General features: G+C 42.4%; 2 protein-coding genes across 2 annotated transcripts in view; one reads left to right on the top strand and one right to left on the bottom strand.

Moving 5' to 3' along the window:
• Nucleotides 1–36,834: 36,834 nt before the first annotated feature.
• LOC110499952 (G1/S-specific cyclin-D1) lies at nucleotides 36,835–48,755 on the top strand. Its single transcript, XM_036959225.2, has 5 exons — nucleotides 36,835–37,847; nucleotides 39,411–39,626; nucleotides 40,019–40,178; nucleotides 45,174–45,319; nucleotides 46,713–48,755. The coding sequence occupies exons 1-5, from the start codon at nucleotides 37,650–37,652 to the stop codon at nucleotides 46,866–46,868; spliced, it is 876 nt and encodes a 291-aa protein (XP_036815120.1). The 5' UTR covers nucleotides 36,835–37,649; the 3' UTR covers nucleotides 46,869–48,755.
• A 22,454-nt stretch (nucleotides 48,756–71,209) lies between these two features.
• LOC110533914 (fibroblast growth factor 4B-like) overlaps nucleotides 71,210–72,089 on the bottom strand; it is a 2,822-nt gene continuing 1,942 nt past the window's right edge. The window contains exons 2-3 of the mRNA XM_021618510.3: nucleotides 71,887–71,990; nucleotides 71,210–71,528 (exon numbers count right to left, since the gene is read on the bottom strand). Of these exons, the coding sequence (XP_021474185.2) occupies nucleotides 71,352–71,528; nucleotides 71,887–71,990 (281 nt within the window). The 3' untranslated portion in view covers nucleotides 71,210–71,351. The remainder of the gene's footprint in view (nucleotides 71,529–71,886; nucleotides 71,991–72,089) is intronic.

Raw genomic sequence — 72,089 nt, 5'->3', positions numbered from 1 at the left:
AAGAGAAGCAGGACAACAAGGACAATCATTAGGATTAAACCACCTAGATATATAACACTGGACTTTTATTCTGTCTTTAAAACAAAGGTTATTACACAGAAATAGATGCCAATGGGTTACTACCCAGTGCTCTTAAATATATGGTTAAATTATGACTGCGTTTAGATAGCACGTGTGGCTTAATGATTTTTGGTCAGGAGAAACTAAACAGGTACCATGTAATTAATTGGTATGGTTGCGGAACAAAGAAGAAGAGAAGATAACACGTACTTGAGGTCCCCAAACAAGTATTGATCACCACTGAACTCATTCATTCAATATCAACCATTGACCATTGAGCATTGGTTAAATACATGAAATTGATGATCTACATGTCAACGATACCTAGGTAATGTTTCCTGCCCTGCCCTGTAGAAAGCCCTTCTCCAGGTCATAGCCTACCCTACCTGTCAGCAGATGAATGATTAGAGCATCTAAGACAACGGGCTGCTGGCCCAGGGCAGCCAGGGCATGTAGTGAAGGGGCTTGGTGGAAGCAACCTTTAAAGCTGGGGACGTGGTTCAAGGGATCAGGGTCAAAATGGATGCACTTTTGATATGGTGATGTATTTCGTTGAAATGTGGGTGAAACTGTGCGTGAGCTTGAGGGTCAGAACTGTGGGAAGATTTCTCAGTGAAGAGGGCCAGAGACCAGGCGGCAGCTGCCATTGTGTTCAATACAACTTCAAAAGAAGAAACTGTAGACTATAGAGTCCCAACAACCATTGTTCTACAGAGCAGTCATATCAGTATGTGGACAGGCTCACTTCTGTCAGCAGTTTTCACTACAGAAGGCACAGAAAGTAAGAGAACAGGAAGTACTAACAAAGTCTGTAGATACAATTTATGTTCAATTGTTTGAAGTATGAATTATGATTTACAATGCTTCCTACAGTTAGTTGGGATGATAGATAATGACAATATAAGAAGCACACACACACAAACACACACGCACACACGCACACACATGTACATGTAACAAGTGTTTGAATTTCAGTGGCACACTGCTGAATGATATCCTGAATGATCCGCTGATCAGGAGCAAGAGATTCCAGTACATCCTGCCTGAGACTCTGAGGAAGGAGGCTTTTTCTGGTGTTTATGACCTGGCTGGGACCCTCTTCCTCACCCATCAGAGGCTATTCTGGCACGACTCGGAGAAAGACGTCCGCAACTATGCCAAGACCTATCAAAGGTGTGACCTAAGCAAGACCTCAGAGCCTGCAGCAAAAGCCCCACTGCAGATCACCAAGACCACTGCCCCACTGGAACTTCTGGTCTGATGAAGACAACAAGAATAAGTCTGTGGATGTTCTAGTGATTACTGATCACTTCACCAAGCTACCACATGCATTCTCCTGCCGGGACCAGACAGCGAAGAAAGTGGCAAAGAAGCTTTGAGGTCAACTTCTTCTGTGTCTATGGATTTCCTACCCATCTCCACTCGGACCAGGGAGCGAATTTCCAAAGTGAACTCATGACCGAACTCTTACAGTTGGCCAGTGTCATGAACTCTTGGATCTCCCCCTACCATCCTATCGGGAACGGTGGCACTGAGAGGTTCAATAGGACACTAGGCAACATTCTGAGATCCTTGACCCCAAAGTCAAGCGACCTCCAGTCTGCCATGCTCCAAACTCAGAAGAATTTTGCAGTGGAACAGAGACACCAGTCTGGCCAGTATAACAAGATAGTTAAGGGCCAGTCTCTTTCCATTGGTGAACAAGTTTTCGTGGCTAATAAAGGATGCAGAGGAAAACGCAAGCCCGGCGACAAGTGGTAACCAAATGTCTACCCTGTCATGGCTTCAAAGCCTGCACTCCACATCTACAATATTCAGGGTCGGGCTGGAACTGAGAGGGTGCAGCACAGCAACCTTCTGCTCCAAGTCAATTTCCTCCCCTTGGATGAGACACAAGATATGTCTGTCCCCAGCTTCCAGAGCAACAACAGCATGGCAAGTGACACCCATCTGACAGATGTGCCTGAGACTGAAGCTCCTCGATTGGAGTTCATCAGCAGCTGAACCTTCATGGAGGATGCTCTCTCCTGGCTAGATGGATGAGCTGAGGATCGCAGCCTTAACCCAAGTAACCAACAGATGAACATTCACTCAGATAAGCTTCCTGTGGCTGGTGCTACTGGTGCTGGTGCCCCTATATCCCCCTCCCCTATCCCTGCCCCTTATTGTCCCCCTGCCCCAGAACAACCTAAAAAGGGCCCCCATGAAGAAAATCACTCCACTTCTAGGTTTTGGAGGGTTATCAAACCAATGTGTAGACTGGTATAGTCATTGGTATAACAAACTGTAAACACTAAAGGAACATTGATAAGACAGAGTCCCCGTTACTCAACTTAGATTTTAAGAAGTGTTTGTTCATGACAGAAGTAGAACTTATGGTCTACGTTGTAATGTTAAAGGTGCCTTGATTTTCTGTAAGGAGCAATGAGACCTGATCATTCTCAATTCTGTCTCAACCTTTTATTAGGTCGCTATTTAGCTTAAATACAGTGCATTCGGAAAGTATTCAGACCACTTGATATTTTCCACATTTTGTTACATTGCAGCCTTATTCTAAAATGTATTAAATTGTTTTTTCCACCTGATCAATCTACGAACAATACCCCATCGTGACAAAGCAACAAAAAAAGTTTTTTTTTTACAAATGTATAAAATAAATGGAAATATCACATTTACATAAGTATTCAGACCTATTACTCAGTACTTTGTTATAGCACCTTTGGCAGCGATTACAACCTCGAGTCTTCTTGGGTATGAAGCTACAAGCTTCTGTATTTGGGGAGTTTCTCCCGTTCTTCTCTGCAGATCCCCTCAAGCTCTGCAGATCCCCTCAAGCTCTGCAGATCCCCTCATGGTTAGATGGGGAGAGTCGCTGCACAGCTATTTTCAGGTCTCTCCAGAGATGTTTGATTGGGTTCAAGTCCGGGCTCTGGCTGGGCCACTCAAGGACATTCAGAGACTTGTCCCGAAGCCACTCCTGCGTTGTCTTGGCTTTGTGCTTAGGGTCATTGTCATGTTGGAAGGTGAACCTTCGCCCCAGTCTGAGATCCTGAGCACTCTGGATAAGGTTTTCATCAAGGATCTCTCTATAGTTTGCTCCGTTCATCTGTCCCTCGATCTTGACTAGTCTCCCAGTCTCTGCCGCTGAAAAACATCCCCACAGCATGATGCTGCCACCACCATGCTTCACCATAGGGATGGTGCCAGGTTTCCTCCTCTTTCATCTGTGCTTGGCGTTCAGGCCAAAGAGTTCAATCTTGATTTCATCAGACAAGAGAATCTTGTTTCTCACAGCCTGATAGTCTTTTAGGTGCCTTATGTCAAACTCCAAGTGGGCTTTCATGTGCATTTTACTGAGGAATGGCTTCCATCTGGAAACTACACCATAAAGGCCTGATTGAAGGAGTGCTGCAGAGTTGGTTGCCCTACTGGAAGGTTCTCCCATCTCCACAGAAGAACTCTGGAGCTCTGTCAGAGTGACCATCAGGTTCTTGGTCACCTCCCCGACCAAGGCCCTTCTCCCCCGATTAGATGGACGGCCAGCTCTAGGAAGAGTCTTGGTTCCAAACTTCTTCCATTTAAGAATGATGGAGGCCAATGTGTTCTTGGGGACCTTCAATGGTACATAAATGTTTTGGTACCCTTCCCCAGATCTATGCCTCGATGCAATCCTGTCTCGGAGATCTAAGGACAATTATTTTGACCTCATAGCTTTGTTTTTGCTCTGACAAGCACTGTCAACTGTGAGACCTTATGTAGACAGTTGTGAACTGGGGCCGGGGGGAGGGGTATAAGAACTGTTGACTCTCCTGTTGTATAATTACACAAAATCTGAATTGTTCTCATGCCTGATGTTAGTGTACATTTGTTTTGCAGTTGTCAGTGCCCTTTTTAATGTCACACACTTCCTTCTCCTTGCACTCAAATTGCTACTTGTCATTCTAAATGGCACCTTATTGTCTATGTAGTGAGCCCATAGGCCTCTGGTCATAGGTAGTGCACTATATAGGGATAATGGTGCAATTTGGGAAACACATTTAGGCTCTGCTGGATAAAAATGCCTGTCTGTCAGTTTCTTAATTTTTTCCCACATGTGAGGGAGTAATTGCAAACTTCCTCCCGATAACTGTAAACGTTTGACGTTGGAATTTCTAAAGGGGAAGGGAGTACATCATAGTGAAAGAGACAGACACAGAGCGTGAAGGCATGTTTCCCATCCAAAACAGTTTGTCTACATGTTATGACGACATTTTGGTTCGCTTTGGTTCTTCAGCAAGGTTTTTTTTGTGCACACAAATGTTTTTCCTGAGGCTAGCCGAAATATGCCCCTTCGTCTGTGATTGGTAAACAGTAGGTGTTGTCATTCACCAAGAGATGACTAGTTTTGTTGCACATTTTTCCACTTGACAAATACTGCACCAAACATCTTTGTTAGATTTAAAATTGCGCAAGTAAGATCTCCTCTGCAAAAATGTTAAAATGAATAACAGATATCTTGAGTTATCTTAGATTCATTCTGACTATTGTCATGAAGTGTAAAACGGCTACGGCGTCTCAAAAGGGACAAGAAGTACTATTGTCACTTTTTTATTGTTTTTCAAGCTTTTATGCTTGAAGGAGGAGTATGCGAGGGACAGCTGTCTGCCTCCTACTCTTTTTACTTTAGTTTATTTAGCAAATGTTTTCTTACTCTACATTGTTGGTTAAAGGTTTGTAAGTAAGCGTTTCACATTAAGGTCTACATCTGTTGTATTCGGTGCATGTGACAAATAAAATAAAATTTGTATGTGTTCTATGTGTAACTCAATGAATCCACCTTACTAGCCTGAACCGCTACATGCTAACTAACTGGGAGATGTATGATATCTACTGTAGCTCAAGTGTATTCTGCTACTGTGTATTTTTGTCCTGATGATAACAAACACAATATTTGAACATTTTAAAATGGCCAACATGTCAATTTAATATATTATCATATTACATAATCATATATACAAATGCAGAGTAAACTCTAGATAATGGAAATGAACCATCAGAAATAATTCACATTTGCATAGTCAGCATAGCCTCCAGAGTATAATTTCATTATTCTCTCAGCTCGCCTATTGGTACCTCCTCCTGAATTCCCTGTAGGATGTCCATATTCACTGCCTAACGGGATTTCAGGCACCGCTACTAAGTTCCCTATGTAGCTTGTTCTTAAACGCTGAACTACAAAGTTCATTAGAGGATGTGTCAGCGTGTAACTGCTTGGACGGTTTTGTGCCAGACTAGAATCCCCTGACCTACCTCCCCAAAACAGAGACACCCTCTAATTCAGCAAGAGAGAAGTGCATAATGTGATTATAGTGCTGGGCAATAGACTAGCACTGCCTGTCACTGACCCTTCGGTGGAAGCATTTTGCCCACCTCTGGGGAACACTGAGAAACACTGAGGCCTGGAAAGCATTGCTTTAATCCAGGGACACATGGCAGTGGGGGGTTCGGTGCCGAGGTAATTCTTTCTACGCTATAGAATTCTTGGGTACATGCTAGAGTGGGGAGCTACATCAGACGTTCTTATCGGTTGGTTGACAAGCAGTCTTCATTTTCTGTTATATTTTGTTTTATGTAAAACGGGTTATGGAGCGAGTCTCACTTTCCGCATTGAAAATAATCCTTACTTGTTTGATGCAACAATGGTTGACCATGACAAGAACAGCGGCTCATTTCACAAACCGTGAGACTACAGGGTTTCTTCGTTTAAATTATGGTCACAACTGGAAATGCACAATTCGTTTTTTCATTAGAAAATGTTTTTTATTGTTCTTTGGCATAGTGTTGTCACATTTTAAACTTTCCAACATGAGAGAGAGGTCATTTTCTTGGACGTGTTTGTATGCAACGGTATATAATATAACCAAAAAAAAGGTAATTTTCCAGTCGCGTAACATGACTACATATCTTCTAAGTATGATATAATATCAGAACTTGTGATGTAAATGACAGAATCAGACAAATGGGAGGCCCAGTAGAGGAGAGGTGTGAACTAGATCTGGGGGAGATGAGGGGGGTCAGAGCCACAGAGCTCGCTATTCACTGCACCGCCACCTTCAAACAGCAGGCTATCTCCTGTTTGGCAGGCATTCTGTGCCCAATCTCATCAGGCCGTGTCGCTGCTGCTAGCGGGCGGGATGCTCGCTGGCCGGCCGAGAATAATTAGAGGAATGCTGCCTCTTGTGCCAGGCCACCAGGTCATGAGAACCTGACCCACTGATATTCAGTCTGGTAGTGCTACAGAGAACAGGAGACCAGAGAACTAGCTGTCTCCTCCATACATCACTCCCACTGCAGAGAGGAGAGGAGACCAGAAAACCAGCTGTCTGCCTCCATACATCACTCTCACTGCAGAGAGGATACCAGAGAACCAGCTGTCTGCCTCCATACATCACTCCCACTGCAGAGAAGAGAGGAGATCAGAGAACCAGCTGTCTGCCTCCATACATCACTCCCACTGCAGAGAGGAGAGGAGATCAGAGAACCAGCTGTCTGCCTCCATACATCATTCCCACTGCAGAGAGGAGAGGAGATCAGAGAACCAGCTGTCTGCCTCCATACATCAATCCCACTGCAGAGAGGAGAGGAGATCAGAGAACCAGCTGTCTGCCTCCATACATCACTCCCACTGCAGAGAGGAGACCAGAGAACCAGCTGTCTGCCTCCATACATCACTCCCACTGCAGAGAGGGGACCAGAGAACCAGCTGTCTGCCTCCATACATCCCTCCCACTGCAGAGAGCAGAGGAGACCAGGGAACCAGCTGTCTGCCTCCATACATCACTCTCACTGCAGAGAGGAGAGGAGACCAGGGAACCAGCTGTCTGCCTCCATACATCACTCGCACTGCAGAGAGGAGAGGAGACCAGAGAACCAACTGTCTGTCTCCATACATCACTCCCACTGCAGAGAGGAGAGGAGACCAGAGAACCAGCTGTCTGCCTCCATACATCACTCGCACTGCAGAGAGGAGAGGAGACCAGAGAACCAACTGTCTGTCTCCATACATCACTCCCACTGCAGAGAGGAGAGGAGACCAGAGAACCAGCTGTCTGCCTCCATACATCACTCTCACTGCAGAGAGGAGACCAGATAACCAGCTGTCTGCCTCCATATATCACTCCCACTGCAGAGAGGAGACCAGAGAACCAGCTGTCTGCCTCCATACATCACTCCCACTGCAGAGAGGAGAGGAGACCAGAGAACCAACTGTCTGTCTCCATACATCACTCCCACTGCAGAGAGGAGTGGAGACCAGAGAACCAACTGTCTGCCTCCTCCAGTCATTTGTTTCTCTTTAGGGGTTCGTTGAGCTACTCTTCAGGAGAGGTTGAGGATCAGTCAGTCTCTGAGGTATGAACTGGAAAGTTGTCGTCCTGCATGGCCCCTTCATCGCATATGACGCACCTTAAACTGAAAAACAAATCTTGAAGCCTGGCAGGAGATTAGGTTTTAGTCCCGTGAGTAAGAGCATGTAGATGTGGCTCACCATCCGTGGTTAGTTACTTGGAAATGTAATATATTACAAGTTACTCGTTACATTTTACAGAAGTATCGCATTACTTTAACAATATTACTTTGTGTGGAAAATAACGCGTTATATTACCAGTTATATTACTTTGCGTTACTTTCATGAAAAAAAATCACACAATTTCACCGTTTTCTTTGACTGTCAGAGGCAGCAAGGCTCTGCCAAAGATAGGCTGATTACTAACTCAGATTTGGCCACCAGTTTCTCCTTTCGTCTGCGGCGTTGCTTTCCTGTGCCAGTGCGGAGTTATCATATGGGCTGCTTAATTAGCCATATACACTGTAAGCCAAACATCTGCTACATTCTGTTTATAGATGCACGTACAATGACCCATAGAGATGTATAGAAGGCACACTTGCCACTAGATGGGAAAGCCCTCTGTGGACTTTGCTATCACAGAATAAATCAGTGGCAAAGATGTGCCCTTTATACATTTCTAGCCTTTCTCCACTCGCTCAAGTATTAAATGTGGAAAAAAAGTCAAGATCGGGTCATGGAAACACGCGCTCGGTAGAGATGTGATTCTGAAAGTAACGCACGTGTTGTTTGACAAAGTAACTGTAGTAATATTACCCCATTTTATAAACATGTTACTTTACTCCGTTACTCATTAAAGTAATCTGATTACGTAAAGCGTCACACCCAACACTGCTGTTACCCCCAGAGGTGTGTCCTGCTGTCCTACTGAGAAGATGTTTTTTTTTTCAGATGCATCTCATTGTTTTTTACAGATGCATCTCATTGTTTTCTTCAGAAAGTGCCTAGAAGTGAATGATTTTAATGAATGTTGCCAGTTTTAGGAAACCACAGCACATTGTCTCCAAATCATACTGTATGTTGCCAAGGTATTGTTTGTCTAGAATAAAAACAATCATTCATGACTGTTTATTTAACTAGCCAAGTCAGTTAAGAACAAATTCTTATTTACAATGACGACCTACACTGGACAAATTGTGCTATGGGACTTCCAGTCATGGCCAGATGGGACTCAGCCTGCATTTGAACCAGGGTCTGTAGTGGTGCCTTGAGCACCGAGATGCAGTGCCTTAAAACACTGCCCCACTCTGGAGCACCTAAATGAATACTCACTCCTTTAATCATGCACACTCTGCTAAGTTGTTGTCGTAAGCCTACCACACACACTGTCAACATATGAAATGCTGTATTTATGCTTCAGATGGGATTTCCTCAAAGAAAGGGTGGCTGGTGGCCCGTTACCAAAACATTTATGAACTGCTAAATATCAATTTCCGTCACAGTGCTACGATGTGATTCAACAAACAAGACAAGTCAACAGACAAAACAACTATTTCCCTCCCTTCATTGAAACAGGCATTTTAAAACAAACAAATCTGTGCATGGCTGACAATGTGGCTGATTCCCCCAACAGATGCTCTCAGGCTTCCCCAGGGAATCCCTGGAATTTGACAAGCCACCCACTTGGTGTTCTCCATTCATTCATGCTGCTGTAGTCTCCCTTCTCCCCCTCTACCCCTCTCCCCTCTTCTCTCTACCCCTCTCCTCTCTCCCCTCTCTCCTCGTTCCTGGGTTGAACCTCCTTTCTATCCCATTTCTGCTGCCTAGCTGCCCTGGTTTAAGGAAGCCATTCGAAGCTAATGAACTACTGAAATCATGCAAACAGCTTCATTATGTTGACTGAGGGAAGAACATGGGGGTAGGGAGATGGTCTGGAAAGGGAATGCAGGGTATTTCACCAGGATTACATTGAGTTATTTGAAACAGGAGAATTAAAGGGTGGGGGAGGGACACTGTTGAAAAGGCAAAGAGAAGAGTGAAAACAGGTGGAGAGAGGATACATGAAAACTTTCTAATTGATGATGGTAAACCCTTTAACAACTGAATGTCTTTGGGGAATTGCATAGCTCTAAATATAGGCTCAGGAAATCTAACCTAATGCTTTTTGTTGCAAAGATCATTCCCACTCATACAACCTATATCCAAATGTATGCATTTAGTAATGCCATTTGTTAATGGCTGCCATCACATCATATCACATCAATCATCAACTGACTGTACTCATAATGAAATTAGGACGTTAAGACTACCCAAACCTGTTGAATTCCAAACCTGTTGAGACCCAAACCTGTTGAGGCTCAAAACCTGTTGAGGCTCAAAACCTGTTGAGGCCCAAACCTGTTGAGACCCAAACCTGTTGAGACCCAAACCTGTTGAGACCCAAACCTGTTGAGGCTCAAAACCTGTTAAGACCCAAACCTGTTGAGACACAAACCTGTTAAGACCCAAAATGTGGCCCTTTTTATATCTACTTGGTTCATGACTGGGAAGGAAGATTCTCAACAGCTGGAGTTGTTTTAAAGATAATTTATATTTCAAAAGAATAGGTGCTCTATATTAGGATAAGCCTAGTTCATGTTCTCCGTTGTTTGACACAATAGTTGACCATTATAAAGTGCATAGGTTAACATCATGAAAAGCTTTTTTATCGCTGCAATTTCCCCTGCCATTTTAGACAAATTATTATATTTTTGGGGATTCTTCCTTATTTTTTTCCTCTCTGATAGTTTTGTGGAGCTCCACCCTGGAAATCCTGGGGATGTGTGGTGGGCTGGCTGTGGCCATATTCAACTGAGCCATGTGGTGACACAAACTGATTGTGTCAGAAGAAATATACTGCAGTCAGAGATGGTGGAGGCCAACAGTGAGTTAGTGTTTCCTGACTGTGCTCTTCAGGCCAAAACTGATACAGGCGCTCTAAGACAGTTTCCTGTAGATAAGATATTAGTTAGTAAAGGCCTTGCTGCATGTTCACAGCGATATTGGTAGAGATATAAAAGCATTAGAGGCTATTTTGATATCAAAAATCAATATTTCTATTGGAATGATGCTTGCTTTTCTTGGGTCACTATAACTATATCAATTTAGCCAATTGGGTTGATCCCCTCTACCACACGGAACCCCACTAATCTACAGACGGAAACGCAGGAGGTGGCTAAAAACAGACCTCCATCCTATGCTAGCTTGCTAAAGATGGCCCGGCTAGCTGTCTGAATCGCCGTGACCCCAACCAACCTCACTACTCACTGGACCCTTATGATCACTCGACTAAGCATGCCTCTCCTTAATGTCAATATGCCTTGTCCATTGCTATTCTGGTTAGTGTTTATTGGCTTATTTCACTGTGGAGCCTCTAGCCCTGCTCACTATACCTTATCCAACCTTTCAGTTCCACCACCCACACAAGTGATGACATCACCTGGTTTCAATGATGTTTCTATAGACAATATCTCTGTCATCATCACTCAATACCTAGGTTTATCTCCACTGTATTCACATCCTACCATATCTTTGTCTGTACATTATACCTTGAAGCTATTTTATCGCCCCCAGAAACCTCCTTTTACTCTTTGTTCCAGACATTCTAGACAACCAATTCTCATAGCTTTTAGCTGTACCCTTATCGTACTCCTCCTCTGTTCCTCTGGTGATGTAGAGGTGAATCCAGGCCCTGCAGTGCCTAGCTCCACTCCTATTCCCCAGGCGCTCTCTTTTCATGACTTCTGTAACCGTAATAGCCTTGGTTTCATGCATGTTAACATTAGAAGCCTCCTTCCTAAGTTTGTTTTATTCACTGCTTTAGCACACTCTGCCAACCCGGATGTTCTAGCCATGTCTGAATCCTGGCTTAGGAAGACCACCAAAAATTCTGAAATTTTCATCCCTAACTACAAAATTTTCAGACAAGATAGAATGGCCAATGGTGGCGGTGTTGCAATCTACTGCAAAGATAACCTTCAGAGTTCTGTCCTACTATCCAGGTCTGTACCCAAACAATTTGAACTTCTACTTTTAAAAATCTCTATCTCTAAAACCAAGTCTCTCACCGTTGCCGCCAGCTATAGACCACCCTCTGCCCCCAGCTGTGCTCTGGACACCATATGTGAACTGATTGCCCCCCATCTATCTTTAGAGCTCGTGCTGCTAGGCGACCTAAACGGAAACATGCTTAACACCCCTGCCATCCTACAATCTAAGCTTGATGCCCTCAATCTCACACAAATGATCCATGAACCTACCAGGTACCACTCCAAAGCCGTAAACACGGGCACCCTCATAGATATCATCCTAACCAACTTGCCCTCTAAATACACCTCTGCTGTTTTCAACCAAGATCTCAGCGATCACTGCCTCATTGCCTGCATCCGTAATGGGTCAGCGGTCAAACGACCTCCACTCATCACTGTCAAACGCTCCCTGAAACACTTCAGCGAGCAGGCCTTTCTAATCAACCTGGCAGGGGTATCCTGGAAGGATATTGATCTCATCCCATCAGTAGAGGATGCCTGGTTATTTAAAAAAAATCCTTCCTCACCATCTTAAATAAGCATGCCCCATTCAAGAAATTTAGAACCAGGAACAGATGTAGCCCTTGGTTCTCCCCAGACCTGACTGCCCTTAACCAACACAAAAACATCCTATGGCGTTCTGCATTAGCATCGAACAGCCCCCGTGTTATGCAACTTTTCAGGGAAGCTAGAAACCATTATATACAGGCAGTTAGAAAAGCCAAGACTACCTTTTTCAAGCAGAAATTTGCTTCCTGCAACACAAACTCAAAAAAGTTCTGGGAGACTGTAAAGTCCATGGAGAATAAGAACACCTCCTCCCAGCTGCCCACTGCAATGAAGATAGGTAACACTGTCACCACCGATAAATCCACTATAATTGAGAATTTCATTAAGCATTTTTCTACGGCTGGCCATGCTTTCCACCTGGTTACCCCTACCCCAGTCAACAACACTGCAACCCCCACAGCAACTCGCCCAAGCCTTCCCAATTTCTCCTTCTCCCAAATCCAGTCAGCTGATGTTCTGAAAGAGCTGCAAAACCTGGACTCCTACAAATCAGCCGGGCTAGACAATCTGGACCCTTTCTTTCTAAAATTATCTCCCGAAATTGTTTCCAGCCCTATTACTAGCCTGTTCAACCTCTCTTTCGTGTCGTCTGAGATTCCCAAAGATTGGAAAGCAGCTGCGGTCATTCCCCTCTTCAAAGGGGGGACCCACTTGACTCAAACTGTAACAGACCTATATCTATCCTACCCTGCCTTTCTAAGGTCTTCGAAAGCCAAGTCAACAAACAGATTGCCGAACATTTCTAAATCCCACCATACCTTCTCCGCTATGAAATCTGGTTTCAGAGCTGGTCATGGGTGCACCTCAGCCACGCTCAAGGTCCTAAACGATATCTTAACCGCCATCGATAAGAAACAATACTGTGCAGCCGTATTCATTGACCTGACCAAGGCTTTCGACTCTGTCAATCATCACATCCTCATCGGCAGACAACAGCCTTGGTTTCTCAAACGATTGCCTCGCCTGGTTCACCAACTACTTCTCTGATAGAGTTCAGTGTGTCAAATCGGAGGGTCTGATGTCCGGGCCTCTGGCAGTCTCTATGGGGGTGCCACAGGGTTCAATTCTTGGGCCGACTCTCTCCTCTGTATACATCAATGATGATGACGAGCTTCAATGCCATAACAACTCACCTTCCATGGCCTCCAATTGGTCTTAAATACAAGTAAAACTAAATGCATGCTCTTCAACCGATCGCTGCCTGCACCTGCCCACCTGTCCAACATCTCTACTCTGGATGGCTATGACTTAGAATATGTGGACAACTACAAATACCTAGGTGTCTGGTTAGACTGTAAACTCTCCTTCCAGACTCACATCAAACATCTCCAATCCAAAGTTAAATCTAGAATTGGCTTCCTATTTCGCAACAAAGCATCCTCCACTCATGCTGCCAAACATACCCTTGTAAAACTGACCATCCTACCAATCCTCGACATCGGCGATGTCATTTACAAAATAGCCTCTAATACCCTACTCAATAAATTAGATGCAGTCTATTACAGTGCCATCCGTTTTGTCACCAAAGCCACATATACTACCCACCACTGCGACCTGTACGCTCTCGTTGGCTGGCCCTCGCTTCATACTCGTCGCCATACACACTGGCTCCAGGTCATCTACAAGACCCTGCTAGGGTAAAGTCCCCCCTTATCTCAGCTCGCTGGTCACCATAGCAGCACCCACCTGCAGCACGTGCTCCAGCAGGTATATCTCTCTGGTCACCCCCAAAACCAATCATTCCTTTGGCCGCCTCTCCTTCCAGTTCTCTGCTGCCAATGACTGGAACGAACTACAAAAATCTCTGAAACGGGAAACACTTATCTCACTTATCTCACTAGTTTTAAGCACCAGCTGTCAGAGCAGACCACAGATTACTGCACCTGTACATAGCCCATCTATAATTTAGCCCAAACAACTACCTCTTTCCCTACTGAATTTATTTATTTTGCTCCTTTGCACCCCATTATTTATATCTCTACTTTGCACATTCTTCCACGGCAAATCAACCATTCCAGTGTTTTGCATGCTATATTGTATTTACTTCGCCACCATGGCCTTTTTTTGCCTTTACCTCCCTTATCTCACCTCACTTGCTCACATTGTATATAGACTTATTTTTCTACTGTATTATTGACTGTATGTTTGTTTTACTCCGCGTGTAACTCTGTGTTGTTGCATTCGCAATTGTAAATGAGAACTTGTTCTCAACTTGACTACCTGGTTAAATAAAGGTGACATTTTTGTTTTGTTTTTTAAAGTCCAGTCTGTTTGCCATATCAAGTCCAGTCTGCTTACCGTGTCAAGTCTAGTCTGCTTGCCAAATCAAGTCCAGTCTGCTTGCCGTATCAAGTCAAGTCTGCTTGCCATATCAAGTCTAGTCCGCTTGCCAAATCAAGTCCAGTCTGCTTGCCGTATCAAGTCAAGTCTGCTTGCCATATCAAGTCTAGTCTGCTTGCCATATCAAGTCTAGTCTGCTTGCCAAACTGAAGTCGTCTGCTTGCCATGTCAAGTCCAGTCTGCTTACCGTGTCAAGTCCAGCCTGCTTGCCATATCAAGTCCACTCTGCTTGTCATATCAAGTCTAGTCTGCTTGCCAACTGAAGTCGTCTGCTTTCCATATCAAGTCTAGTCTGCTTGCCAAATCAAGTCTAGTCTGCTTGCTATGTCAAGTCCAGTCTGTTTGACATGTCTAGTCCAGTCTGCTTGCCATATCAAGTCCAGTCTGCTTGCCGTATCAAGTCCAGTCTGCTTGCCGTATCAAGTCTAGTCTGCTTGCCGTGTCAAGTCTAGTCTGCTTGCCATATCAAGTCCAGTCTGCTTGCCATATCAAGTCCAGTCTGCTTGCCGTATCAAGTCCAGTCTGCTTGCCGTATCAAGTCTAGTCTGCTTGCCGTGTCAAGTCTAGTCTGCTTGCCATATCAAGTCCACTCTGCTTGTCATATCAAGTCCAGTCTGCTTGCCGTATCAAGTCCAGTCTGCTTGCCATATCAAGTCCAGTCTGCTTGCCATATCAAGTCCACTCTGCTTGTCATATCAAGTCCAGTCTGCTTGCCATATCATGTCCACTCTGCTTGCAATATCAAGTCCAGTCTGCTTGCCATATCAAGTCTAGTCTGCTTTTCATATCAAGTCCAGTCTGCTTGACATATCAAGTCTAGTCTGCTTTTCATATCAAGTCCAGTCTGCTTGCCAGGTCAAGTCCACTCTGCTTGACATATCAAGTCTAGTCTGCTTTTCATATCAAGTCCAGTCTGCTTGCCATGTCTAGTCTGCTTTCCATATCAAGTTTAGTCTGATTTCCATATCAAGTCCAGTCTGCTTTTCATATCAAGTCCAGTCTGCTTGACATATCAAGTCTAGTCTGCTTTTCATATCAAGTCCAGTCTGCTTGCCATGTCAAGTCCACTCTGCTTGACATATCAAGTCTAGTCTGCTTTTCATATCAAGTCCAGTCTGCTTGCCATGTCTAGTCTGCTTTCCATATCAAGTTTAGTCTGCTTTTCATATCAAGTCCAGTCTGCCTGCCATGTCTAGTCTGCTTTCCATATCAAGTTTAGTCTGCTTTCAATATCAAGTTTAGTCTGCTTTCCATATCAAGTCCAGTCTGCTTGCCATGTCAAGTCCACTCTGCTTGCCATATCAAGTCCCCTCTGCTTTCCATATCAAGTCCAGTCTGCTTTTCATATCAAGTCCAGTCTGCTTGCCATGTCTAGTCTGCTTTCCATATCAAGTCTAGTCTGCTTTTCATATCAAGTCCAGTCTGCTTGCCATGTCTAGTCTGCTTTCCATATCAAGTCCACTCTGCTTGCCATATCAACCCTTTATGGACAACAGAAAATAATGAGCGCTTCTCTCAATCTTCTTTAGTCTGGAGCTCTCACTAACTATTCATGTCTTTATGGGGTTAAGACAATAACAATAACTCAGTATTGTCTCTAGACCCAAATGATGTTGATAAGGGACAGAAAGTATAAAGGAAAAGGCTATATCACATGGGCTATCTACTGTCTAAACACGATCATGCATTACCATCCCGCAGCATCTGTGTGGGGGAGAATAAGGTTCCCCCTATTCCAATAAAGGGGTCCTCCCCTCCCTCCATATTGTCATCACACCCCATGTGAAGGATGCCCCACGTTACCACAACCCACAGCACCACAAACAGACCCAACCAAACCCATACCCCACATTACCACAACTCAAACCACCACAAACAGACCCAACCAAACCCATACCCCACATTACCACAACTCAAACCACCACAAACAGACCCAACCAAACCCATACCCCACGTTACCACAACCCACAGCACCACAAACAGACCCAACCAAACCCATACCCCACGTTACAACTATTCACACCACCACAAACAGACCCAACCAAACCCATACCCCACATCAGCCACTCTCCTCAGAATAAACAGTCACCCCTTCTTTATTCGAGACGTCACCCCGTTCTCATTGTGCTCATTACCCACCCAGCGCCGTAGCTGGGGCCCCTTGGCCCATAAGCATCCACCTGCCAGACCGTTTCACTGGGCAGCCGCCCGACCTGTTTGGTCAGCATGGGACTGGGACCCTCCACACACACACATATACACATTTACACACACACACACATGCATGCATGAATGTGCACACACACACACACACACACACACACACACACACATTGCCCTCCACATCTTGGGACCTTTAACTGTCAACTGCCTCTCTTCCCACACTGCTGAAGACCATGGCCCCCTGTTTGTCTGCTGTTCTGAGAATTAGGTCAAGGGCCTCCACATCATCTGTTCGTCCATCAGAGGTTTTCCAAAAACATATTGCCTGGCAAATTTTATTTCATTGATAGAAAATGTCAAGCGTATTGTTACTAATGTTAATCTGAGAAATGATTTGCTCGGCTTGGAGGTTGATTAAATGAAGCACGGAGGCCTTATGATTTGGAGTATTACGTAACCTACAGTAAGGCTTGTTACCTTACCGTAGCCATGCTACCTTACCGTAGCCATGCTACCTTACCGTAGCCATGCTACCTTACCGTAGCCATGCTAGGTCGCCAGGTTGGCTAGGACAGCATTGGCCTTATTCTGGCCAATGTGCTGTCATCTATCAGTTTTTCAAAGTTAACTGTAACCCTCTTTTGAGCCCTGAGATAATATCCGACCTTTCAAAATAGTCTAGACCTCTACTATATTCATGAAATGTAGTTTGTAAGTTACTGTAAGCCTACTGTACGTTTTCTACAGTTCTACAGTATCTGTTTAATCCTTTTCAGACACGGTCGAGTGTCAGCCAACATTTTCACAGAGACAATAAAGTGAGTATTGTATCAGAGAGAACCAGGCTCAAGTTGAACCTCTCTATATTTCTTCTGACTCTGTGACTTCAAGGGACTGAAGGGGTTCAGAGCCTAGAATCCCTCACTCAGAATGAGGGATTTACTATTTGTATTTATTTTCCAGACCTCTGTTTGCTTTTGGATATGAATGGGGCCCTTCTATCCTGTGTTCCATACCCGTACGCCCCAGTTCTCAGCCCATGTCGGCGTGGGAAGTCCGAGGAGGACGTCATTTGAACAGTGTAATGTGCTTTCCAGCCACCCCATAAATGCCAAAGAACTCCTTTGTTGTTGGAATTCCTGTCCTGATGGCCGCGGGAAGATGTTTTGGGGTGGGGGTGCTGCTGACGGGAGGGGGGGGGGGGGGGGGGTAGTTATATGTCACCTTAGCTGACATGTTAGTTATATGTCACTTACAAAACTCAGATGTTTAATGCATGCTAATATTGCCTCACAGACCATGAAAGACTCAAATTATTATTATAGATCTGGGTTAAATAATTGTGTTTGTTTCCATAGTGCGAATCAACACACACTCAAAACGACATCCTGCTTGATGTTAGGTGTGTAGTAATCAATAAGAACAAGATCTGTTAGGGTGTGGATCACCTTATTGATCTGTCTGGAATTGAGATGATTATGCATGGTATTAGCTATTAGCTAGTTATGTCCATGTCTCAGACATGACCATGACCTACAAGATTATTTATCAAAACCAATTGTTGGGGGATCTGAACATTTCGATTTGGGTTTTAGTTCCAGTGTTTTTACTACTGTTGAAGTATGAGAAACTTGCCATGAGAAAATTATTATGGTGAATGATCCAATGGTTATGGTAAATGATCCGATTGGGTTCTCATGAGAAAATGGTTATGGTAAATGATCCGATTGGGTTCTCATGAGAAAATGGTTATTGCGATGGGTTTCTCACTTGCACAATAACATTGATGATGAAGAGCTTTTCATGCAAAAGGCTTCTCATACATCCTGGCAAACTAGTTTGAAGTAGGAACTTTTAAATATGATCATGCATCTTGCAGATCTGGGATGAAATAAATGTGTCTTTGAGTATCTGGTATTTTAAATAAATGTTTTCTGTGTATTTGATTATTTTCAAATACACACCCCAAAACAAGTACTTTTATTTGAGGATTTCATTTGCAAAAACGAAATAGCTACCAAATTGATTTTAGAAATACTTATTTCAATTACTATTTTAACATACTTGGGTTAAATGCATGGGAGTGTATTTCAAAATCGAATAATAAATATTCAACTACTTGTCTTTTCAAATAAAATGTATCTGAATATTTACTTTGAATGTATGTGAAAGTAATTTAGATATTTGAAATAGTATTTGAACCCAGGTCTGGAATCCTGCAAGGCAAGCTATACGATTGTTGTTGTTCTCTTATTACAGGGATATTCAACCTGGGGTCCGCGGCTCTCTAGGGGTTCACTGAGGTACTGCAGAAAATATTGGAAATATTTTAAACATTTACTTCAGTGATTTTATGAATATACATGGAAAGAACAGAATAAACACATTTTGAATGACATACCTACAGTAGAAAAGATAATGTCTTCTTTCTAATGACAACTTTATTTATCAACTCCTAATATTGAGATAATTACACTTACTGGAGTATTTGACATATATAGGATCTTAATTTGAGCCAGTTTGCTACAGCAGGCAAATAATCCTGCAGCAACAGGACATTTGAATTATTATGTGCTCTATAATTCATGGATATGTTTTTTAAGGGTTGATACATTTTACATTAGGGCAAATCCAGTCTGAAATGTTGAAGTGGTAATTACAAACTTTAGAAGACAGTTTAAACCCTGAATACACTAAAAGTTTGCTACCATCTTGTTGTCAAGTTGTGTTGCCTCCATGCTGTGTTGTTGTCTTAGGTCTCTCTTTATGTAGTGTTGTGTTGTCTCTCTTGTCGTGATGTGTGTTTTGTCCTATATATATATATTATTATTATTTTTTTTTTTTTTTAAATCCAAGCCCCCGTTCCCGCAAGAGGCCTTTTGCCTTTTGGTAGGCCGTCATTGTAAATAAGAATTTGTTCTTAACTGACTTGCCTAGTGAAACAAAGGTTACATAAAAATAAAAATACAATTCTCATCAAATAGTGATCAAATTAAGATACTACATCTGTAGGCTTTGAAAAAGCAGTTGTGGTTTGTGCCACTGGCTGCTGGTAATCTTTCTGGACATACATTTTTGCCCACACATAGCTAACCTTTGTTTAAACAGCTTATGAGCTACTCTTAGTGAAAATGTGTTTGGAGTTACTTTTCTAGCTAATAGGCTGTTAGAGTTTACACTTCCTCTTCCAATTATAATGTGGGGAGGTACAAATATTGGAAAACTATCTACCAAATCTATTCATTTTAGAATGTTGATTCCATTTGCTTGCCATTATCATTCACCTGATGAGTCATGTGAAACGTGTCTTGCTAAACATGTGATGTGGGTCCATGGATCACCGATATGCCTGAGCGGTGGTCCCTTGGCAAAAAAAGGCCGTAAGACCCTGTTTTAGTCGATTATTTTCCGACTATCATTATTAAACCACAGACAAAGTGCCCACCACATTGAAGAAACCCTGCACTGACCATTGGTTTTAAGGGTAGGTGTTGGGGTGATGGGGCTGGAGCTGTTTTGTCTTTTTAAAGACACCGTCTTTGTAAGGGGTCTTATAGAAGAGAAAACACTGGAGTTAAGAGTGGGGGAAATGGATTGTCTACACATTTTCTCTTTCTCCTTTACTAGCAAACCTCACCATAAAGACAACAGAAGTTCAGAGGATCCCTGGCTATAAGCACCATCCAGATGGACAAAGAGCTGCATGTCACAGGTCACACTGACCTAAAGCTTTGAGAAATGCTAAACGATGTGTCAGCTAGGGACAAACCTGGCTAGCCTGGCTGACTGCAAAGAAACATCTTATCCAGGGGAAGGGAGGAGGGATTCCAAAGTTGACAAATGGCAGTGCCCACTTTACATTTTTCCTCCTCTATTTCCTTCTTTCTTTCCTTCGCTCTTTCCTTCTCTCACCACTGAAGGATTTACAGCTGGACAGGGAGGGCATGAGCAAGGCCTGAGAGCCTTGGGCTACGACACAGACTCCTGGCAACTATTTACAGGTCCACAATAGGAGAGACTGGGTGGTTCTGATTTGCGATTATCCATGGTGGACTAGCCATATAAGGTCATAGAGGTCCCCTGTAGAGGTGACCATTGAACAACATGCGCCAAAATATAAGTTTTCCTAACTAACAGGTTCAACTTCAAGTTCATCCATATAACAGTAAACTTAGTGTTGTCGCCTACGTATGTGCTGCTTCCAAATCTGTTCGCTAAGTATTGGCTGTTTTGGCATGATAAGCCTGTAGTCCCTCCAGGAGCCTGCTGTAGCCAGACGGGAGCAGATGGGACAGCGTGTCTAACAGTGGTAATCCTAAAGAGGTGTTCTTGTCATAACCTTTTTGTTTACAACATCGAAAGAGATGTGCAGCAAGCTTTATTATGTCTGTCAGTGTACTAGAAAATTAACCATGAAGACGATGAGCTCTACATTTAGAAAAAAATCTTTATCTAACTAGGCAAGTCAGTTAAGAACAAATTCTTATTTTCAATGATGGCCTAGGAGGAGAACAACAGATTTGTACCTTGGGGAGTTGAACTTGCAAGCTTTTGGTTACTAGTCCAACACTCTAATCACTAGGGTATGCTGCCGCCCTAAGAAGACAATAGAAACATATTGTATGGTCTGTTACTTGCATGTAAAGACCTGTGCTCAGGAATTGTATTTTTTTTTATTAGGCAAGTCAGTTAAGAACAAATTCTTATTTACAGTGACAGCCTATCCCAGACCAAATTGTGCGCTGCCCTATGGGACATCCAATAACAGCCAGATTTGATTCAGCCTGGAAATGAACCAGGGACTATAGTGATAGCTCTTGCACTGAGATGCAGTGGCTTAGACCGCTGCGCCACGCGGGAGCCCAATGTGTGTGTGTGTGTGTGTGTGTGTGCGCCCGGTCGCCAGGTGTACGGTGTTTCCTCCGACACGTTGGTATGGCTGGCTTCTGGGTTAAGCGGACATTGTGTCAAGAAGCAGTGCGGCTCAGCTGGGTTGTGTTTCGGAGGACGCATGGCTCTCAACCTTCGCCTCTCCGAGTCCGCAGCGATGGGACAAGACTGTAACTACCAATTGGATACCACGAAATTGGGTAGAAAAAGGGGTAAAAAAAACATGTTAAAAAATAAAGGAATGTGTGCGCCATGTTTGTGTCATTTGAGAGACATTATTTGTTTTCATATTTTCAAAACTAGATATAAACCTGTAAAACATGTATCCTACAGAAGCAGGCTGGATTACTGTGTTACTGTGGAATATAACTTGGGGAGGGAAATGTCCATGGTTGGCGGACTTTTGGATACACACAACGCAACCGCACTATAAGAGCCAGCTTCATAGTTTCTATATGTAATACCCATCCTTCAGCCTGTGTGCCTGTCTTTCTAGTGATGTCATTTAGGAAGGTTTAGTTGTTTGCCCTATATTCTATGTTACTTGGCCAAAACGACCCGAAGAGAACTCCTACAGAATATGATTTGTTTAGACCCCACAGCTGAGCTCAGACACCAGACCAGAATCTGGTGGTAGGAATTTAACATATCATGGTTAGGTTGCCGGTCAATATCTGTTTGGTTAAGAGACTCAGGTCCACAGCTGCCTGAACTAATGTTGCACCATCTTCACTCACCTTCACAAAGGGAAAGTACAGTAACTTACAGTAAAGTACACTCAAGTAAAGTACAGTAAAGCAAAGTACAGTAAAGTAAAGTCAAGTACAGTAAAGTCAAGTCAAGTACAGTAAAGTACAGACAAGTACAGTAAAGTACAGACAAGTACAGTAAAGTAACACAAGGTAAAGTCAAGTACAGTAAAGTAAAGTCAAGTACAGTAAAGTAAAGTCAAGTACAGTAAAGTAAAGTCAAGTACAGTAAAGTAACACAAGGTAAAGTCAAGTGAAGTAATAGTAGTAAAAGTATCATTATCAGTAGCATGATCAGTAGCATTATCAATATTATTATTAGTATCATTATCAGCATCAGTATCAGTATCATTATTAGCATCATTATCGGTAGCATTATCCGTGTCGTTATCAGTAACATTATCGGTATCGGTAGCGTTATCGGTATCGATATTTGTATGATTATCTGTAGCATTGTCGTTATCGGTAGCATTATCGGTAGCGTTATCAGTATCTGTATCGAGAGCATTATCATTATCTATATCGTTATAGGTATCATTATCTGTGTCATTATCAGTAGTGTTATCAGTAGCATTATCAGTATCAGTAATAGTATTAGTAAAAGTGTCTACCATTCATCTAATATATGAATGCAAGAGAAATCAACAGGCACTTCTGTGCCTTTTCTTTTGTTGTTTTTCCACTTAAATGCTAATTAGGGTGAGTTAATGAGTGAATCGAGGAGCTGAGTGTGGAGCTGTTTGCATTGGGCCAATGTGTCTAATTGAGCTTTGGCAGGTTGCTTGACGTGATGCCAGGCTGAGGTTGCATGGATGAGAGCTAACAGTGGCTTGTGTTTCACAGGAGTCCAGTCTAGATGAGACGTGGGAGATGTAATTACAATGTAATTATTTTCAGGAACCAATGTGTTACTGGGTTAGTAGTGTCTGTTTATTATTAAAGAAAAATCCTGTCTCTCCTGGCCCATTGACTAATGTCAGGGTAAGGAAAGTAAAGATTAATAGAAAATGACTCAAGTAAAGTGAAAGTCACCCAGTAAAATACTGCTTGAGTAAAAGTTAAAAAGTATTTGGTTTTAAATATACTTAAGTATCAAAAGTAAATGGAATTGCTAAAATGTACTTAGTAACAAAATTAAAAGTATAAATCATTTAAAATTCCTTATATTAAACAAACCAGATGACACGTTTGTATTTTTATTTTGATTGACAGATAACCAGGGGAACACTCTGACATAATTTACAAACAAAGCATTTATGTTTAATGAATCTGCCAGATCAGAGGCAGGGGGGATGACCAGGGATGTTCTCTTGATAAGTGTTTGAATTGGACCATTTTCCTGTCAAAATGTAATGAGTACTCGTGGGTGTCAGGGAAAATGTTTGGAGAAAAACATACATTATTTTCTTTAGGAATATAGTGAAGTAAAAGTAAAAGTTGTCAAAAATATAAATAGTAGAGTAAAGTACAGATATACCCTCAAAAATTGACTTGAGTAGTACTTTAAAGTAGTTTTACTTAAGTACTTTACGCCACTGAAGGAACCATATAACGATGAGTTCCAAAATGAACTTATCCTTCAATGCTGTCCTCAGCAGAATGGTAGGCCTACAGAAACTGCAGTGTAGGAGGGCCTTGCCTCCCATCCCACTTGTCCTCTCCAGCCCCATGGGTGCCTCAGTGACAGGGAGAGGCTAAACGCTGTGTGTGGCATCCAGACTTTACTGGCCTCGGCCCCCTGTCTCAGCTATCACTCTTGGCCACAGCCTCATGAATGGGGCTGGGGCATCCCATCCGTCTGATCACCAAGCCAGGATCACTTTCCAATCGACACTTTAAAGTCCATTAGTCAAGGACACATTTCTATTGCAGGAAAGCATGGATCGTTTCAAGCCATTACAAAACAATATTTGTTTATATTTGAGGGTCAAATGAAACCAATGCAGAAATGAAAGCATCCCAGTCAATCATAGTCACTGAATGAATGTCTGCTTTCAAAAAATGCCAAGTTGTCAGATCAATAGACCACATGACTGTTTCCATTATGTTCAAATTGTCCCTTTCATAATAAAAGCTGAGTTGGTTTATTTGGAATATCTTGCATCAGCAAAACATCCATTTGGCAAAATCGATACAAATGCCGTCCATCCCAAGTGTAATCAATGCTAAAAGAAAGGTTAGCTGTGTTCAGTGTGTATGAATCTAAGTAGTGGTTCACAACCACATTCTTCTGCCAGTTCTTCCAACAACACAGACTGACCTCTCTCTCCCACGGCTCCCATGGAAGTGTTATCGAGGGAGAGAGAGAGACAGAGAAAGTGATACTAGTGTCCTGTCAGTACATTACATGGCTACTGGTATCTGTTCTACCACACTACCCGAACTGTTAGTGTTGTTCTTGAACACTCTCACTTATGCTAGTTTATACAACGGGTAGGTCTAATCCTGGACGCCGATTGGTTAAAAACCGCATTCCAGCTAGTAGAATAATAGAATGTGACTTTTAGCAGACACTTTTATCCAAAGTGACTTACAGTCATGGGTGTAATAGATTTTCTGCATGGGTAGTCCCGGGAGTGGAACCCACCATCCTTGCATGCTCTACCAACTGAGCTACAGAGGACTTGTGGAATGTTTGTGCAACACCTTCACCCCAGTAATGTGTCTGGTTTAGTGACGGTACCATGTGCTGCTGTAAACTGTTAAACAAGAGATCACTTGCAACCAGTAACCAACTGTTGACATCTACATTCCTCTGCAGGGCCTGCTAATAATGTAATCATTAATCCCTGACCTCTGTTTAAAGTGGACCACCTCACGTCCATGATGACTTTAGCTGTTGTGCGTAAAATAGTGGAGCACAGTTGTAACTATCACCTAGGAAGAGTTGGACTGACGGCCCATAAAACAGGGTGTTCCTCCCAAATGGCATCCGATTCCTGATATATTGCACTACTTTTGTCCAGAGCCCCTGTGCACTGTATGGGCAATAGGATGGCATTTGGGACACAGACAGTGTAAGGCGATCCGGGCTGTTATTTTAACTCACAATGACTGAAATAAGAGGTTGTGCTAGTTGGGCGATCCCAGGTGATTCCATGGACACCATCTGTTCTCAGGATCTTTGGTCCCTAACATCAGTGCAGAGCAGTCAAAGAGCAGGTCAGAGATCAGTGTGAGAGAGAGAGAGAGAGAGAGAGAGAAAGAGAAAGAGAGAGAGAGAGAGAGAGAGAGAGAGAGAGAGAGAGAGAGAGAGAGAGAGAGAGAGAGAGAGAGAGAGAGAGAGAGAGAGAGAGAGAGAGAGAGAGAGAGAGAGAGAGAGAGAGAGAGAGAGAGAGAGATCACTTCCCACCCTCCTGCTTAGTTTTTTTTTCACTTCTCCTGCCTTTGGCTCCTGTCCTGCACATGATGTCGTGTCTGCACACAGATCAAGAGCTGAGGGGGTTTGGTGAGGAGAAAATTCCCAGAGGATGAATAATGTGTAGCTAGAATATGTTAGGTAGCACTATGGGGTCAGGCATGCAGGGACAAAGGCCCATAAGGCCCCACTTAGGGCCAATTACTTTGTTATTAATGGGTGGGCTGTTTCTTGTTATTTTACAGAACTTATCACAGTGAAGATAAATCCTTGAAAATAGACATTATCTTATTTCTGGTGGATAACTCTTACTGGATAGTTTGACACTGGTAGATTTTATGAATGTCTAGTCACATTATGCCACATATAAACTTCAGACAAGTTGTTTGTGAAACAAGGGCAGAATGGTTGCCCTAAGTCTTGATGAATATGGATAATGCTTGAACAGGGCTATAGGGGATTGGGACCCTTTTGTTGAATAAGTACAAACCTTCTTCAAGCCACATACAATGAATCTGAGTTCAAAGTGATTGGGCTGGAAACTCCAAAAGGGTTTCTTTCCTCCCCCAAAATAACGTCTTATAGATATATAGAATCTAGATAGAAAACGAGGACCTTAAATCCCCTGGGTCACTTCTTAACCTAGAAATCAAAACATTAGGAATGGAAAATAAATTGCATTGTAAAACATATACATTCTCAATAGTCATATTTGCATCACAGATAATTTGGTCCGAACATGCTCATCATTCATCATGTTTATCTCTCACGAGTCAGGTACTGTATATGTACAAGCTCTTTATTAAGCATGATTCATGAGTCAAGTAACGTAATTTATTTTCGAGCCCTTTAGCAAGCATGATTCATGACTCAACATTGATTAAAAATAAGTATATAGAGTGCTTTGGCAAGGTTAATTTCCTCGTTTAGTTGGAAACTGTAATGGTTGAGAAATCAGCTAAAATAACATTTTGGTTAAAAATGTATGAGTGTGGTGTCGTAAAGTCAGAACCAGGATGAAAACACTCTCTGATTCACTTGATTAGTCTGAATGTGTATTTGTTGGCCAACAAATACACTTTGAAGACGGACATAGGCTACTCTTGGGTCAGGGTAATTAGGTTAACATTTTGCATTTTGGTCATCATAATAAACCATACTATTTGAATTTCTGACCATGACTTATAAAGTGCTGTAAAAATCAGCAACATAAATGTTTTCTCATGTCTCTTTTTGTTCCCTGTCTTTTGACGTGACAAAAATCTGAAACACTGCTATGGTGTAGTCAGATAAATAGGACTTGAAGAAGCAGTCACTTTCTAAACAAAACAGTCTTTTGATTAGTCATTCTAAACAGGACCTCCATGTTAGTTCTGTTGTGGCCATGTTCCGTTGTGGGGTTCCTACGTGCCTAGAAAATAAGATTGATGACTGCATAATTCCATTCTAATTGGCTTGAAATGTTCTAATTTCCCATCTGCTCCTTTGGCTGACAACATAAACAACATTCCAGAAAAAGAGAGAGAGAGAACTGAGAGAACAGTGGCAGGGCCTTATTGGAGGAAAGGAATGAAGCAGAGGAATGGCCTTAGCTGCGGATCGATCAGGCCAGGAGAACACAGACCCTATTCATCACTACAGTATGTTTAAACACAAACCCCTTTGGGTGCAACTCCTTTTCATGTCAAATCAAATCATCTTTATTTGAGTGAATAGTGTCTAACTAAGCTCTCACTTAGGAGACCTGTGGAGTCCAGGCCCTAAGAATATTTCTAAACCCAAATGGTCGAGGCCACACGGTAGCCCACCCTGACTGCTTCTGCTCTCTCTGGTCACTGGGGGAAACTTTGCGTTCCTTACGCTCCACTTGGCCTTCTGGTGTCTAAAGCATTTCATTTTGCTGCTCTGTGGCTTGCGTGACCACAGCTCTGCTCTGGTAGAGGCCCCTATTGTCTCCGGGTTTTCCTCTCGTTAGCACCCTTGGCCTCTCATTGTCTAGCCCCCTCTGTGTCAGGTCAGGTCGGGTCCGGTGCACAGAGGACCCCCTTCTCTCCCTTTTGCGGATCACTAAACAGGACCATTTCTCTATCCATCGTTTCATTATTGTGGAGACACCCTGGGTTGAGAACGCTTTTCTTTCACTGGGAAACCTTTTTCTCCTCTTTCTCCTCCTCCTGAAGGTTAAGAAAGAAAACGAAGCAAACCCCCAGACTATGTGTCTCTTTTGGGAAGCCCTTATCCGTTTTCTTTTTTAATGCCCAGACTTGATATCCATGACATGAAGAGTATTCAGCGGGACATCAAAGCAGCTGATAGACCGGGAGCCAGAGAGAGCGGCGTTCCCTCGGACAGACAGAAGAGTGGGATGGAAGAGGTGGATTGTGGGAAATTCTAACTCATTAACAGACAAATATTGCAACATTCATTAATGAAGGTCATAAAAGGTCATGGAAGGTCATAGAAGGTCTTGTGAAAAAGCTCAGGCTCAAGATGGGTTTATTTTTTAGAAATAAGTTGTTTTTCTTTTAAAGCAAAAAATAAAATGATTCCGCTGCCTTCTTTCCTGTAATAGACTATGTGATACATTGTACATGTTTGCCCCTGTGGCGTTGTTACGTATGCTGGACACTGTGTACCATTAGGCGCAGAGGTTGTGTTGTGATCTCCAAAGTTGTCACCCATCACTGTAACCTCTATACCAGAATGGGCTGGCTTTCCTTAGCTCTTTGGAGACTATGTCATTGGTACATTTTTATTTACAAGGCAGCTCCCATTTTACTTGTGTACGCACACTGTCCAACAGACGAATGACGATCATCGCCAATGCGCACAAGACTGTATGTCCGTGAAGAAGCCTAAGTTCCTTACAGAGAAAAAAAAACATTCCAGTACTCTGCCTCTTCTACTTGGAACGAACTACAAAGGGACTTGAAACTACAGGAGCTTGTCTCCTTAAATGTTTTTTACTGCTAGGGAAAACTCTATGGTGGAAAATGATTTAGGAGGCTGTCAATGTTTTGACCCCAGGTTGAACCCCTTCTCCCAAAACCAATGTTCCAGTTCAATGTGTAAACTGATGTTTTAAACTGTAGTGCTTGTGTTTTATGTTGTAAGTGTTTGAAAGTTTGTGTGCTGCCATTTTGGCCAGGTCTATGTTGCAAAATATATTTTTATTCTCATTGAGACCAACCTGGTAAAATAAATGTAAAATAAAGATATAAATAAAATATGAAAATTGTTATGTTCTGCCTAAGATAGTGTTATGTACAGTTTATTAATGTGTTATGAAGTCCTAAGTAGGTACTCTTCAAATAAAGTTTTACAAAACAAAAATGTTTGATATAGCATGTCATGTTTCAGCTGTTCATAGTCTGTAGCATTTCATTTATATAGTGTAAATATGCCAAAGTCCTGTTTCAAAAGCTTTACTTAGTCATATAATAATGAACATAGATGATCACATAATCACAATATGTTGGTTGTGCATCATGAATGTTCTCTTTCTCCACGATTGTCTTCCTTCCACACATCATGTTGTCATAAATAGTCTCTGCTCTGTAACAAACCATCCACTGACTGGGATGCAGCAGGAACGTGTTGTATCAGATATCACTTGGTTAGTTAGAGGCTTTAGAGAAAACGATACAACACCGGTCTGCATACTTACCTAGTGCTCTGAATTCCTAAACTGAACAAAAATATAAACACAACATGTAAAGTCGTGGTCCCATGTTTCATGAGCTGAAATAAAAGATCCCAGAAATGTTTCATACGCACAGACATTGTATTTCTCTCAAATTCTGGGCACAGATTTGTTTTCATTCTTGTTAGTGAGACAGGTGTGGCATATCAAGATGCTGATTAAACAGAATTGTCATTACACAGGTGCACCTTGTGCTGGGGACAATAAATGGCCACTCTAAAATGTGTAGTTTTGTCACACAACATAATGCCACAGATTTCTCAAGTTTTGAGGGAGTGTGTAATTGCCATCGTGACTCCAGGAATGTCCACCAGAGCTTTTGCCAGAGAATTTAATGTTAATTTCTCTACCATAAGCCGCCTCCAACGTCATTTGAGAAAATTTGCCAGTATGTCCAACTGGCCTCACAACCGCCGTGTGGGCGAGCGATATGGTGATGTCAACGTTGCGAACTGAGTGCCCCATGGTGGTGGGGGGGTTATGGTATGATCAGGCATAAACTACGGACAACGAACACAATTGCATTTTGTCGATTACAATTTGAATGCACAAAATTACCGTGATGAGATCCTGAGGCCCATTGTGAGGCCAATTTTTTTTATGATATCTGTGACCAACAGATGCAAATCTGTATTCCCAGACATGTGAAATCCCTAGATTAGGGCCTAATGAATTTATTTCAAATCAACTGTAACTCAGTAAAATCTATGAAATTGCTGCATGTTCTGTTTATATTTTTTTCAGTATATTTTGTGGTGATTCTCTCTCTCTCTCTCTCTCTCTCTCTCTGGTGAATGTAAGTAAGTGGGATGGCAAGTAGCCTAGTGGTTAGGTTGCTGGATCGAATCCCTGTGCTGACAAGGTAAAACTCTGTTGTTTTGCCCCTGAACACGGCAGTTAACCCACTGTTCCTAGGCCATCATTGTAAATAAGTTGTAATAATTGTAATAATAATTGTAATAATAATTTGTTCTTAACTAACTGACTGCGTGCTTTTAGCTCTAGCTCTGCCATCTTTCACTGCAGATGCGGAAGGGCAATATCGTCAGATGTGGTGGATTGAGACGCAGCCCATGCAAAAAAAACGAGATATCTCTAGTTTAAACAGACAGGGGATTTTGATGGGGATTTTTTATTATGTTAATTCGATTTCTGCAGGTCCACGAAAATTGTAGGAGAAGGGTTAATGCAGAATCAGATAAGAGATAACCAGATATCCTAATGTTATTGAGAAGATATCTACCATCATTAGCAGTCAAGTACTCAATGTGCACACTCAAACAGTGATTCACCCATTAACCCAAACACAGAACACAGAACATTCTTCACACAAGAGCCCAAACTTCCGGCCTGTCTGTCAGCAACCTGTTGTGACAGAGACCCACAGTAGTAAAGTGTTTTTCTTCTCAGAGCACCTTCTATCCTCCAGGTAGTTCACACCCACTGTATTATAAGCCTGTCTGAATAAAATATCCTGCCTTAATCCTGTCTTAATTGAGTAGGAGTTGTTTGGTTCTTTTTTTACGACCAGGCTTGAATGCAATTTCACTCGTCGAAACAAGGCACTAATCATAACGTTAGTTTACAGTTTGCAGTTAGTTCGAGAGACGATGGAATGCTCAGAGGGCAGGATTAAACGGGTGACTATGTGTCTGTCATGAAACCTGCGGCGAGGCGTGAAAGATCCTGCAAAACAACACCCTCATCCCGGCCCCCTACTGCTCCATACCCCCATCCCATGCCCCGTTACAGCCCCCTCAGTCAGAGGTCCTGAAGCACTAATACAGTCAGACCTGGGTTCAAAAAATCTTTTAAAAAATATATATTTTTAGTGTTTGCTAAAGCCTGCCTGGGCTACCAGATGGCGTCAGGTGCCAGATTTGCACTTTTGGGACCAATTCTATTGGTTCCCATGCCTCAGGCAAGCTCTATCAAGCTCAGCTAAAGTTTTTTGAAATGATTTCAAACACTTTTTGAACCCAGGTTTGACTGCAGCACATCCATCAATTATAGATGACCCTGTGTAAACAGCCTCTAATCTAGGCTCCCCTGCTTAAAACGATTTGGTTTTCCCAGTGATGTGCTTCAGGGGAGGAATCCCACTGTACCTATGCTCCCTGGCTGTTTCAACGGGGGATTTCCTCAATTAGGTTTTTTCTGCAGGCTGTGTGCTGTATTTGCGTTATTGGGTGCTTGACTGTCAGATTCTAATGCCTGTAAAATCATTTTGAAATTGGTCAATTAGTGAAAACAAGGAATGTGTATGATGAAAACATTCACTCAGAGTGGGAAACAGTCTTGGCTTGGCTGAGTACTTTGAAAGCAGGGTTAGGGTTTTTCCATTAGTACTGATTGGGAAATGCTTATTTACTCGTATCTCAACTTGGTTGAATGGAATGTAAACTGAAAATTCTCAATCTCTGTCATAAAGGAAAAGTTGTATACACAATCACATATTCGTTGTAACTGTATCACATTCATTTTGAATGACAAGATTAAACATGTTACGGATCCAGTCCAGACAGATTGTTAACATTGATGTTCAAATCGAGTAGCTGCCCACAAGCACACAAGCAGATTTGATTCTTGGTTTGCGATTAGGGATCCAGTGGGTGTGGAATAAAGAGACAAAAGCCCTCCCCCTCACAGGAGGACAGACTTTGATGCAAATAATCCCCCAAAACTAAAGCTTTCAGGTCACTCACTTCATCTACATTTATCTTCACAGAAAGACAGAAATGCCAGATCTTTCTCAAAGGACAGCAGGCATCTATTTTCTTCTGCCTGGCACTTCATCTATCTTCATCATCATTACCGCATAAAACACTGGTCAAGGAGAAGGAGAGTGACTTCAACAAGACTCAGGCTAGCTGGGGATTGAATCACATGGATGCATCCCGAAAAGTACTCAATTTCTTATATATTGTGCACTACTTTTGACCATAGCCCTATGGGACCCTTTAGTGTAGTATGAAGGGAATAGGGTGCCATTTGGGATGCATACTTCATACACAGAGAGACAGAGTGCGAGAGAGAAAATGTAGCCCTAGAGATCAATTGAATATTATAGCAGCCATAATGGTATGTACAAAACCTCTCTCCCATAGGCCATGGCATAACCTCACTGGGTAATCAAGTCACTGAGGCTTGACTAAATCAAACCAAATAACGTCAACAAGCGATTAACCTGTACCCCCCGCACATTGACTTGGTACCGGTACCCCATGTATACAGTATAGCCTCGTTATTGTTATATACATTTCTTGTGTTACCTATTGATTGCTTAGATTTTTTTAAACTTTAGAATATTTAGTAAATATTTTATTAACTGTATTTCTTGAACTGCATTGTAGGTTAAGGGCTTGTAAGTAAGTGTTTCACGGTAAGGTCTGTTGTATTCGGCGCGTGTGACAAATAACATTTGATTTGAAGCAGCACTGCGCTGGGGTCTGTGTGGAGAGAGGCCCTCATGTAAAGCACTGATAGGGAACCCTCTCTGTCCTAATTATTGCTAATGGTTGCTATTACTCCAGGGTATTGATATGGCTAACGGTAACAACTACAGGGCATTGATATGGCTAACGGTAACAACTCCAGGGTATTGATATGGCTAACGGTAACAACTACGGGGTATTGATATGGCTAACGGTAACAACTCCAGGGTATTGATATGGCTAACGGTAACAACTCCAGGGCATTGATATGGCTAACGGTAACAACTCCAGGGTATTGATATGGCTAACGGTAACAACTCCAGGGCATTGATATGGCTAACGGTAACAACTCTAGGGTATTGATATGGCTAACGGTAACAACTCCAGGGTATTGATATGGCTAACGGTAACAACTCCAGGGTATTGATATGGCTAACGGTAACAAGACAAGCAATAAATAACAAGGTAAACACTGATAACATTAAGACCAGGCTAAGACAAAGATTCAGTTGAAGACCTATTGGTCCATTAAGCAAGAACCATACTCAGGACAGGACCAAAATAACCCTGACCCCAACTAGATGATCCAGGCCATACAAAAAAAAATCCTAATATCAAAACATCATTGCCTTTGTTGCTTGTGGCGGCCAATGACACTCCCTTTCTGACAAGTTCTTTCATTTGGAACCTTTAACGCAGGTTATGAGAACCAATCAAACTCCCTCCTTTGAGTTCTGGATTCATTGGGTTTTGAATCACTTCAAGTATAGTTGATTTACAGCTATGGGGTCACAGTGTTGTGGTCAGAAGACATTCATCTTGTATTACGGTTACATGGTACTCTTACCACTCCCTATGTAATTCGTTTTCCATTATGTTGCCTGATTTATGGGGTTGTGAAAGTTCAGAATTCTCCAAGGAGCTGGAATTTGTATTCACAAGGAGATCTGAGGTGTGGCTCAAGATTTAGACCAAAGGGGATTTTTTGAAACAGAAGTTCTTCTCTCAGGGGAAATCATATCAGCTGATGTTCTGTCATCTATTGTATACAGTATGTTGTGACTAAGATAACTTTATTGGTCAATTTTACACAACGTCCAACTGAAATTTGACTTCAACTTTTAACCCCTCCAAAATACACACATACAGGTTGTTGGAAAGGGGCTTGCTCAAGAGCACAATGTCAGTCAATGGCATCTAGGATTTGCCAGCTCACTTCTGGCAGATTGCTTTTGTCCGACCCAGGATTCAAACTGGCAACCCCCTGGTTGTCGGCTCACCTCTCTAACCGGCAGGCTAGCTGATGCCGGTATGTATGCTCGTTGTTACTTGACCTTAATTCTTCTTTTGATTAACTTTAGTAAAATATTTTGCCATTTGTATCTACATTGTCAAATTGACATGTCAAATAGATTGCTGACACAACTGTAAAGCTACAGTAGGTGTGGCTCACAGTCAGTGTGGGTAAAAAGTGAGAGGGATTGTTGCTTATCATGAATGGCAACCTTTACCTCCCTCCTTCATTCATTCATCCATGAATTAGTTTGTTTTGATAATCCATGGCAACTAAAAAGAGCCAGCCCCACTGGCAGCTAATGAGTAGCTATTCCTCAAGCACACCTACAGGTGTATGTCACAGAGGAAGAGAGCAGAGGGCCGTGGGAAAACTAAACTGCCCTCGCCTTCCCATCACCTCCACCTCTCCCACTCTGTTCTCCTGGAACTGAAGTGGAGCCGTCCTACACAGGGCTGGGCCAGGCTTTGGCACACACTCACATACCTCCTCTCTTGCTCATACGTGGCAATGGACCAGAAAGTTACTGTGAAATAAGTGAAGTATACAGTATTACTCTTTCTATTGTATTATTCGCCTGATCAGACCAACGGGAGGAATGAATCCCTCTGTCTACCCCTGATGCAAGCTTAGCAGAGGACAATTATATAAGAGTGTGTGTGTGTGTGTGTGTGTGTGTGTGTGTGTGTGTGTGTGTGTGTGTGTGTGTGTGTGTGTGTGTGTGTGTGTGTGTGTGTGTGCGTGCGTGCGTGCGTGCGTGCGTGCGTTTTCCCTTTCGTCTTATACCACACAGACATGTTACACTGTAAGGGCAAATTTATCTTTTACAATATATTAGTATGAATACTCTATGGTTTGTTCTGTATTCACAATACATGATGTGAGAACACAAAGTGCTGTGTGGGAAGTGAACTCTGGATTGTTTTACAATAATTCTAAGACTAAAATGGATTGTTTAACAGTAATTCTCAGACTGAAAAGGATTGTTTTACAGTAATTCGCAGACTGAAATGGATTGTTTTACAGTAATTCTCAGACTGAAAGGGATTGTTTTACAGTAATTTGCAGACTGAAAGGGATTGTTTAACAGTAATTCTCAGACTGAAAGGGGTCGTTTTACAGTAATTCGCAGACTGAAAGGGATTGTTTTACAGTAATCGCAGACTAAAAATGTTTTTTTTACTGTAATTATCATACTAAAAGGGAAAATACATTTTATTTTGTTTAGTTTGTTAAATCCTGATTATTGCCATTTAGCCCACAGATGTTGGAACTTAATTTGATCGCCCTGTTGCAGGAGAACATTGAAATATTTTAGTGTATTTGAGGTTTAAACAGGCTTCTGAAGTTTGTAATTTACACTTTGAAATTTCAGGCTCGATTTTCCCTTACGAAAAATGTATCAACCCCTACAAAAATGTCCATCAATTATAATCCACATAATAATTCACATTTCCTGTTGCTGCAGGATTATAGCAAATTGCCCCAATTTGCTATAAATTGTCTATTTATTAGATATTATTTATGCGGTTCTCATATGAGTTTTATGGCTTGTGCAGAGCTGAGAGAGGAATGATTGGAATGTTCCGTGCTGCTACTATACTCAAGCAGCGACCCTTCATAGCAACTAAAATCCATGAGTGCTGCAAGTTTGAATTGGTGGAACTGTAATGTCTATATCATTGGACGTAAAGCCTAGAAAGCTAAACCCAGCTACCCTTTTCAGATTCACTCAAATCCTAGTTACAAGTAGTGTAGCCTAGCATAGGCCTATTGTGAACAAGTTGCTAGAGTAGTCAGAGCAGTATTTACTAAAACATGCTTATAAAGCTAGAATCCTTAGTTGTTAAATCCATTTTGGGATTTAAAGATTCATTATATATTAAATACCCATTGATTCTTGAAGAATATGATTTATAAATGCCTCATAAGCTTAGTTCAACTGTCGTACCCCATCAGAACCCAAAAGACAGTTGCTTCAGCAAGTATTCATACCCCTCGACTTATTCCACATTTTGTTGTGTTACAGTCTGATATCAAAATTGATTAAATAGTTAAATAGATTTCTCACCAATCGACACACAATACCCCATAATGTCAAAGGGACTGAACCAAGTCCTCCTGCCACCGAACATCTCTGCTTCCCCTTTTGGTACCCCTCAGTAGCTGCAATCATACCCTCGCTGAACCTACTGCCTCCAGATCGGACCTGAGACCTCCCACTTCCAATAGCCCACGCAATGTTCTGGCTGCGATGGGAAAGCACTGAGCTCACGCGTTCTAAAACTGGCTCTCTTCTCTAAGGCGGCTTCTTTTTTGGGGGTCTCTCTCCTGCCGTCTGTCTCAATTGTCAATTCAAAGGGCTTTATTGGCATGATAAACATATGTTAACATTGCCAAAGCAAGTGAAATAGATTATAAACATTACACTCACAAATGTTCCAAAAGAATAAAGACATTTCAAATGTCATAGTATGTCTATATACAGTGTCTATATAAAGATGTGCAAATAGTTCAAGTACAAAAGGGAAAATAAATATAGGTTGTATTTCCAATGGTGTTTGTTCTTCCTTGGTTGCTCTTTTCTTGCTGCTGTGATTGCACACTGTGGTATTTCACCCAATAGATGTGGGAGTTTATCAAAATTGGATTTGTTTTCGAATTCTTTGTGGGTCTGTGTAATCTGAGGGAAATGTGTGTCTCTAATATGGTCATACATTTGGCAGGAGGTTAGGAATTGCTGCTCAGTTTCCACCTCATTTTGTGGGCAGTGTGCACATAGCCTGTCTTCTCTTGAGAGCCAGGTCTGCCTTTCTCAATAGCACGTCTATGCTCACTCAGTCTGTACATAGTCAAATATTTCCTTAATTGAGGTGTCGGTCACAATGGTCAGGTATTCTGCCACTGTGTACTCTCTGTTTAGGGCCACACAGCATTCTAGTTTGCTCTGTTTTTCTGTCAATTATTTCCAATGTGTCAAGTAATTATCTTTTTGTTTTCTCTGGATTTGGTTGGTGTCCTCTGTGGGTTCTGTTTGTGTTTGTGAACAGTGCCCCAGGACCAGCTTGCTTAAGGGGCTCTTCTCCAGGTTAATCTCTCTGTACAGTAGGCTATGGCGTTGTTATGGGGGGTTTTGGAATCGCTTCCTTTCAGATGGTTGTAGAATTTAATGGCTCTTTTCTGGATTTGTATAATTAGCGGGTATCGGCCTAATTCTGTTTTGCATGCATTATTTGGTGTTTTACATTATACACGGAGGATATTTTTGCAGAATTCTGCAGTCTCAATTTGGTGTTTGTCCCATTTTGTGAATTATTGGTTAGTGAGCAGACCCCAAACCTCACAACCATAAAGGGCAATGAGTTCTTTAACTGATTCAAATATTTTTTAGCCAGATCCTAATTGGTATGTCGAATTCTCTCTCGCTCTCTCTCTGACTGTCTCTCACGGTGGACGCCGCCTTCCTATAATCTGCTCTCTAATAACAACAGGCACGTCACTGACAAAGTGCGCGGAGGGGAGGGGAGTTTATTGAGGAGAGCAGAGTTGGGTCGCCTCCTGAGAGCTTCGACACAGCAGTCGCAGCAGACAGAGCAGAGCAACATCCAAGGTACTTTTAGGGGAAGCAATCAATCAGTTTCTCTATCAGTCTCTCTCTGTCTCTCTCATTGCTCGAGCGACTGCCGAAGCCGAAGGAATGGAACGTCAGTTGCTGTGCTGTGAAGTGGAGACCATCAGGAGAGCTTACCAAGACTCGAACCTGCTCAACGATAGAGTTTTGCAGACCATGTTAAAAGCCGAAGACAGTTATCTCCCAGCAACGAACTACTTCAAATGTGTACAGAAAGAGATTGTACCTTGCATGAGGAGAATTGTTTCTACATGGATGCTGGAGGTTTGTTCAAATAAACACTTTCTAACAGATACATAACATTCACTGAAACATATAGATCTAGCCTATATGCCCTTTGGAATAATAATAGGCAACATACGCTACTAACATGCGTCTATGAAGATTACTTGTCCTGTGTTGGTCAACATTTTCTATAGGCCTACCTTTAAAATGTGTTTATTACATTAGACCTAGTTATTCACCCAGTTTATAATTTGGACTACATTGAGAGGTTGTCTGTGAGACTCATTGAGCCTCATTTTACCAGATACATGCTGCAAATGACGTCAAATATTCCCTTATATTATGTATTCAAGGGAACGAACAATTTAGTTTCATAATTCTCTAAATTAAAGTCAATGTACACGTATGCAGTCACAAGTGCCAAAATGCGCCATCTTTGTTTTCTTGTGGTTTATAGCACTTTTGTGTGTTTAAAAATGTTATAATTTTGTCACTGATGTTTTTGATATAGTAGGCTAATTGAACTCATATGCATTTGGAGCTATGTTTATATTGTTAAGTTACAAATGGATAAAGCAAACTTCCAACTGAACCATCAACGTGGATGTGGGAGTTGTAAAGGTCGAATCTAGTCTAAATATGGTTAATAGCTTCGATCCCTTTTGAGACAATGCAATGAAAGTGTCATATAATGAAAGAAGAGACATTGCTTCAAATTTACATGATAAAAATGTTCTCGTGATGTGGACGAATATACTTTTTATTAATTTCTAAAGTTGCATGCTGTAATGAGATGTGGGCGCATGGTCCTTGTCCAATTTAGTGGCTTACAAAAAAAGTTATTTTTGAACCAGTATTATTTTAGCTATTCGGAATAAGACACTTCTGTCCGATGAAGTATACGTCTTGGACTGTTTACATTCAATTGTTACATGCTAAAACAATTAAAAAATATTAAAATATATTTTTTGAAAATATGACGAACTGCAATTGCTTTCTACGCCACGTGCTTGCCTTGAGGCCACCTTTGTGTCCACGAGTGAAATAAAATGTATGTCAAAATGTTGTAGATTAATCCAAAAGGTCTTACATCTGCATTTACGGTCACATAATATGCACTTATATGCATGTATGACTCGTGTTATTGTTTGTTGATGACTTTGTAGTAGTGATGGTCACCGATATGTAAAATCTCTGCATTTTTCGATTTGATATTGATATCATATCGGTTTGTAGAAAGAACAGTTCATACAACTGCTTTCGGATTGCCCATTGGCTCTGTGGGTAAACGTTCTGGTGGCCTAAAGCTACCCAACCATTTTGAAAACAAGGGGATCCCTGATGCCAACAGTTGTATGCTTAAATCCGAAGCTTTTTTTTGCATCCAGGAACAGTCATGTATGCTTTTCTTTTCTTTTTTTACACAACAGTGTAGGTTAACAGGGAGAATAAACCAATATCATGATATGCCTTGCTCATATCGATATCAAATTATATTGATATAATATTGAATTATCAATATTGGTGCCCACCACTACTTTGTAGTATATACAGGTATAGGCAGGATATGTAACACATCTTTCCTTTGGTTTTTGATCACAGGTGTGTGAGGAACAGAAATGCGAAGAGGAGGTTTTTCCCCTCGCTATGAATTTTTTGGACAGATATTTGTCTGTTGAACCGACAAAGAAGACCCGACTACAATTATTGGGAGCTACCTGCATGTTTCTGGCATCTAAAATGAAGGAGACCATTCCTCTAACCGCAGAGAAGTTGTGCATATACACTGACAATTCCATCCGACCAATCGATTTGCTGGTAATTTGACTTCCTCATCATGTTCTCATTAGTTGTAACCAATGTAGATTCTGTTAACGAGCTTTTGTATAATATAGCATAGTCTATGCCTACAATCATAACTATAATTGATGTGTTTATTATAGTCCATATAGCCGTGGTTAACTTTGGGAGATCAATCATTTAAAATGAAAAAACAACTAAAATTCTGAATTAAATTCTCAAACCTAATTCCCATAACATACTGTATCAATGATTGTAATGATAAGTCATTGGCACAGTGGCAGAGCGTAGGCCTGTGTGGTGCATACCCCCTCTAGTGGTGTGTTGGTGTCTTGAACCCTTGCACATTGTCCTACTACAGGTTATTCTCTCTCTCTCTCTCTCTCTCTCTCTCTCTCTCTCTCCTACAGCAAATGGAACTACTAGTATTGAACAAACTGAAATGGGATCTAGCCTCAGTGACTCCGCACGATTTCATAGACCATTTCCTCTCCAAACTACCCATCCATCAGGACACCGAGCAAATCCTGCGCAAGCATGCCCAGACCTTTGTGGCCCTCTGTGCTACAGGTATGCATAACGGGAGCTCCACCACCACCTGCATGTCTTGTTACAGATGTAGGACCTTAATTTGATCACCCTGTTGCAGGAGAACCTTCCTGCAATGCAGGACATTTAAAACTTGTAGTGTATTTGAGGTTTTAAAGGCTTCTGAAGTTTGTAATTTCCATTTATACATTTCAGCATTGATTTTTCCTTACAAAAACATCCATTAATTATAATCCACATAATAATTCACATTTCCTGTGACTGTAGAAAACTTTCCTGCTGTAGAAAACTTTGTCAAATTAAGATCCTACATCTGTATACTGCTGACTGCTCTTGCTGTTGTTATTTAGTGCTAATGATTTAGAGGGCTGTTGTAGGCCTACATATCCAGCTGGGTTATAGATATACTGTCTGTGTGGTACTAAAGATGGGTTTTTAAGGTAAGAAGTTATATTGATATTTGTCAATGGCGTGATCAATCCCATAGTGAAAGCTGTGAGTTACATATATATTGTCTTCTCCTTATGTCTGATCAGTAGGGCAAATACTTCAGGGAGATACTTAGACATAGCTGCTGTTGCACCGTCCATTTTCCACCGTGTAGAAATCCTTTAAGCTCTGTCATAGGCCTGCACAATGGAAGACTGCTCTCCAATTGCAGGCAGACTTTTAACCAAGATGATACTGAGGAGAATACCTGCTCTGTAGGTTTCAAACCTGTACCTCCTCCTTCAACAAAAGTGGATTTGTGCTAGAGGAAACTATTTTGCCCTGTGGTAAGTCAGGGGAAAACTCAAGGTGCTGTTTGAAGTTACTGCTTAATTTATGAGATTGAATGAATGGTCCTGAAGGTGGTTTGGGCTGGAGGGGGTTAAAGGGGGTTTGGGCTGGAGGTGGAGGGGTAGAGGGGGTTTGGGCTAGAGGTGGTGGGGGTAGAGGGGGTTTGGGCTGGAGGTGGTGGGGGTAGGGAGTGGAAGACAAGAGAAGGTGAAAGCATGTTGAATATCCTGTATGTGCTATTTATGATGAGTAATACTTCTAAGGAAGGGATTTAACTATTCTGAACAAAATATAAGTGCAACATGCAACAATTTAAAATATTTTACTAAGTTACATTTCATATAAGGAAATACATTAATTGGGCCCTAATCTATGGATTTCACAAGACTGGAAATACAGATGTGCATCTATTGGTCAAAGATACATATGAAAAAGTAAGGCATGGACCAGAAAATCAGTCAGTATCTGGTGTGACCACCATTTGCCTCATGCAGCGCGACACATCTTCACATAGAGTTGATCAGGCTGTTAATTGTGGCCTGTGGAATGTTGTCCTACTCCTCTTCAATGGCTGTGCGAAGTTGCTCCATATTGGCCGGAACTGGAACATGCTGTCGCACACGTCCATCCAGAGCATCCCAAACATGCTCAATGGAAGACATGACTGGTCAGTATGCAGGCCACAGGAACATTTTCAGCTTCCAGGAATTGTGTACAGGTCCTTGCGACATGGGTCTGTGCATTATCATGCTGAAACATGAGGTGATGGCGGCAGATGAATGACACTGCAATGGGCCTCAGGATCTCTTCACAGTATCTCTGTACATTCAAATTGCCATTGATCAAATGCAATTGTGTTCGTTGTCCGTAATTTATGCCTGCCCATACCATAACCCCATTGCCATGATGGGGCACTCTGTTCATAACGTTGACATCAGCAAACCGCTTGCCCACACAACGCCATACACGTAGTATGCAGTTGTGAGGTCAGTTGGACGTTGGGCCATATTCTCTTTAACAACGTGGAGGCAGCTTAGGGTAGAGAAATGAACATTCAAATCTCTGGCAACAGCTCTGGTGGACAGTCCTGCCAATTGCATGCTCCCGCAAAAAGACATCTGTGGCATTGTGTTGTGTGACAAAAGTGCACATTTTAGAGTGGCCCCCAGCCCAAGGTGCACCTGTGTAATGTTAATGCTGTTTAATCAGCTTCTTGATATGCCACACCTGTCAGGTGGATGGATTATCTTGGCAAAGGAGAAATGCTCACTAACAGGGATGTAAACCAATTTGTGCACAACATTTGAGAGAAATAAGCTTTTTGTGAGTATGGAACATTTCTGGGAACTTTTATTTCAGCTCATGAAACATGGGACCAACACTTTACCTGTTGTGTTTATATTCTTGTTCAGTGTCGTTTTGAACTGCTGCCGAATTGTTGTTGTCAAAGGTGTTTCGATAGGCTTTGACACACCCCTTTGAAATACCTCTGTGAAATACACCCCTGTGAAATACCTCTGTGAAATACACCCCTGTGAAATGTATTTACTGTACTTCCTTCATCTTGCCACCATAGAAGAGATGATCCCCTTTTTATGTCTCCTTTTTTCTGAGACTGTGGAGTCTCTTGTTTATATAGTTCCTTAAGGGCGGCTACTGGCTGGCATTCCTACATTTAATCTAAAGTCTTTCATGCACTTAGTTCCTTTCTCTTTAAGGGGAGCCTATGATTGGGTAGATTTAGTGAGGATATGATTGGGTAGATTTAGTGAGGATATGATTGGGTAGATTTAGTGAGGATATATGATTGGGTAGATTTAGTGAGGATATGATTGGTTAGAGCTAGTGAAGATATGATTGGGTAGATCTAGTGAGGATATTGGCCCAGATAATGGCTCTCTGGCTTGCCTTTATGCCTGTGTCAAGTTCAATTAATCTGACAGCTCTCTACCTCAATCCTTGTCTCTAAACTCTTTGTGGTGCAGGCTCTTGTAATGGGAGCTCAGTCACAGTGATGCCCCATACTCTTTGCATGGGTTGGTGGGTTTAAAGGGGGCTTGTCTCCTAGACTGGGAGGCCTCATAATTAATATGGTCAAATTAATGGTCTGCGCCTGGTGATTAGACCTGTTGTTTCACACAATGTGTCCCGCCCGAGGAGCCCCTCTGTGTGTGTGTGTGTGAGCACCGCTGCCTGGAGTAGATGCATTGTCTATCTAACCACTTAAAAATAGGAAGTGAGACGTGATCTTTCCAGAGCGGGGTACCAGCAGAGCTAGTTGAAGGGTGATTTATTGCATTGTGAGGCTGCGGAGAAGAGGAGAGAAAGGGGGTTTGGCTGGAGGGGGTTTGAGCTGGAGGGGGTAGAGAGGGTTTGAGCTGGAGGTGGAGGGGTAGAGGTAGTTTGGGCTGGAGGTTAGGGGGGTAGAGAGGGTTTGGGCGGGAGGTAGAGGGCGTAAAGAGGGTTTGGTCTGGAGGGGGGGGGGGGTAGAGGCAGTTTGGGGTGGATGGGTTTTGAGCTGGAGGTAGAGGGGGATAGAGAGGGTTTGGGCTGGAGGTGGAGGGGGTAGAGGCAGTTTGGGGTGGAGGGGTTTTGGACCAGAGGTAGAGGGGGTTTAGGCTGGAGGTGGAGGGGGTAGAGGGTGTCTGGGCTGGAGGTCGGGGTTAGAGGAGGTTTGGGCTACAGGTAGAGGGGGTTTGGGCCGGAGGTGAAAGGGGGTAGAGGGTGTCTGGGCTGGAGGTGGAGGAGGAGGGGTAGATGGGGATTGGGCTGGGGCTAAAGGGGGTTTGGGCTGGAAGTGGAGGGGGTAGAGGGGGGTTGGGCTTGGGGTAGAGGGGGATGGGCTGGAGGTGGAGGGGGTAAAGGGAGTTTGGACTGGGGGTAGAGGGGTTTTGGGCTGGAGGGGGTAAAAGGGGGTTGGATGGAGGGGGAGGAGGGGTAGATGGGGTTTGGCCTGGAGGGGGTAGAGGTGTTTTGGGCTAGATGTGGAGTGGTAGAGGGCATTTGGGCTGGAGGGGTAGAGTGTGTTTTGGCTAGAGGGGGTAGATTGGGTTTGGCCTGGAGGTGGAGGGAGTAGAGGAGGTTTTGGCTGGAGGGATAGAGGGGGTTTGGGCTGGAGTTGGAGGGTTAGAGGAGTTGGGGCTGGAGGTGGAGTGGGTAGAGGGGGTTTGGGCTCGAGGTAGAGGGAATAGAGGGGGTTTTGGCTGGAGGTGCAGGAGGAGGAGTAGAGGGGGTTTGGACTAGAGGTGGAGGGGGTTTAGAGGTGAATGTCTCTTTCTTTCTCTGTGTGTGATTATTAAGCAGCTCTTGGGCTAAATAAATCATTAGTCACCAACATCATTATTCCAACAAGTGCAATAGGTTTCCCCCTTTTTTTAATTACATGTTTTATCTGCTCTTTAATCTTACCTAATGTGCTGTATGCATGCCAATTTACTCTCTAAGTGGACAGAGAGAGGATGATAGATAGAGAGGATAGAGAGAGTGAGCTGGAAGGGAGGATAGAGAGAGGGGTCTGGAGAGAGGAATACAGAGATAGGGGCATAGAGAGAGGGCGCTGGAAGGGGAGGATAGAGAGAGGGGTCTGGAGAGAGGAGGAGGGATGATGGCTGCAGGGGTGTAATAAGGTCTGGGACCTACAGCAAAGTTCATCAGTACCAGGCAGGGCATCCTGCCACATATCAGCATGATGTCACTAGAGCTTTAGAATGCCTCTGTTCTGATTCTGCTGGAAGCACGGTCTCTCTCCTCTCTGCCTTGCCATTATCTGGTTGTGTCACATTAAACTGCCCCATCTCCCTCCTCCCCCATCCCCCTCACCTCTTCTTCCTCCCCCACACCTCCTCTTCACCCTTCACTGCCAGGGTGGTGGATGGAGAAGATGTGGATAGTTAGAATGGCCCATTGACATTTGTAATCTGTGTCTTGTTGTCTCACCCTGTGTTGCCTGCTCCCTATAGATAGTCAATGACCTGAACAAGGTCATTATTGAATTGTTTGTGGATCAAATGCCTTGCTTCAGGAACTTGACCTGTTGCCTCTCCTCCTTCCTTCCTTCCTTCCTTCCTTCCTTCCTTCCTTCCTTCCTTCCTTCCTTCCTTCCTTCCTTCCTTCTTTCCTTCTTTCCTTCCTTCCTCTCTCTCTCTCTCTCTCTCTCTCTCTCTCTCTCTCTCTCTCTCTCTCTCTCTCTCTCTCTCTCTCTCTCTCTCTCTGTCTCTGTCTCTCTCTCTCCACCAGATGTCAAATTTATTGCCAACCCTCCGTCAATGATCGCAGCGGGCAGTGTGGCGGCTGCTGTGCAGGGGCTGCATCTGAAGATGGACGATGCAATGTCATCCCAGCAACTGACTTACTTCCTGTCCCAAGTCATCAGAAGTGACCCGGTACGCGAGGACAACCCAGTCTCATGCAAAAACATTGAACTTGAACATATAGCTCCGAAGAGCTCCTAATATATCATAATTATGCACAGCTTTTCATACTTTTCACACTTCATATAACTCGTGGGGGAGAGGGGATGACAGTAGAACCAGAGAGGAGAGAGAGAGAGATCCGAGAGACGGATGTGGAGCAGCAGGTAGCCATGCCATAAACCCTGTCTCTGAAAGGGGCTAGGAAATGAGAGGCGAGTGAAGTCAGCTACACAACAACAGTGTGAAAACGTTCTCGCTCATTGTTCCCATGGTAATTGGTACAGGGGCCTAACTCTTGTGGCGTTCCAAAAGGAAAGGAGGAAAACATCTAAGTCAAATTAAAGTAGAGGAGGTACCATGATTAAATGCACTTTTGAGCATGTACTTTTTTTCTAGAAGTCTGTTGTGCATGTTCACATAACGAACACAGGACACAGTCCTAATTTCATAATTCAATACAGAATCTCTCATTATTTCAGAGGAATGTCACAAATTACTTTTTTTTAAATAAAAACACTTTTAAGCCATCCTCTCTTTTAGGTTAATAACTTAGTATTGTTAGCAATAGAATAACTTCTGAATCCTTCCTCCACTGGTCTGGCTCTAGTTTCCACAGGCCTCTTTGATCCAGGTAATAAGAACCGTAATCATTAGAATGAGATCCCTGGGGCTCTCCTTCCCCCACCTGACTGAGGGTCTGGCCCTCTTATCCTTGGCCCAGTGAATTGCTTTAGCTCCTATTGTTTTGGGGCCATAAATGGGTGCTAGCAGATTGGGTTTCCAGTCGTTCTGGATGTATTGTCTTCTTCCTAATCCTCACATAGTCACAGCCCTTCCCAGTAGAATACCACTCTGCCCTTGTGGTTCTATGTGTGCTGCCACGACTCCTTAGCCGTGGTCATTGCTACCATTGTCATACCATTCTAATAATGTATACAGATGTAGGATCTTAATTTGAGACAGTTTGCTACAGCATGAAAATACGTCAGCAACAGGAAATGTGAATTATTTTGTGGATTATAATTCATGGATATTTTTTATAGGGGTTGATACATTTGACATTATAGGCAAATCAAGTCTGAAATTTGAAAGTGGATATTACAAACTTTAGAAGCCTTTTTAAACCTTGAATACACTACAAGTTTGAATTTCCTGCAATGCGGGGAAATTCTCATCAACAGAAGAGTGCTCAAATTAAGATCCTGCATCTGTATTGTTCAGATTGATTGAACATTGTTGTTAGAAGGCAGACCAAAAGGTCACCTGTTAGTCAAATGCCCCTGACTGTAAGTGGCGCTCATTACTGAGAGACCATCTAACGCTAGTTCATATCTCATCACTAACGATGTGTCTCCCTCTGCAGGACTGTCTACGGGCGTGTCAGGAACAGATCGAGTCCTTATTGGAGACCAGTCTCCGTCAGGCACAGCAACACACTGTTTCCACGGACACCAAGAGCATGGATGAGGAGGTGGACCTCTCGTGCACGCCTACGGACGTGAGAGATGTGAACATCTGAGTGGGACAGTGTTGTCTGGTGCACTCCAAGGAGAGGCCATAGATGGAGGAGAGGGCTTCGGGGAGAGAAGAGGATGCGCTGATTGACACTGTCTCAGCAGCACCGCTCCCCGCTGACTGTGCTCTCACCTACTTACATACCTGCTCATAGCACTGGGACTGGTCTGGCCTGGCCTGAACGTCTTGTCTGGCTCCCAACATGTGTTGTAAGGGATCAGCCAGGTCTTCCTACATTGCTCTCTGTCCCTTCACTGGTTTAAGGCAGCATCAATTGGGCGTGGTTCCAAAACAAGCTTGAATAAGAGAAGAAAATGAGATGTAGTGCTGTATGTGCAACATAGACAAACTATAGAATAATGAACTAGGTCTTCTTTTTGTTCAACAGATTGAGAACCAAACACCTGCAATTCCTCACATAAAAAGCTAGTTTGAAGTTGTTTGATGACATAGGTGTTTTAAAGTGTGTTAATTAAACCCACTTCTAAAGGAACAGAGGTTTTGCTGTGCCTGGTTTGTTTGGTATGTCCATGCTTGCCTCAACGATGAAACCAACTTTGAGATATTGTTTAGAAAATCGAGTCTTCTAACCTCCTGTTATTTTTAAATGGAGAATGTAACCATATACAATGTAATTTTGTTTAGCATACTTTTTTCAATTATCATCAGAGGACTGTGGATTACCTCTGTCATATCTGCTGACACACTGCCTTCGGAAGACAGCAAGCTAGCCAGTACGGTACAGTTACTTCAGAATGTCGTCAGGAAGAAGCCTACATTCTATTGTACTGAATACTTGCAGCATTGCATTCTGCCACAGAATGATTAGCTAGCTGTCCTGTATGCTCTCTCTATGTAAGCTAACATAGTCCACAGTCTTTATAGAAGTGTTACTCTGTCTTACTTTCTAAAAACATTCCATCAGAAACGCACTTTGGGTCAATAACTCTTTACTGACTATTTTTTGAGAAGAATGGAATGGTTTGGGAACAATGACAGACCTGCCTCAGGGATGTCTAAATGTGGTGTTATGTGGGAAAGGCAGGACATAGTAGGATGTTTTGGGGAAGTCTAATCTATTTATCCAGCTATAGTACCTGGACCCAAGCTTTCTTAATAGTAAAGACACAGTGAAAGATGGCGGTGCCATCCTCAAAAGAAGGCACCTTTCTATCAGTTCTCCTCATGATAGTTGATGACAGATTTGAACTTTTCTAACTGCTTGAATTGAATCTGAAGCTTGTAATTTATAGTTACATGAACAACAACTATTTATTGCACAATATTCTATTTTCAAGGCCAGTGTGGATCATGATGACAGAAGGCTATTTCATGTCAATATGTCAAACCATTCAATACTTTCAAAGGCATGCGAGGTGGAAGTAAACTCAAAATATTACTATGAAATCATTGCATTGGCTTAGTGTACTGAATGTTGAGGAAAAACTCAAATTAAAAAACAAAATGTTTAAAATTTTCCCCTGTCATCAAATAAACATTTAAAAGGCTTTTATATCATTTTGCACAAATTCAAATATGTATTTTTTGTATTGTTAGAGATCTGTGGAGGATGAATCTGGAAGACATAACTGAAGTTGCTAAGGGGTTGCTAGGGGAGTGAAAGGGGGCCATGAAGTACAGTATGTGGGTAAACTGCAGAATCAATGCGTTTGATTGTATAATGACAGAAAAATAACAAGTGAACACTCCTTAAAATCAGGCTGCTATGGAGGAATATTCCCAGCTAAGTTTCACGACTAAATGAAATTAAAAATAAAATAAAAACAATGCTTTCTTTTCTTATCAATTGTTTGCTGCTACTTTGTAGATATTTTTATTAAAATGTCAATATACTGCCATGTAATAAAATACATTTTCTTATAGAAAATTATATGATATTATTGATATTGTCCTTCTTTCATAGTTGTATTGGTATGTGATCAGATTTTGTTTTTTAAACTCTTGTTATATGATTTCTGCTCTATTCAAATAGTTTTTTAAATAGAGCTCCTGTTTCCTTCACAATACCTCATGCCACAGACACAATTATACGCTAATTTCATCTGAGTTTTACTTTTTTATTTGCCTATGATGATAGTTCTGGTAAAGCATTATGATAAAAAAAACTTAGGATTTAATACCATTATCCAAATGGGTCCTGCAGGGAGCTAGTAGAAAGCAGTGATTGAACCTGGTGCCATAATAACCAACATGACGTAATATCGTTGTTATAACTCCTTTATTACATCTTTATAAGCCCTTTTTAAGTTGTTTCAGTTAAGAAGCCTGTATCCCCATTAGGTCGACGATGGCCCTATATATATATATATATATATATATATATATATATATATATATATATATATATATATATACAGCTTTTGTACAAATTGAAAGCAGATATGATGGACTTTTGTAAATGGTATCTTTACCTATTAAGCCATAGGTTGTTTTCTGATAGCGATTTAACACCATTTTGATAAAAATAATAAACATTGTGCCATCCTGTGTCATCAGCTCGAAACGACCAGAGACATGACATTATCAATCATGTGTTTTTACTGCACAATAAATGGAAAATAAAATTGCGACCACTGCATCTTTTGTCTTTATAGTATGTTAGTGTCCCATACTGAGCCAATATTGTATTTTTTTTTGTCATAACATAAGAAAATAATGTATGCCTCTGGTCTCTGTGAGCAAAGTCAAGTAAATGCATTGCATGGATATGATGCTGCTGGGCATGTCTTTCTCACTTTGATCCCTACCTAGTGGGGAACATTTGTTAAAAAGACATCAGGCTCGTTTGCATGCGCATGTGTTGGTGTGTGGGGGCTGGGGGTGGAGATGGAGGGGGGCAATAGAGAGGAAGGAGAGGGACATAGTACATACTATTTTGTTATGCATGGAATGCTTTTGAAGGAGGGTTCTGTATAGAGGAATGGAAAGGCTGAAACCCTAATCCTTTCTCACAGGCCAGTGAACATGAGCTGGACAAACAGTGAAGAATGGGCCAGGGCAGTGGAAGGAGAAGAGCAATGCTGTAGCCCTACCTCCTACCACCAGGCCGTATCCCAAATGCCACCCTATTCCCTACTTAATGATGTAGGATCTTCATTTGAGCAACCTGTTGCAGGAGAACTTTCCTGTAGTATATTTGAGGTATTAAAAGGCTTCTGAAATGTGTCATTTCCACTTTGAAACTTCAGACTTGATTTACCCTTACAGAAAATGTCATTAATTAAAATCCATGTAATAATTGACAATTCCTGTTGATGCAGGATTATTGTCCTGCTGTAGCAAACTTACTCAAATTAAGATCCTACATCTGTAGTTTTCTACTTTGCCAGTCAGCCAACCTCCATGTGCCTCAGGTCAAACTGCACGACCATTGTTACGTCACACAACAGAACAGCTGCTGTGGTAACCAGCCTCTTACTGCATAATGTCATTTATTAAACAGTAGATAGAGAAGTAGCTTTATCCTCTTCATTAGCTTGTAAGATTGTAAATCTGCTTTTAGTTTCTGTCCTCCAGAGAGGTAACACTGCAACCATAAAGAGTAGCCTGTAAAGTGATGTACGCTGTGATGTGTAAATTAGTTACAGTATAACGACTGCAGGGTTTTTCTCTTATGTGACCACTTTCGATACCAGCTGTCGCTTGTCTAGAATACTGCTTTCTAGAGAATGCTGCTTTCTCTCTCTCCTTTTCTAAATGATCTCTCTTACCAACACAAAATGCTCTTACAGACAGTGCTTCTCAGAGTTGTCCGCTTTGTGCTCTTGCATTTTCCACTGACACAGCATTATGAAGAAGAGGGTCATGGTCGTTGGCACACAGGTTTACAAGCGAGAAAGCTGGCAGCATTTGACGTGAAGTGCTGTTTGTTTGCAGAGCGGAGCCTTGAAGTAGAGAGAGAGAGATACCAGAGAGAGAGAGAGAGAGAGAGAGAGAGAGAGAAAGAGAGAGAGAGAGAGAGAGAGAGAGAGCAAAGCAATGTTATCAGTGGGCCTCAGTTCATGCCGCCAGTCCGATCCTCACCTGCTGCAGAGTGCTATAGGCCAGCTGTCCTTTCGGCAGCTGGCCCCTGCCTGCTTTGTCCTGCTGAGTTCTGATCAAGGCCTCTTCTAGGAAAAGGAAAATCAGAAAGGCAGCTGTCCAGCAGCATCAGGACAAAACCAGCCTGGCAGGCAGCAACATTGTGCAGACAGCCTCTGTGGCTCTCATTCACTCTCAACCAACTGTAGTGGCATGTGGTGTCACAGGGTCCCAGAGGAAGGGTCATATCACCCTCTACTGGAGGGTCCAGAACAGATTGAGCACACGTCTGATAATAAGGCAATCAATACTGTTGTTGTCATACTTCCTCCTCTCTATAGAATTTGGGGTCACACTTTCAATAAACAAAAATGTTTACGAAGTCATCATAAACCTTCTATAAGACCTATATGCTTCAGAAATAATTCCTAATGGCTGCAGAGCGTGAGAAAAGACTATGCCACATTGCTACCTTGTGATTCTCTATTTTACCCAGATGATGGCAGCACTTTGCTGGATTATGTTTGCTAGGTAACTGTTATGGCACCCAGACAATCCCAATGGGGTCTTCGTTCTAACTTTGGAGTCTCACAAAAAGTAATTTAATGTGTGCCTGATTTTACTATACTAACCGGTTGAACTGCTTTCAACACCTACATGTCTGATATCTTTTAAAACCCATTGAACCTTGGAGCAGTAGATTAGATTTTTAGAACTGTAGTTGTCTTCTTATCTGCTCACCTTCTGTGTTATTGATCCTTAATTCATTCTCACAGGACCCAGGATCATGTTTGTTGTTGAATCATTCATGATTTTCTCATTTTCTAAAGTCTTAATTCAGTCCAATCCAATCTACTCAAATGAAGCAGAATGAGCATTGCTGGGACAAAGTTGACAAAATAAACTGAGGTACATGCTGTTCAAAGCTCCCCAGGTAAATCCTTAAACAGAACAGGACAAAACACCTTCCTTTAAATGGGCATTCCTGCAGCCAGCATTGAGGTAATCTGTGCCCCCTGCTCTCTGGTGTCTCTGAAGTGTAGTGCTCCTCCAGGAATATGTTGTTGTGTCGCGGTGTCTTATCTGGAGCGGCTCTGCCTTTCAAGGGCTCCCTATCAGAGGACAAGCAGGTAAATAAGGTGGCTTAAAAGAGCCTTTTAAGATGACTGTTTTTGTCAAGGCTGATGGGAAATTGACACGCTATTCTCAGTGTGTGGGATACTGGTGTAATACATATATAAGGCATTTGTCCTATAATGTACGTTCCATGTGACGCTGTAAATTATTGTCACACAAAAAATCACCCTTATTGGTTACAGGGTCTCCTGGGTAAGGGTGATAAGCTTGTCAATGGGAATACATATTACACCTTTGGTCTGTGATTTACACTATTGGCCAATGCAGAAAAAAATATAACTCCATGCATGTCAGGGCATAAGCATGAATGCATGTGTACCTACCTGTAAATCTAGTCCAATTCTGCAGGTGAGCCTGAGCGGCACTACAAACACAGCCTTTGAAATTCCGTCTCTATTCAATCTGTTCTCACGCAACATCGCCCTCGTGTGGGAGCTGCCGCTCCTGCACCAACAAGGTACTCACACTTTGAAGATCACATATTGAGGAGGCCCATTTGAGGAGGCCCAGTTCCATTTTATCCTAGCTCCTTTGATGACGCCTACTCCTTCAGTAATTAAAGATGTGAATTTTCTGACTAGTGCTGGTAGATGCACCACTTAGCATGTTACAGAGATTATTATTTTTTTTAACCTTTATTTAATGGCTTTGGGCTGTCACTATACTGCTTTCACCTACCGAGTCCTTGACTCTTTTTGGATTTATGAACACAAGAGCCACAGGAGCTAAAACAGGAGGTAGAAATGGAACCAGGGCTGACAGGTGTTGTGGTCATCAGGAGAAGCCCTCAGTCAGGCTGGCTCCTTGTGTCTCTCAATCCGCTGACTCAACCCACTTCACTTGTTTTGTTTTCTAGTGTGTAGGATGTATCTTATTGCACAGTCTGCTCATCTGCCCAAGGGGTAAGAGAACACTTCTATAGATGTATTGTCACTCCAAGGTGGGTGGGAGATGCACACACACACACACACACACACACACACACACACACACACACACACACACACACACGCACACATGCACACACACACAGACTGGTGTGGATGTAGCGTCTGATCTCCAGCGCCCAGTCCTCCACAGAGAGACAGTCAGACAGGACTGGACAGACACCTAGAGAACTCACTGCTCACCTGCTGAGAAACTCACTGATGACTCGTGTGTTTGATGATTAGAACCCCCCCCCCCCCCCCCCCCAGAGAGCAACTCTCAACAAGCTGATGTATATTTCCCCTAATAATACTTTTAAAGTGTTTATTTTGCAGCTCACTCCCCCTCAGACTGTCTTTGAGAGTTTGTTTCACTGTCACATAACAAGGAAGGGAATGAGCTGCTATATGAAAGTTGGATAGTTGTAGGACATACTGACAATGTGTTATTAGTGATTTATTACTAAAGATCTGTACTACTATTTAATCAAACACTAAGGGATTGAATGATGTCGAACGTTATTTATTACTGTTAACACTGCACTGTGAAAGATCTGTACTACTATTTAATCAAACACTAAGGGATTGAATGATGTCGAACGTTATTTATTACTGTTAACACTGCACTGTGAAAGATCTGTACTACTATATAATCAAACACTAAGGGACTGAATGATGTCGAACGTTATTTATTACTGTTAACACTGCACTGTGAAAGATCTGTACTACTATTTAATCAAACACTAAGGGATTGAATGATATCGAACGTTATTCCATAACAAATGAATGTTAATGTTATAATCTCTGAAACCATGTCACATTTTTGTCCCCTTCTGAAGTTTCACTGAGTGCTCTATTCTGTTGACTTAAATCATGAGTAAAGTTTGATTAAGATACAAAATGTGTGCTTACCTCGCTTCCTGCTTAATGACTTCCCATAATAGGTTGTTTGATCTCAGGTTCCCATGGGGCAATAAGGCTGCGGCAGCATTTTGGAACAATAGTCCCTGCCTGATTTGACATCAACCCCCACGGGCTACTGAGGAGGCACTCAGGTGAAAATGAGGGAGACAGCGGGAATAGGAGTTAATGTAGATTACAAGACCAATGATTAAACATTGCATTTATTCGTCATATGTGAAATGAATGCCATTCATATACTGTAACTAATACCCTATGTGAAGAACCATAAGCACAGTGAAGTGTCTGAAGTAGTCACAGTTCACAGAGTACCTAAAAACTCAGCCCTTTTGCCACCAACGTCAATCCTGAGCAACAATCAAGTGTCCCACATCATTTATGAAACGATAATACCCCTGTATACAGCGAGCCCTCATGTACTGATACGGTACCTTGTTCCCTGTCGCAGCCAAATGTTTGCTGGATCTGATACCTGAGAGTGAAGCGTTTGATCAAGAGGCTGCTAAATGAAAGAAGACGGCTTCTTATGCTTCACAGATCAGATATGATACATCTTTGAGTTAGGGCAGGGCCTGAACTCAGAAACGTTGATGAATGAGATGAGATGTCGTCCCCCCCCCCCCCGTCCCCCCTGAAGCCATCACTTGTTCTCTCTCTATGATAGGAGTCTAGCGGCAGGACAGGAGTATTTATTATCCCCGGGCACGACTCTCTGAGGCCCGGGCATGACAACACTCAGCTGTGGATGTCAACGAGAGCGCTGCCGAGAAGGAGGAGCCAGTCAAATGAAGGCGTGTGATCTTAAAGGGACATTTCTCAATTTTTCAACTTCATATTCATAATTTCCAAACACCACCTCAACATACAGTATGTGAAAATTGTTGTAAAAAATATAGAAGATAAGTGTTTACATCATCAACGAATTAGTAGACAATTAGTAGGCAATGCCTACTCAGTACTTGGTTAAAATCACACGATGCATATCGATTATGTAATTGTAAACACTTATCTTTCTCTATCTTTTTTACTACAAAACTCAGAAACGAGCAATTTTCACATATGTGGATGTTGGGGTGGTGCTGGAGATGATGAAGATGAATTTTTTATTTTATTTATCTTTAACGACCTCACTGGCCATGCTGCGAAACAAACCTGGGTCAAGAGGAGCGTGCTTAGGCATCACTTTATGTTGGACCTTATCAGGGAAAAATAACGACAACATTTGTTGAAAAATAAACCATTGTTTAATGTTCTATTGGAAACTATCTATGTAACTATTTGAAAAGGAGAACAACCATTCAATTTCTTACAGAAGTGTACAAGCTGTTTATTTGTTTTACAAATTCACGGCCTGCCTGAGAAATGTGTCTGAGCTGTAACATTTCATGCCCATATTGCCCTGGCAGCACCAACTCAACTGTGAGGGAGTGCCAGAGGAGAATAATGGGGACGTTTGACAAAGCAACTGGAAATGTGAAAACATGTAGCAGGAATGCAGTAGAAATCTGACTGACCTTTGAGAACAGACGTTGTTCTATTCCCCCATAGAGAAAATTCTAATCACACAAACATTGGAGGTGTGCACATCAAGTCCCTCCTATGTCCTGCCTATACCGCTTGTCACCTGGGACTCTAGTCAACTAGTGGGGGCTTCAATGGAGCTTCCAGGAGGGTTGAGCAGTTACACTATACCAGGCGCTATGCCACCGCTAGGATACTATGATCAATTAGAAATGACATGCTGTAAGCTAAAGTGTAAAGGCCCTAAGCCAGATCCCTAGGAACCCGCATTGTACAGTTGTTGGTCTATGCAACGTTCAGATTGAATCTAACACATTATATTCTGTCAGATATGTACTTGGCTAGTTTAGAGAGAATTAACAGGAAATAACAGAGTACATACAACAGTGTTATTATTTCCAATACTTCCAATGTCCTCACCAACCAGTAATTTCCTCTGTGGCCCCTGCAATCAAGTGTTTGTGATGCAGATCTGAAGAGCTGCAAACAGATGGGCTTATCAGGTCTAAATCTTTGGTTAAATTACCCACACGTCAGAGCACAGACTGAATCCTTCATGTAAGTCAAAGCACAGACTGAATCCTTCATGTAAGTCAAAACACAGACTGAATCCTTCATGTAAGTCAGAGCACAGACTGAATCCTTCATGTAAGTCAGAGCACAGACTGAATCCTTCATGTAAGTCAGAGCACAGACTGAATCTTTCATGTAAGTCAGAGCACAGACTGAATCCTTCATGTAAGTCAGAGCACAGACTGAATCCTTCATGTAAGTCAGAGCACAGACTGAATCCTTCATGTAAGTCAGAGCACAGACTGAATCCTTCATGTAAGTCAGAGCACAGACTGAATCCTTCATGTAAGTCAGAGCACAGACTGAATCCTTCATGTAAGTCAGAGCACAGACTGAATCCTTCATGTAAGTCAGAGCACAGACTGAATCCTTCATGTAAGTCAGAGCACAAAATGGATCCTTCATGTAATTGTTAGAACAGAACAAAATGGATCCTTAAATAGATAATGCAAACATGTTAGCTGATCCAGTTCCCAGTATATATTGATAAAACACCCAACATAAGCTTTCCTAACTCACACACACTAATCCATTTATAATTTTTGTTATGTTTCAGGTTCTGGTGTTTTCAAATGCTTTCCTAGAGGTTGTTCCTGGACAGAAACAGGACGGCCAGGAGGGGAGGCAAGTAGAAGTCAAGTTCAAGGTGCCCAAAGTTTACAGACATAAAGCCTTGTCCGCTCTATCATGTGAGAGACAACAGCATAGAAAGTGATGTGCATCTAAACTTGTTTCTCCAGTCCAGAACTAGCCCTTTACTCTTCACACCTGTCGGTGGCCTCTGATTACAAGGCCCAAGTCTGCATCGTTTCCCATCTCTGACCTCCTCCAATGTGGAGCTGTGTCCCAGAAGACAGGGGCGGAAGGAGGGAGGAGGGAGGGTAGAGAGGGGGGAGCCGGGGATGTCTCAGCCCTTTTGAAGTGCTGCTCTTTATGGTCAAACATCTGCAGGACCGCACTGCACCACTGTCCCAAACACACACCTCACAGCTGGCTCTACAAAGGAGAACAGGGGCACAAACACGCTGGCTAAACACATCCCTTGCTCTGCTAGGCCAGGCCTCGTTCTCCCAGCTGCAGGTCCGGGCCTGCCACACCATGGACCCAGGCCAAGCCTGGGCCGCCATTGCTTCACGGGGCAGGAGCAGACATGCGCACACTTCTACAGAGCACGCCCAGATAGGAAATGAGTACTTTCACATGAGTGGCCATTTAGTTTGGAGGGAGAAGAAGGAGAAGCAGGTGAACAGCTAAGCTACGACTTCCCAGATTGTGAATTCCTAGCAAAGAAAAGGCTGGCTATTACGTGCTTAGAAATGATTACAGACAAACAGACCGGAGCATGTGGCATCTCACAGCAGCCCTGACTGTATATCATGCGATTTCACTCTTAAATGAGCGCTCTTTCATGTCTGGCCATGAGTAATTCCCCTTTGATGTTTAATGTTCTGTTTGCATTGAGAATTGCTTCTTTCGAACGGGACAGTAAACTCGCTTAGTACTTGCCTGGATTCAATACTACAACATTTTACTTTGACATTCACTCACAAAGAACACAGTCACACAAATATTTATATGTTCCCAAAGCAATTGTATCATATTTCAAACCCCATGAAAAAAATAAAAAATTAGCAGTTGTTAGTGAGTATGGCTATCGGCTGGGAGACCTGGGTTTGAAACCCGCTAGGGGCACTGCACTGTCATTATTCACTTCAATGTTGTACTATAGCTAAGTAAAATATGCAAGGTGGACTGACTTTAGGGAAAGAAAGACTTCCATCTGCTCTGTGTTTTCTTTTAGCCCAAGGTGAAGTGACTAGATAAAAGCCCAGGGCCAGACTAAACAGCAGCACAGCCAAACACTAGCTATGCCTGGAGTATCACACCAAAGCTCTGAGTGGATTTTGTGTTGAAGAAGAAATTACATACAGTAGGTGTATCTTACTGTCCCCAAAACACATGTTGAAAGGAAAGTTATGGGGGACTGTGTCCAGGAAAACCAGCCCCTGAAGTTATGGGGGACTGTGTCCAGGAAAACCAGCCCCTGAAGTCTTACTGGATTCACCAAAGCACTGCATTGTTTTACGCTCCCATGTCTACAGACATTTCATACATGGTCCAGAAAGTCGTTGCACTATATGAGTCTTTAGTAGCAAATCTGACCTCCTACTAAACTACCATACCCACAAACCCCCTCTCTGTGGTGTACTCACGATCCTCCCACAGCTCTTCTCCTATTTGCTCAGGCCTGAAGGACATAACAGAGAATAAGACATGAGCCCTGTCCTGGAGAGTGCTTCCCAGCAAGGAGCCTATCGCTGTCTCCCAAAAGCAGAGTTGGTGTGTTTGTTAAAGGAGGATAAAGAGGGGAATAAAAACCCCTGTCTATTTAATGGATTCAACAATCATGGATGCTGAGACATTAATGGGACCATGAATAGTCAAAGGCTCCCCTGACAGTCAGTCACAGCAGTAGAGGTAGAGGAAGAATAAGTCAGTCACAGCAGTAGAGGTAGATGAAGAATAAGTCAGTCACAGCAGTAGAGGTAGAGGAAGAATAAGTCAGTCACAGCAGTAGAGGTAGAGGAAGAATAAGTCAGTCACAGCAGTAGAGGTAGAGGAAGAATAAGTCAGTCACAGCAGTAGAGGTAGATGAAGAATAAGTCAGTCACAGCAGTAGAGGTAGATGAAGAATAAGTCAGTCACAGCAGTAGAGGTAGATTAAGAATAAGTCAGTCACAGCAGTAGAGGTAGAGGAAGAATAAGTCAGTCACAGCAGTAGAGGTAGAGGAAGAATAAGTCAGTCACAGCAGTAGAGGTAGAGGAAGAATAAGTCAGTCACAGCAGTAGAGGTAGAGGAAGAATAAGTCAGTCACAGCAGTAGAGGTAGAGGAAGAATAAGTCAGTCACAGCAGTAGAGGTAGAGGAAGAATAAGTCAGTCACAGCAGTAGAGGTAGAGGAAGAATAAGTCAGTCACAGCAGTAGAGGTAGATGAAGAATAAGTCAGTCACAGCAGTAGAGGTAGAGGAAGAATAAGTCAGTCACAGCAGTAGAGGTAGAGGAAGAATAAGTCAGTCACAGCAGTAGAGGTAGATGAAGAATAAGTCAGTCACAGCAGTAGAGGTAGATGAAGAATAAGTCAGTCACAGCAGTAGAGGTAGATGAAGAATAAGTCAGTCACAGCAGTAGAGGTAGATGAAGAATAAGTCAGTCACAGCAGTAGAGGTAGATGAAGAATAAGTCAGTCACAGCAGTAGAGGTAGATGAAGAATAAGTCAGTCACAGCAGTAGAGGTAGAGGAAGAATAAGTCAGTCACAGCAGTAGAGGTAGAGGAAGATTAAGTCAGTCACAGCAGTAGAGGTAGATGAAGAATAAGTCAGTCACAGCAGTAGAGGTAGAGGAAGAATAAGTCAGTCACAGCAGTAGAGGTAGATTAAGAATAAGTCAGTCACAGCAGTAGAGGTAGAGGAAGAATAAGTCAGTCACAGCAGTAGAGGTAGAGGAAGAATAAGTCAGTCACAGCAGTAGAGGTAGATGAAGAATAAGTCAGTCACAGCAGTAGAGGTAGAGGAAGAATAAGTCAGTCACAGCAGTAGAGGTAGAGGAAGAATAAGTCAGTCACAGCAGTAGAGGTAGATGAAGAATAAGTCAGTCACAGCAGTAGAGGTAGAGGAAGAATAAGTCAGTCACAGCAGTAGAGGAAGATGAAGAATAAGTCAGTCACAGCAGTAGAGGTAGATGAAGAATAAGTCAGTCACAGCAGTAGAGGTAGATGAAGAATAAGTCAGTCACAGCAGTAGAGGTAGAGGAAGAATAAGTCAGTCACAGCAGTAGAGGTAGTGGAAGAATAAGTCAGTCACAGCAGTAGAGGTAGAGGAAGAATAAGTCAGTCACTGCAGTAGAGGTAGAGGAAGAATAAGTCAGTCACAGCAGTAGAGGTAGATGAAGAATAAGTCAGTCACAGCAGTAGAGGTAGAGGAAGAATAAGTCAGTCACAGCAGTAGAGGTAGAGGAAGAATAAGTCAGTCACAGCAGTAGAGGTAGAGGAAGAATAAGTCAGTCACAGCAGTAGAGGTAGAGGAAGAATAAGTCAGTCACAGCAGTAGAGGTAGAGGAAGAATAAGTCAGTCACAGCAGTAGAGGTAGAGGAAGAATAAGTCAGTCACAGCAGTAGAGGTAGAGGAAGAATAAGTCAGTCACAGCAGTAGAGGTAGATGAAGAATAAGTCAGTCACAGCAGTAGAGGTAGAGGAAGAATAAGTCAGTCACAGCAGTAGAGGTAGATGAAGAATAAGTCAGTCACAGCAGTAGAGGTAGAGGAAGAATAAGTCAGTCACAGCAGTAGAGGAAGATTAAGTGGGTCCTACATTTTAAGACAAATGCTTAGTTTAACCTTTGCCCTACAATTTCCGTGCCCCGCCGTAAATCTAATGAACATAATAAAAATCTCCATCCAAAATCCATCTGTTTAAGCTAGAGAGATGTGTTTTTTTTTATGTTGCATGGGCTGCATCTCAATCCACTGCGTCCGCCGATATCGGCTAGAGCAGTGTTTGTCAGACCATGAAACTAGGTCTTCTCACGAAAACGTCTGTAGCGTCCGCAAAACGGCTTGGCCTAAACACTAATATAATAACCCCTCTGTGGAACGCTGAGACTCTCACGAACACAATAGTCTTCCCTAGGGCGACCACAAGCCTATAAAGACTCATCTGAAGGTCCCTAGTACCAGTTTAAAAAATGAATGAGAGAAATATGGAGATAGTTTAGAGCCTAAAATAAGGAAATAAAAAGTATATGAAGATTATATTTTTTATATCTCTCATATACAGCGATTAGGATAGACACAAGCTACTTTTCATAGCAGGTTAGGAGAACTTAAGTAGAAGGTTAGGAGAACTTACATAGCAGGTTAGGAGAACTTACATAGCAGGTTAGGAGAACTTACATAGCAGGTTAGGAGAACTTACATAGCAGGTTAGGAGAACTTAAGTAAAAGGTTAGGAAAACTTACATAGCAGGTTAGGAGAACTTACATAGCAGGTTAGGAGAACTTACATAGCAGGTTAGGAGAACTTACATAGCAGGTTAGGAGAACTTACATAGCAGGTTAGGAGAACTTACATAGCAGGTTAGGAGAACGTACATAGCAGGATAGGATAACTTACATAGCAGGTTAGGAGAACTTACATAGCAGGTTAGGAGAACTTACATAGCAGGATAGGAGAACTTACATAGCAGGTTAGGAGAACTTACATAGCAGGTTAGGAGAACCTCTGCAGCAGGTTAGGAGAACTTACGCAGCAGGATAGGAGAACTTACCCAGCAGGTTAGGAGAACCTCTGCAGCAGGTTAGGAGAACCTCTGTAGCAGGTTAGGAGAACTTACATAGCAGGTTAGGAGAACTTACCCAGCAGGTTAGGAGAACTTACCCAGCAGGTTAGGAGAACCTCTGCAGCAGGTTAGGAGAACTTACGTAGTAGGTGAAGAGAACTTACGTAATAGGTGAAGAGAACTTACTTTACAAGTTAGGAGAATTTATCTAGCCGGTTAGGAGAACTTACGCAGCAGGTTAGGAGAAATTAGGCAACAGGTTAGGAGAACTTACGTTAATCGTTAGGAGAACTTACGTAGCAGGTTAGGAGAACTTACATAGCAGGTTAGAAGAACTTATGTAATAGGTTAGGAGTACTTACGCAGCAGGTTAGGAGAACTTACGTAGCAGGTTAGGAGAACCTACATAGCAGGTTAGGAGAACTTACATAGCAGGTTAGGAGAACCAACATAGCAGGATAGGAGAACTTACATAGCAGGTTAGGAGAACTTACATAGCAGGTTAGGAGAACTTACATAGCAGGTTAGGAGAACTTACATAGCAGGATAGGAGAACTTACATAGCAGGTTAGGAGAACTTACATAGCAGGATAGGAGAACTTACATAGCAGGTTAGGAGAACTTACGTAGCAGGTTAGGAGAACTTACATAGCAGGTTAGGAGAACTTACATAGCAGGTTAGGATAACTTACATAGCAGGTTAGGAGAACTTACGTTAATCGTTAGGAGAACTTACATAGCAGGATAGGAGAACTTACATAGCAGGTTAGGAGAACTTACATAGCAGGATAGGAGAACTTACATAGCAGGTTAGGATAACTTACGTAGCAGGTTAGGAGAACTTACATAGCAGGTTAGGAGAACTTACATAGCAGGTTAGGAGAACTTACATAGCAGGTTAGGAGAACTTACATAGCAGGATAGGAGAACTTACATAGCAGGTTAGGAGAACTTACATAGCAGGTTAGGAGAACTTACATAGCAGGTTAGGAGAACTTACATAGCAGGTTAGGAGAACTTACATAGCAGGTTAGGAGAACTTACATAGCAGGATAGGAGAACTTGCATAGCAGGTTAGGAGAACTTACATAGCAGGTTAGGAGAACTTACATAGCAGGTTAGGAGAACTTACATAGCAGGTTAGGAGAACTTACATAGCAGGATAGGAGAACTTGCATAGCAGGTTAGGAGAACTTACATAGCAGGTTAGGAAAACTTACATAGCAGGTTAGGAGAACTTACATAGCAGGATAGGAGAACTTACATAGCAGGATAGGAGAACTTACATAGCAGGATAGGAGAACTTACACAGCAGGTTAGGAGAACTTACATAGCAGGTTAGGAGAACTTACATAGCAGGATAGGAGAACTTACATAGCAGGTTAGGAGAACTTACATAGCAGGTTAGGAGAACTTACGTAGCAGGTTAGGAGAACTTACCCAGCAGGTTAGGAGAACTTACCATCAGGTTAGGAGAACTTACGTAACAGGATAGGAGGACTTACATAACAAGTTAGGAGAACTTACGGTGCAGGTTAGGAGAACATACGCAGCAGGATAGGAGATCTTATGTAGCAGGATAGGAGAACATACGTAGCAGGTTAGGAGACCTTACGTAGCAGGATAGGAGGACTTACATAACAAGTTAGGAGAACTTACGGTGCAGGTTAGGAGTACTTACAGAGCAGGTTACGAGAACAGCAGGTTAGGAGAACATACGTAGCAGGTTAGGAGAACATACGTAGCAGGTTAGGAGTACTTACAGAGCCGGTTACGAGAACAGCAGGTTAGGAGACCTTACATAGCAGGATAGGAGAACTTACGTAGCAGGTTAGGAGAACTTACATAGCAGGATAGGAGAACTTACGTAGCAGGTTAGGAGAACTTAAATAGCAGGATAGGAGAACTTACATAGCAGGATAGGATAACTTACGTAGCAGGTTAGGAGAACTTACATAGCAGGTTAGGAGAACTTACATAGCAGGTTAGGAGAACTTACATAGCAGGATAGGAGAACTTACATAGCAGGATAGGAGAACTTACGTAGCAGGTTAGGAGAACTTACATAGCAGGATAGGAGAACTTACATAGCAGGATAGGAGAACTTACATAGCAGGTTAGGAGAACTTACATAGCAGGTTAGGAGACCTTACATAGCAGGATAGGATAACTTACGTAGCAGGTTAGGAGAACTTACGAAGCAGGTTAGGAAAACTTACTCAGCAGGTTAACAGAACTTACGCAGCAGGTTAGGAGAACCTCTGTAGCAGGTTAGGAGAACTTACGTAGCAGGTTAGGAGAACTTACGTAGCAGGTTAGGAGAACCTCTGTAGCAGGTTAGGAGAACCTCTGTAGCAGGTTAGGAGAACTTACGTAGCAGGTTAGGAGAACTTACGTAGCAGGATAGGAGAACTTACGTAGCAGGATAGGAGAACTTACGTAGCAGGTTAGGAGAACTTAAGTAGCAGGTTAGGAGAACTTAAGTAGCAGGTTAGGAGAACTTAAGTAGCAGGTTAGGAGAACTTAAGTAGCAGGTTAGGAGAACTTACGTAGCAGGATAGGAGAACTTACGTAACAGGTTAGGAGAACTTACGTAGCAGGTTAGGAGAACTTACATAGCAGGATAGGAGAACTTGCGCAACAGGTTAGGAGAACTTACGTAGCAGGTTAGGAGAACTTACGTAGCAGGATAGGAGAACTTACGCAACAGGTTAGGAGAACTTACGTAGCAGGATAGGAGAACTTGCGCAACAGGTTAGGAGAACTTACGTAGCAGGTAAGGAGAACTTACGTAGCAGGATAGGAGAACTTACGCAAGAGGTTAGGAGAACTTACCTAGCAGGATAGGAGAACTTGCGCAACAGGTTAGGAGAACTTATAGAGCAGGTTTGAAGAACTTACGTATTAGGATAGGAGAACTTACGCAGCAGGTTAGGAGAACTTAAGTAGCAGGTTAGGAGAACTTACGTAGCAGGATAGGAGAACTTACGTAACAGGTTAGGAGAACTTACGTAGCAGGTTAGGAGAACATATGTAGCAGGATAGAACTTGCGCAACAGGTTAGGAGAACTTACGTAGCAGGTTAGGAGAACTTACGTAGCAGGATAGGAGAACTTACGCAACAGGTTAGGAGAACTTACGTAGCAGGATAGGAGAACTTGCGCAACAGGTTAGGAGAACTTATAGAGCAGGTTAGGAGAACTTACGGAGCAGGTTAGGAGAACTTTCGTAGCAGGTTAGGAGAACTTACGTAGCAGGTTAGGAGAATTTACGTAGCAGGTTAGGAAAACCTACATAGCAGGTTAGGAGTACTTCCGGAGCAGGTTAGGATAATTTAAGTAGCAGGTTAGGAGAACATACGCAGCAGGGTAGGAGAATCTACGCAACAGGTTAGGATGATTAATGTGGCAGGTAAGGAGGATTAGGTTACGGTTGGGAAAAGGTTTAGGGTTAACTAAAATTACTAAATTGTCCCCAGCACACCTCAATCATTTCTAGCTACAAGCAGGCGTGCAATGAGAAAAGTCTTGGTTTCCACTAATGTGATTCTGTAAACATTTACGACATCCCCCCTTTTGCACCTGAGTTCTCAGACACAAGGTGATAGGACGGTTGGATTATACATGCACTCTTTCAACAGCCTGCTGTCAATGTGTCGTGCTGGCTGTGAGTTCCCTGCTGCAAGCCTCAATGCCACTCTGTGTGTGTGTGTGTGTGTGTGTGTGTGTGTGTGTGTGTGTGTGTGTGTGTGTGTGTGTGTGTGTGTGTGTGTGTGTGTGTGTGTGTGTGTGTGTGTGTGTGTGTGTTAGCACTGCAAAGTGCAAAGGAGAGAGGAACACATCACATGAGAATAGATGGCAAAAGCTATCATCTAGCCTGCCATTGCCTGGCTGGGATGTTTAACCACCATTCAATTACTATCAATCAATACACTTTCGGTTATCACACACATCGTTGTCAGTTTCCTGGATTGTCTGGAGTTTGTTGGGACCTTTGTACATCTGAAGGACATGAAATGACCATTGGGCATAAAGCAGACCCTTGAGGTAAGCTGTTCAATGTAGGAGTAGCACCCGAGCGATGCGCAAATATTGGTTTTGATGATGATAGTGCAATTAGTGCGGAAATGACACCGATTTTATTGGTCCTCTCAGCTGCAAGACAGATCTAGGCTGGGAGGGTATCAGCGTACTGTCATCTTTATGGGGGAAGCATTTGGAAGAGGAGGCCTAACATGTTAGTGTGGGGAGTGAACACATACAACACCTGTTTTTACCTAATAAGCTACTACCTTCTGTGATCTTATGATTCTAGCTACTAAAGTAGAAAAACTAATTCCCGGTTGCTACTTTGCATCTTAGAGCCACCTTAGATTTAGCATGTTAGAAGACTAACTTACATGGGCTAAGCACTTTGTTAAAGTTCTGAACGTCTGTCTCTATAGTGAATGGTGGGTTAATCCAGGCAAGCAGAACATGTATAGAGGCTGAGTGGGGCCAAACAAGGAGGCAGGACTGATGCTCTCCTGACACACAGTACATTCATTCATTGAAATCACACTCTCGGATTGGCTACTGCTTTGTCTTCAATTCACACTGTCTCAGCCAGCTACAAGTATAACAGTCTAGTCATGTTTATCCCTGTTAGCATAACCAATTTTACTGATGAGATTTCCGCAGCGTTACCACTTTAGAGAAGTGTGAATGCAACAGGCTTTTAACATGTTAATCTGCTCTCAACACAGTGATAAATCCAAGTATGCAAATTACCCATTCGTCTCAGTGATCTGGTTACCGCTCAGTAACCTAAGCAGCGTGGACTTGGATTTCTCCGTTGAAGTCTCATTGATAATTAGCCTGGAAATCCAGATTGAATCATGCCACGTTTCACCATTCTTTCACTGAAACAGATACGAAATAAAGCTGAAATCAGTCTGGATTTAAAGTCTAACTTAAAGTGCAGCTGTTAAGTCTTTTGCAGGTCTGTAAGTGAGTATAAATTACAGGGGGGAGTAAGATAATACAATCCGTTATTCATCGCCATTATTAATCGTTTCGTTCACTTTCTGTCTTTTTTGAGAATGCATTCCAACACTGTCATTTTTGGGCAACCCCGCTATTTAGTGTGACACACCGAAGCGTCATAGTTTGAAGTCTGAGCTGTATCCTTATGAGTCATCATTCACAAGAGCACACTGCGTAACACGTTCTTGTTATGGGAGCGTCTGATAGGCCTATGTCCCCCAGGCTATCTATTGCCCCAATCAGTAGGCCTACTTGAAAGAGCTTTCTGAATTCCACAAGTGCAGTGAGTCGTTGGTATGGACAAATTATCTGTGATATGTGTCTATTTGATATACAGTACCAGTCAAACGTTTGGACACAGCTATTCATTCATTCTTTATTTTTACAATTTTCTACATTGTAGAATAAGAGTGAAGACATCAAAACTATGAAATTGCACACATATTTTATATTTGAGATTCTTCAAAGTATCCACCCTTTGCCTTGTTGACAACTTTGCACACTCTCAACCACCTTCACCTGGAATGCTTTTCCAACCATCTATAAGGAGTTCCCACATATGCTGAGCACTTTCCTTCACTCTGCAGTCCAACTCATCCCAAATCATCTCAATTGGGTTGAGGTCGGATGATTGGAACGACTCACAGCACTTGCTATACATACCTACGCTATGGTCACAAGACGCAGGCCTCCTAATTGCCCCTAGAATTTCTAAGCAAACAGCTGGAGGCAGGGCTTTCTCCTATAGAGCTCAATTTTTATGGAATGGTCTGCCTACCCATGTGAGAGACGCAGACTCATTCTCAACCTTTAAGACTTTACTGAAGACTCATCTCTTCAGTAGGTCATATGATTGAGTGTAGTCTGGCCCAGGAGGGTGAAGGTGAACAGAAAGGCTCTGGAGCAACGAACCGCCCTTGCTGTCTCTGCCTGGCCGGTTCCCCTCTCTCCACTGGTATTCTCTGTCTCTAACAGGGGCTGAGTCACTGGCTTACTGGTGCTCTTCCATGCCTTCCCTAGGAGGGGTGCGTCACTTGAGTGGGTTGAGTCACTGACGTGATCTTCCTGGCTGGGTTGGCGCCCCCCCTTGGGTTGTGCGGTGGCGGAGATCTTTGTGGGCTATTTTTTATTTATTTAACTAGGCAAATCAAATCAAATTTTATTTGTCACATACACATGGTTAGCAGATGTTAATGCGAGTGTAGAACTAATTCTTATGTTCAATGACGGCCTAGGAACAGTGGGTTAACTGCCTGTTCAGGGGCAGAACGAAAGATTTGTACCTTGTCAGCTCGGGCATCTGAACTTGAAACCTTGCGGTTAACGGTCCAACGCTCTAACCACTAGGCTACCCTGGCTTGTCTCAGGATGGTTGGTGGTTGAAGATATCCCTCTAGTGGTGTGGGGGCTGTACTTTGGCAAAGTGGGTAGGGTTGTATCCTGCCTGTTTGGCACTGTCTGGGGGTATTCGGATGGGGCCACAGTGTCATCTGACCCCTCCTATCTCAGCCTCCAGTATTTATGCTGCAGTAGTTTATGTGTCGGGGGGCTAGCGTCAGTCTGTTATATCTGGAGTACTTCTCCTGACTTATCCGGTGTCCTGTGTGAATTTAAGTATGCTCTCTCTAATTCTCTCTTTCTTTCTCTCTTTCTTTCTTTCTCTCTCTCGGAGGACCTGAGCCCTAGGACCATGCCTCAGGACTACCTGGCGTGATGACTCCTTGCTGTCCTCAGTCCACCTGGCTGTGCTGCTGCTCCAGTTTCAACTGTTCTGCCTGCGGCTATGGAACCCTGACCTGTTCACCAGACAGCATGAGCGGTAGAGATACTCTTAATGATTGGCTATGAAAAGCCAACTGACATTTACTCCTGAGTTGCTGACTTGTTGCACCCTCGGCAACTACTGTGATTATTATTATTTGACCATAATGGTAATTTATTAACATTTGAACATCTTGGCCATGTTCTGTTATAATCTCCACCCGGCACACCCAGAAGAGGACTGGCCACCCCTCCTAGCCTGGTTCTTCTCTAGTTTTTTTTTTCTCTAGGCTTTTCTAGGGAGTTTTTCCTAGCCACCGTGCTTCTACACCTGCATTGCTTGCTGTTTGGGGTTTTAGGCTGGGTTTCTGTACAGCACTTTGAGATATCAGCTGATGTAAGAAGGGCTATATAAACACATTTGATTTGATTATATTGTAGATGCCAGGTCATCTGATGCAGCACTCCATCACTCTCCTTCTTGGTCAAATAGGCCTTACACAGCCTGGAGGTGTGATGGGTCATTGTCCTGTTGAAAAACAAACGATAGTCCCACTAAACACAAACCAGATGGAAGGGCTTATCGCTGCAGAATGCTGTAATAGCCATGCTGGTTAAGTGTGCCTTGAATTCTAAATAAATCACTGACAGTGTTACCAGGAAAGCACCCACACAGCACAACACCTCCTCCTCCATGCTTCACGGTGCGTAAACACAAATGGATATCATCCGCACGGCGGTTGGAACCAAAAATCTAAAATTTGGACTCATCAGACCAAAGGACAGTTTTCCACTGTCCTTAGCCCAAGCACGTCTCTTCTTCTTATTGGTGTCCTTTAGTAGTGGTTTCTTTGCAGCAATTCCACCATGAAGGCTTGATTCATGCAGTCTCCTCTGAACTGTTGATGTTGAGATGTGTTGGTTACTTGAACTCTGTGAAGCATCTATTTGGGCTGCAATCTGAGGTGCATTTAACTCTAAAAAAACGTATCCTCTGCAGCAGAGGTAACTCTGAGTCTTCCTTTCCTGTGGCGGTCCTCATGAGAGCACGTTTCATTATAGCGCTTGATGTTTTTTTTGACTGCACTTTAAGAAACATTCAAAGTTCTTGATATTTTCTGGATTGACTGAACTTCATGTCTTAAAGCAATGATGGACTGTCGTGTCTCTTTGCTTATTTGAGCTGTTCTTGCCATTATATGGACTTGGTCTTTTACCAAATAGGGCTATATTCTGTATACCACACCTACCTTGTCACAACACAACTGATTGGCTCAAACTCATTAAGAAGGAAAGAATTCCACAAATGAACTTTTAACAAGGCACACTTGTTAATTGAAATGCATTCCAGGTGACTACCTCATGAAGCTGGTTGAGAGAATGCCAAGAGTGTGCAAAGCTGTCATCAAGGCAAACGGTAGCTACTTTTAAGAATCTTAAATGTAAAAAGTATTTGGGTGTGTTTAACATGTTTTTGGTTACTACATGATTCCATATGTGTTATTTCATAGTGTTGATGTCTTCACTATTATTCCACAATGTAGAAAATAGTAAAAAATAAAGAAAACCCCTTAAATGAGTAGGTGTGTCAAAACTTTTGACTGGTAGTGTGTTTGTAAACTATCTAGAGAGGTTGGCATTATTCACCGACACAGTGTTTTTTTTTAGGTTGACTTGAATTTAAGTATTAGCTTGATAGATAGGGTGCTGCAGAACACAATTTATTTACTTTCCTAAAGTCATTTGATAATATGCACAGCACATACACCATAATGTTGAACAGGACCTGTATAAAACTACAGACATAATGTTGATACATACTGTATAGGCTACATGAAATGCATAACATAAGGGGACATAACATAATTGTGAACTGAACGCAGAATATCACAAGGGATAATATTACTGACCACAGTAAGAAACACATCTACTGCTCTATTCAATCCGTACCACGGAAGTTCAGCGTTAAAGTGTGATTGAAATTTAAAAGCAATGTTCCCGCGTTAACGGAGACTGCACTCACATTAAACACTGCATAGAGATGTAGAATCTTAATTTGATCACCCTTTCCTGCATTGCGAGACATTTTAAACTTTTAGCATATTTGAGGTTTAAAAAGTCTTCTGAAGTTCCCTTACCAACAATGCATCAACACCTACAAAAATGTTCATTAATTATAATCAAAATAACAATTCACATTTCCTATTGCTGCAGGATTATTGTCCTGCTGTAACAAACTGGCTCAAATTAAGATCCTAATTTGTAATGCTTCAGCGATACAGACTGAATAGAGCCCTGTTTCAGTTGACATTATATGTACATTATCTGCATCCGCTGTGCCAAACAAGAAATTACATTCTTCTTCGTTTAATTTGCACATACCAGGCATTGAGTACAACAAGACATATATTTGAAATACAGGAAACCTTACAACGTGACAATGTCATAGATAACTTTATGTATGTATATAAAGTTATAATAATCACTAATGTGGCAGTAGAGGGTCCAGTCATTTGTGTGTGCATTTGTTATTTATGAAAAGAGTTTTAACCAGACATGCACACAACAAAAATATAGTTAAAACTTAGACCAGGGTTAACAGATGTGCTAATCTGAACTCCGATTCCCTCTCTCTGATTGGGTTCCTCTCTATTCCATCTCATCAGTGATATCCAGTGTCGGGTGAATTGTAAAGTGTAGAAGCGTGGGTTGCGTCATACTGTACGTCATGCTCAGAAAGACAAAAACAACAGCAACAACACAATCCCTCCTTGCAGCTCCATAATGAGGTAGTGAAACAGTAAATCAATTAGGAATTAAAAAATAATGGGACCAGTACTGAACTGAATGCTTTGAACCTGCTATCATCATCTTCCTTTTTGATGCCGAGACACAAATCTGACAAATGTGGGTCTCCAATTCCTTTCAAAGTAGTACAAGTAGGATGACAATGCTTACTGCACAACAACCTTTGCTGCACAACAGTTCTTTAAAAAAAAGTGCAAAATCAATTTTACTCTTAAAAAAAAAGCACTCATCGTAAGACACATAGCAGCACAAACAAAACAAAACAATTGTCATTGTTCATCCCCTCTTTCTACATTACTCCACTTTCCCAAAATAGAAACATTCTCAGGAATCATAAATAAATAACTTAAATATCTCACTCTAGAAAAACATTTGAAAGTGCATTGTTTTCCAGTCTCTCTCCTCTACCCTTGTTGAAGGTACAGTCTCATTGGAGTCATTCAGATCCTTGGTAAGAAGTGTGTCACTGTCATAGCTGGTGTAACTCGATTTCCTTTTTTGGTTTTGCCAGTCTTACTCAATCCAATATACATCCCTGGGTGAGCTGCTGACTCATAAGCATTGTAGTTATTTGCCAAGAGATTCTCCTTGAACTTGCACTCATCATTGTAATGACCCTGGAGAAGGGATGAGAGAAGAGAGGTTAATATTTACCTTAAAATAATCCAATGTACCGTAGACGAAGCTCTGTTGGCCAAATGACGCCCATCACGCATGTCAATCTCAACACTTGGAATTTTTTTTCGACAATTACATATTACCATGTAGGGTACTGTACATGTCATGGAGTCTAGGGAAAGGAAATGTCTTGTATTGAATGAATCTGTGGCGTAGTGTACTATGACGTTCATAAGCTACAAAACATGTACAGGCATGCCAAGACATTGACTATCATTTTGCTGTGGAGATCTCTCATGAAGCAAAGTAAGTTGTGACGTAGAAATACATCCAAGAAAACATTTCATGTCTACTTACAGATCCATAGAGCTTCCCTTTGCTGTTCATGGCCAGAAACATACCACTTCGGACGCCAAAGAGCGTCACAACCCCTCTCTCCACAGGTGATATCTCAAGGAGACCTGAAATGAGACAAAGAATATCACTGTGCTATGTTTACACAGTACTTATCTACACCAAAACGAAGTTGTTTATAATCCATTGTGTTGTAAAACGAGACG

The sequence above is a fragment of the Oncorhynchus mykiss genome, chromosome 2, assembly GCF_057628025.1.
Source record: "Oncorhynchus mykiss isolate SJ-2025 chromosome 2, ASM5762802v1, whole genome shotgun sequence".
Taxonomy (NCBI): Eukaryota; Metazoa; Chordata; class Actinopteri; order Salmoniformes; family Salmonidae; genus Oncorhynchus; species Oncorhynchus mykiss.
This window is presented reverse-complemented; position numbering and strand designations above follow the sequence as displayed.

Excerpts from the sequence above, each read along its gene's own strand:
- LOC110499952 (XM_036959225.2), top strand. The coding sequence starts at position 37,650 with ATGGAACGTCAGTTGCTGTGCTGTGAAGTGGAGACCATCAGGAGAGCT. Across the intron at positions 39,627-40,018 it reads TCCGACCAATCGATTTGCTG|CAAATGGAACTACTAGTATT; the intron begins GTAATTTGACTT and ends TCTCTCCTACAG. Across the intron at positions 45,320-46,712 it reads AAGTCATCAGAAGTGACCCG|GACTGTCTACGGGCGTGTCA; the intron begins GTACGCGAGGAC and ends CTCCCTCTGCAG.